This window comes from Coenobita brevimanus, chromosome 50, assembly GCF_032717465.1.
Source record: "Coenobita brevimanus isolate Jiangsu-jjx chromosome 50, ASM3271746v2, whole genome shotgun sequence".
NCBI lineage: Eukaryota > Metazoa > Arthropoda > Malacostraca > Decapoda > Coenobitidae > Coenobita > Coenobita brevimanus.
In genome coordinates, this window is record NC_137003.1 from 18,509,913 (window position 1) to 18,582,001 (window position 72,089).

Sequence of the window (72,089 nt, forward strand, 5' to 3'; positions counted from 1 at the left end):
CCATCATTCACCCCTTTGCTCAGTAGGGGCATGCTGGCTGCACGGCTCTAGGGATTCACCATTGTTCCACCAGGCTGGATTTTCTCCACCTGTTCTTGGGTGAGGGTTTTGTGGAGCAGATAGTGGAACAAATCAACCGTTTTGCAAGCAGCCAGTGCCGTGAGAGTGAATGACTGGGCACAAAGAGCAGGCATTCGATCATTTATGATTACCCTGTCTCCCCCGCAGAAATGTTATTATTTTTTGCCCTGGTACTTTTGATGGGTATTGTACGTAAAAACAGAATTCTGGCATACTGGACAAGGGACCCTATCATGCAGACACCAATATTTGGCAAGATCATGAGCCATAATCAGTTTCAGCAAATTCTAAGCTGCCTCCACTTTTATGATGCTGATGATCCTGCCAATACAAATGACACTGATAAGATGAGGCAAATTAGGTTGGTTTTTGATCATCTATGGCAAACATTCCATTCCCCATTTTATCCCTATAGAGACCGTGTCATAGACGAGAGTCTCGTGTTGTGGAGAGGCAATATTTCCTTTCAGCAGTACATACCCAGCAAAAGGCACCGTTTTGGGTTCAAGATCTTTGTTATGTGTGACTGTAGGACTGGTTATGTGCAAGATATAATCTTGTACACCAGTGCACATACAGACATAGTAGAAGAACGGAGTATTGGACTGTCTGGAGCAGTGGTAAAGACAATGATTGAAGACTACCTTCATCGTGGTCATGTCCTTTACCTGGATAACTGGTACACTAGCCCTCTTCTCGCTCGTTATCTACACCTGCATGACAAGGAACTCTGTGAACCAGCATCACACGGTGAAGGTGGGCCGGAAACTAGAAAAAAATGAGGTGGTCTTCTTCCAGGCTAACAACATCCTCGCTGCAGTGTGGAACCACAACAGAGAAGTCAGCCTCTTGTCCACGGTTCACCGGCCATTGATGCACCGTACGGAGGCCGTGGATTACCGCAATGAGAGGAGGCGCCACATCTGGAAACCTGAGTGTGTGCTTGATAATAACATCAACATGTGCCTGGTGGACCAGTCAGACTCCATGATATCCACTGTCGAGTGTACCAGGACCACGATGAAGTGGTACAAGAAGCTCTACTTTCACCTGCTAGATATAATTGCCCTCAATTGCCACCACCTGCACACCATGACAACAGGAGTGCAGGAAACCTTTGAAGGGTTTGTGAGGGAGCTTACACGTGAGATTTTTCCCAGGTATGCAGTCGAGAAGCCCCAACAACGCACGTGCGCTGCCCCTACCGCTAAACTCCCTGAGAATATCCGCCCGCCATTTTCCCACCCCTATACCTCCCCAGCCTAATAGACCTAGGTCCCAACGTAGGTGTCATGTGTGTGGTAATTCCCGTGTGAGACCCACCACTCAGAGAAAAGACACCCGCTATGAGTGCATTGAGTGTGACATGGGTCTCTGCATTCACCCTTGTTTCAGTGAATATCACACCGTGATGCAGTTCTGATATGGTGTGAATGCGATATGACGCTCATACTCAGGAAGAAATGAGACATTCAGACGCTCAGTGTAATTATAAGGCCTGTAAATATGAAAATAGTAGTATAAAAGTGGAAACGGGTGTAATGTAAGTGGAAAATTATAATGTAAGTGCATATATATATTCTAAGTCGAAACATTCCTAGCAAGTGTATATAGATGCGATATTCTGACGCTCAGTGGAATAAATAAGGCTGTATATATGTCAATAGTTATATAAAGTGGAAACGGGTGTAATGTAAGTGGAAAATTATTATGTATGTGAATAAATACAATCTAAGTCGAAACATTTCTAGCAATTGTATATAGATGTGATATTCTGACAGTGGAATAAATAAGGCCCGTAAATATGTAAATAGTTGTATAAAGTGGAAACAGGTGTAATGTACATGGAAAATTATTATGTAAGTGAATAAATATAATCTAAGTCGAAATATTCCTAGTGAGGGTATGTTGATGCGATATTCAGATGCTCAGTGGAATAAATATGGCCTGTAAATATGTAAATAGTAGTATAAGGTGGAAACGGGTGTAAGTGGGGAATTATATTGGATGTGAAGAAATAAAGTATAAGTTGAAACAGGAGTGGTAGCGAGTGTGCTTGCTACGTGAAGATGCGATAGCATTTCGCTAAATACCCTCGTAAGGAATATAAATAAGTGAAAACATTTACATTGGTTGAAAAATGGTACAACATCATAAAAACAATAATATGAAAGTAAGAAAAATATAAGGTATGTTGAGATAAGAGTCATTGAGTAAGCAAATGTGTGCAATAGTTATGCTAAATATCATCGTAATGATTGTAAACAGCTGAAAACATTTACATAAAGTCAAAAATGGTAAAATGTCATTGAAACAGTATTATGCAAGTAGAAAAAATGATATGTTTACTGAAACAAGAAACCTAGCAACTAGCGTGTAACCAATATGACCAAACTCGCTATGCTCACGCGGTGGAACAACGCTTATTTTTCATATTTATATCATTGAAAACCAATATATTGTTGTTGTGATTGTTTATTTGTTCAAAATCAATAAATGTAGATGTGTTCTTTGTTGTTTCTCCCAAAATTACCTACCACAGAAAACGTGAGAGCCTGACACGTCAGTGACAGAATACAATATCTGATGAGGGGTGCCTCACCTGTTCTGACCACTTATGGACCCCGGTAAGCCCTTTCTTGGTGATTTTCCTTTATTTCTCAACAAAAGTGGAGGTTTTAGCAAAAAAAAAAAAAAATCCAAAATAGCTCGGGATTGGGGGGTATCGGAGGTGGGAAATCGGTCGGGACGTGACGGGTTAAACTGTTTCCTGCCCCAACCGGGATTTGAAGCTGGGTCCAGAAGGACTGCAGGCCACCACTCTACCGATTGAGCCACCGCCTCAATTCAACTGGACCCTGGGACAAGAACTGGCCAAGTACTGCATAGAGGGACAAGCAGAATAGGACCAGAAGTTACCTGCAGTGCTGATGGCAAATCGGTCTGTATCCCACCAGTCTACTGGCTACACACCTGCAAAACTGATGTTGGACCACAAGTTACGCTGCCCTATTGACTTGTTAGTGGGAAGACCACGTGATGAAGAGCTGCCTACAGATACCTCCAGCTATGCGAAGCATCTTCAGGAAAAGCTGGCTGTACCTCATCAAGTGCGAGGAATGGTCAAGTTTTCAGGAGAAGTGATGACGTGCAAGTATGATGCCAAGGCAAGTGAGATGAACTTCAAGGATGGTGACCAAGTTTGGTTATACAATCCTCAGTGAGAGAAGAGACAGTCACAAAGCTGCAAAGCCCATGGGACGGGCCTTACACTGTGCTGGACTGCCTATCAGACGTAACATACCGGATCCAGGGAGGCAGGAAGTCTCTCCCAAAGGTGATACACGTGAATCATCTGTGGCAGTACCATGGGCCAGGACAGTACAGCTGTGACATCTTCGAGGATTCGTGCTTTCCCATAACCGAGCATGTCAAGGAAGACCAAGGAGCTGAACTGTAAGAGGATGGTGGCAGTTTCCCGAAGGAAGTGCATCAGTAAGAGGACCAAGACATTCCAGGAGGAGTGGACTGTGTGGAGGAGCAGGGACATCGTCAGAAGCAGCATAGGAGAAGTCCTGATAAGCAGAAGGATTACTTTGTGTATAATTACTTTGGATTAAGGATTATGTTTGTATATACTGTGTAGTTTTGTTGGGATGAGAAAGATGTAGGGAGAGGGTAGTGTTGAGAAGCAGGATTTGCTAGTTAGGTAGTCTAGAAGTTTCTCGATTTTCCTGGTATTTTACCATTGCGTGTCAGAGTTGCCAGTTAGCCTGCTGTTTATGAGCATAGTTATTTTGTAAGCTGTACATTAATTTCTGTGCTCTTTTCATCTTTAATGTTTTATTTCTGTGATTGTTTGTTAAATTATATAGTTTAATTTAAGTCTGTATGCTAAATAATTCAGAGTGTTATGCAGTGTAGGTGAACTCTGGATGTTTTGATGTCTCCTAGTTGGTAACTGTTTTAACTGTTGCCCTATCGAGTGTGTGCTAGAAGTTTCTAGAGTAATGTAAGGCTCTTTAAGGATGGGGAAGGGCCTAGTGTCAGTGTCAGTTGATTTTCAGTTTAGTTTGAGTATAGTGCAGTGTCAGTGTAGTTTCGGTGTAGTCTGTATATTTTCGGCACTTGTGAAAACAGTGTAGTGTTGTTGGCAAACAGTGAAGTGTTATTGAAGTTTGTACAGTATATCATCGGTACTTGTGAAAACAGTGATGTGTTCTGAAGCATTAAGTGTAACTGCAGTTAGCAAAGTTTGTATAGCTCCAGTGCTTGTGACAATAGTGAAGCTGGAGAACATTAAGTGTGAAAATTTGAAAAATAAAGACAGTGAACTCAAGAAGTCAGTGTTTATTTACGACGCCTGAGCTGATCTTGTGAACTGTACACCAAGAGGATGCCTCTAGGAAGAACAACTCACTGGGCAACACCCTTTCTATACTGTGCTACTGCTGTTGGAGCCTGTGGTATTGTGGGGTGGGGACATAACAATACCAGCCTCAGAGATTCCGATGACGCTTTTAATCGTCAATTTAAGAAATTTTTGGAAAATATTCACCATAAATCGCGTTTATGTGTCATAACAAAGAGAGTCGAGGGTGACATCATGAAATGGTTGCTCTATGTGTGGCGGGTACTGCACAGTTGGTCTGACTCATGGCTTTGTTTCTTTATCACTTTATTGTCGGCAAATAGCATTCTACAGCAAGGTATAAGATTTTTGTTTTTTTGCCAAACTTCAACTCATCTTTATGACTTTCTATTTTCTTTGTTTGCCTTTTCTGAACATACTACGGGCAATTACAACTATTCAGCTTCCAAATAGCATCATAACCAGCATCGTATCTTAAAAATTGTATTTACACTGACTGATCAAAGAAAAAAGATTGCAAAATAAGTATGCGGCCGCGACTGAAATAAAATTGTGAATAACTTTCCTTTTGTTTTACCGTGCAATAAAATGCAAAAATTACCATAATCTATATATCATTGTAAAGGTAAATAACTGTAGTTTTGCATGGTTTAAATCAGATTTACGTATGTTTATTAGTTTTTCTTTTGCTGAATATATTTCTACGGCAAGGTATAAAATTTTTGGTTTTCACCTAACTTCAACTTGTCATTTTCACATTATATTCTTTGTTCTTTTCTGAACATGCTACTGTACGATAAAATACAATCATCCAGCTTTAAAATGACACCACAACCAAGAATCTATCATGAAAAGTGTATTTAGACAGAGGGCTCAAAGACAAATATCGCACCGCTAAGAAGTGGGTCAGCAAGAGAGTGGCTGACTCAAGTACAGACATAATGTGCCCGGCCCAGAAATCTGATAGGGTTAACACATCAACAGATTTCCAGCTTACAACTCACCGAGACGATATCATTCTGTAATACACCCCCAACCCATCTCTGGGGGCACCACTACCAGAGATTATGAAACAGTGCATTAGTGCAGAACTCTCTTCTGTGAAAGACACGCAGATGATGCCCCACTGTAGGGGGTCACCTTGACGTGGTGGTGGGGCTTGAAGCGTGGTTGGCAGTGCCACCTACTTGGGAGGCATGCCTACCTTTGTAGGGTTCAGCATTTGTCGGCCTCGTGGACCAAGCACCCCCTACATCACAGGTAGAGGAGGCCTACTGGTGATGTTAGTCCCTGCCCATTTTCCATCTAGGGCGGGACTGTTGCCTCCCCACGTGTTTGCCGTGTGTGGCGTCCCGCAATGCGGGGAGACAGGAGTCCTGGAGGTTGAGTGATGCTGCATGGTGCGCCCTGCAGCTAGCAATACACCTCTTTGGTCCCTTATTCGGGCTAGTCGGGTGGCCTGGTTGGGCCCGACCAGGTCAGTCGGCTGGTCACTGGCTAGCCATCCAGGCTAGTCACCTAGTGGCTTTAGGGTCAAGTGGGCACTTGGGGACTCGGTGGCTCCTATCGTCCTGGAGTCACCCTTGTCAGGGTCCCTTGGTGGTGACCTGTGTATACTTTCCCACTACCTCTGGGGTCGCCACTGGTGTTTTCCCTGGCATATGGCCTCCCCTTGTTGGGCTCCATGGTGGGTGGAGGGGTGGGGAAATGAAGGTGGTTATTATTATAAATGGCTTCCTACACCATTGTTGCAGCTGACGACCCTGGTTCCGTCCCTGACCATCCTTCACAGTCTCCCTCCTGTGCGCCACCTGTGCCTCTGGCTGATGAGGCCCATATTGCCACCTTGGAACCATACCTGCCTGGTTCCAGTGGTTTGCGGTCAGTGGCCACTACAAAGAAGAAGAGCCGGCAACAGACAACAACATCTTGTGGACATACCTGTGAGGTCCTGCCGGGTGTCTTTGAGAGGGTTGATTTCCCAAGGTACTACACCATTCGTACTTTGGATGGTCAGCCTGTTGGGAATCTGGACATTTTTGCTGTTCATCGGCGCATTATGTCAATCTGTGGGAGAGAGCCGAAGATTTCACCTCAGGGGGATGGTAGCCTCCTAGTGGAGGTTACATCCCCTGAAGAGGGTTCCCGGCTGGCTGCCCAGTGTAAGGACCTGGATACGCTGTTCACTTGTGTTCCTCATGCCTTTTTCAATCATAGTCAAGGTGTTGTTTTTTCCAAAGACTTACTGCGTTACAGTGAAGAGAAGCTGCTTGAAGAACTCCAGGTCCACAAGGTTGTTAAAGTGGAGAGGTTTCAGAAGAAGGTTGATGGTGTTCTTACCCCAACTCCATCCTTGTTGCTGACGTTCGACTGTACTGTTCTCCCTTCATCCATCAAGGTGGCTTAGTTGTCCCTTAGGGTCAAACCCTTTGTACCAAATCCACGATGCTGCTACCGCTGTCAGATGTACGGGCATGTTGGGCGAGTCTGTCATTGTTTGCAACAGGGCCTCCCAGTGGTGTGAGTCAGCTGTGGAGTATCCACTCATGCAGGACAGGACTGTCCTGGACCTGTTTGCTGTTTGCACTGTGGCGAGGTACATCCTGCTTCATCTAAAGACTGTGCCTGGTTTTGCTTGGAGAAGGAGATCCTCCTCATCCGTAATCGTGATAAAATAAGCTTTCCTGAGGCCAGGAGTACAGCCATGTCATCTGTTTTCCATAACGGAGTGTCTTATGAGTCAGTTTTGTCCGGTCATAGCCGTCCTCATCGTCCTGTCCAGCAGCAGACCCGAGTTCCTCCTGTTGTGTCAGCTCCTATGCCTTCATCTGTTGATTCCATGCCAGTGCAACAATCTCTCGCACTTGAGACGGTTGCCGCTACAGTTTAAGACTCGACCTCTACATCTATGGTATCCCCTGGTAGTCGTGGTGCACATTCTTTATTCGCTAAACGTCATCGTGGTTCCTCAGAGACTTTGAGTCTTGAAGATCCTCCAAGCAAGGTGTCGGTCGTGGAGTCCACATCCTATGTAGTTAGTCCATCTGTGCAACAGCCCTCGGACCCTGCTTCTGGATCTTCAGGGGCTTCTGGGGTGTCAGGTCAGTCTGGCACCTCTTCCTCTGGGGTATTGGATGTTCCTCCTCCGGTTACCTCGGAGGATCCTGTCCTGCCCCCTCCACGTTTGGAGGCCAGGACCCCAATCCCTCCTGCTCGACCTCTTGGTTCACTGGGGGCCCCGGGCAGGGTTCGGAGTAGCACTTCCTCTCCTGCTGGGCAGCGACGGGTGTCTGTGAAATCTTCCAACACTTCGCAGACCCCAGGCCCTCGTTCTAGCCATGCTGGTGTCCGTGACAAGCCCCTTAGTGGGCGTATCCGCATTCTCAAGAAGATTGTCTCCCAGGGTCGCTCAGTGGTTTCCACTAAGTGACCCTTTCTTTTGTGTATATAGTTCCTCCATTTTAATATTTTTAGTATTTTTTTTTGGTTTTCTGTTTGTCCCTCTCCCCTCCCCCTTTTTATTTCAATTGTTTTAATGGCTAATATTATTCAATGGAACTGCCGTGGTTTATGAGCCAACTGGGAGGAACTCCGCTGGCTTCTGGCTGAGTATTCACCTGTGTGTGTTTCCCTACAAGAGACAATGGTTGGTGATGCTGCACCTCCCAGTCCACCTGGTTACCAGGTTTTTTATTCAGATCCTCTTCCTGGACAGGGTCATGGTGGGGGTGTGGCTATTCTAGTATGCAGTGACATACCATTCACTGCTGTGAGTCTTAACCCTCCACTGCAGGCTGTTGCTCTCCAGATTTTCCTTCCCCGTCATTATACTGTGTGCTCTTTGTACCTCCCTCCTAGTGCCACTATTGAGAGGGTTGACCTTGAAAATCTTATCCATGCACTTCCCTCACCCTATTTCTTGCTGGCCGACATGAACAGTCATCATTCCCTGTGGGGTGGCTCCACAGCTGATGCTAGAGGTACTATGTTAGCCTCCATTGTGGAGGATGTGGATCTGTACATTTTAAATTCTGGTGAAGTTACTTACTTCCATAGTCAAACGGGTATTTTTTCTGCTATTGATTTGTCTCTGTGCTCTGCAGGGGTAGCCCTGAATTTTACATGGGCTGTGTTACCGGACTTACATGGCAGTGACCACTTCCCTATTTTATTAAGATCGACAAAGAGTGAGCCTCAGCGTCGTCTTCCCTGCTGGCGCTTGGATAGGGCGGTCTGGCTGGTTTTTGAGGAGCTGTGTTCCCCGAACCGATGTGTGGAGGATTTTGTCAGCACTGATGCTGCTGTTGAGTATTTCACAGACTTACTACACTCGGTGGCACTGCAGAGTATTCCGAGAACAGCTGGTCACTTTCCTTGCCGTCCAATTCCCTGGTGGACCGATGAGTGTGCTTCTGCTGTTCGGGCTAAACATGCTGCTTTCTCGCGACTTCGTCGTCACCGAGGTGAACCTGGTTACTTAGCGGCATATAGGAGGGCCCGAGCTCATGCCCAGTGGGTTATGAAGGAGGCTAGGAGGAAGTCTTGGGCATCATTTGTTTCTTCAATTTCTTCACAGACTCCTCTCACAAAAGTGTGGAAACGCGTGAGGAAGATTTCAGGGAAATTTCCCGTTCCTTCTCCTGTTTTATCTCATGCAGGTGTGGTGGTGGCTCATTCTTTGTCTGTTGCCGAGATATTTGCAGCTCATTTTGCTAATGTCTCTAGGAAGGACACTTCATCCGTCGGCACGCCGCCGACGGCACCTGGGATCTTTGGGCATTAGTTTTCCATCTACTGCGGAGGAGTCATATAATGTTGCTTTTTCTGCTTGTGAACTTCAGACAGCATTGTCGCAGTGTCACGACTCGTCTCCAGGCTTGGATGATGTCCCATATGCCTTCTTACACCACTTGTCTGATGCAGCCCTTCATTTTCTGTTGTCACTGTATAACAGAATTTGGTGCACTGGTGGGTTTCCGACCTCATGGGGTGTTGCTGTGGTTCTCCCCATCCCTAAGCCGGGTAAGGATCACTTGCAGGCCACTAATTATCACCCTATCTCGCTGACATCTTGCCTTCGTAAGGTCCTCGAAAAGATGGTGAATAGTCGGCTCATGTGGTATTTAGAGAAGGGTGGTTACTTGTCTCCAGTCCAGTGTGGGTTTTGGAAGATGCAGTCGACCACAGATACTCTCCTTTCTTTAGAATCTTCCATCTGCCAGGCTTTTGCAACTAACCAGCATCATATCACAGTGTTCTTTGATTTGGAGAAGGCGTACAACACTTCCTGGCATCATGGTATATTACAATCTCTTTATGAGTTTGGTCTCCGTGGGCGACTCCCCGCTTTTATCCGGGAGTGTTTATCTAATCGTTTTATTCGGGTGCGAGTCGGGAGTGAGCTGTCTACGGCACGTCCCCTTGAGGATGGTGTGCCACAAGGAAGCATACTAAGTGTTACCCTTTTCGCAGTGGCAATTAACAGTGTTATTTCTGTGCTCCCTGATGGTGTTCGTGGCTCTCTCTATGTTGACGATTTATCAATCTCTGTCACTGCCTCACGGATGTCAATGGCAGAAAGGAGGATGCAGATGGCTCTCAACTGTGTCTCTAGATGGGCTGATGGACGAGGTTTTCGATTTTCTTTCAAGAAGACCGTTGCCATGCATTTTTGCCGCGTTTGTGGAGTCCACCCTGACCCAAACCTTTTTTTAGATGGGCGTCGTATTTCGTGTTTAAAGGAAACCCGGTTTTTAGGGCTGATTTTTGACAGCCGGTTGACTTGGGTCCCTCACTTGAGGTACGTAAAAGCTGTGTGTCTCAGAGCATTGGGTCTCTTGAAAGTTTTAGCGCACACATACTGGGGAGCTGATCGCAAGACCCTCCTCGTCTTGCATCAGTCTCTGATTTTATCCAAACTTCATTATGGATGTGAAGTTTATTCCTCTGCCTCAGAAGCCCGGCTTCGTATTTTAGATTCCATACATCATGCTGGTGTTTGTCTCGCCACTGGGGCATTCCGATCTTCCCCGATTTCGAGTTTGTTGGTTGATCCTGGTGTCCTTCCTCTAGACTTGCTCCGCTCTTCCCTTTTGATGAGATGTTGGTATCGCTTATCTCGTCTCCCAGACTCTGTGCCCTTTGTCAAGGTCTCTCAAGATTCTCGGTCACCTATTTTTGCCACTCGGCCATCCTTTCCAAAGCCCTTTGGTTTCAGGGTGCAGTCAGTTATGTCTAGCTTCTCTGTTCCTTCTGCGCCGATCACTCCCCACCGTGTCCCGAGGGTGGGCTACTGGCTTCTCTCCAGGGTGACATTTTGTCGTTTCTTCTCATCCAGTAAGGCCTCCCTTCCTTCTCAGGTTTTATTTTCTCTGTTTTTAGAGCATGCCTCTTCTCATGGGGACTCCATATCAGTTTATACTGATGGATCTAAGTCTGATGCAGGTGTGGGCTTTGGTGTGGTGTTTCCCACCTTCTGTCAAGGTGGGAGCCTCCCTGTGACTGCTTCTGTTTTTACGGCTGAGCTGACTGCTATTTTATTTGCCCTTCAGATTCTCTTCACTCTCCCCCACACTGTTTTTACTGTTTTTAGTGACTCACTAAGTGCTCTTTCTGCAATGGAGTCTTTTAATCCCTCTCATCCTTTGGTTTTATCCATTTTGGAGTGGCTTTTCCTTTTAGGGCGTCGTGGACGTCGTGTAGATTTCTGTTGGGTCCCAGCTCATGTAGGAGTGGCAGGGAATGAACGAGCTGATCAGCTGGCCAAGGCGGCAGTGGCTCGTCCCCCTCTTGCACAGTCCCCTCTGTATCGTCTGCCTGCCGCAGATATGCTCTCCTTTATTGCCTTCAGGATTTGGTGCTGTTGGCAGGAGCATTGGGATGCTGTGGGTGCCAATAAGTTGCGCTCGATTTGCCAGAAGGTGGGCTCATTCAGTTACCAGGGCTTCCCTCATCAATGGGAGACTGCTTTGTGCCGCCTCCGCATTGGCCACACCCGTTTCTCTCATGGTTTTTTAATGGAGAGGGTTCCTCCTCCATTCTGTGATGACTGTCTCGTTCCCTTGACTGTTCGGCACCTGTTGGTGGAGTGTCCTAGTCTTGAGGATTTGTGGCGTCGGTTCCTCTCTGACCACTAAACGGATGGTGGTGTGTATCATCTTTCCTTTGTGCTTGGGGAGGATGCCTGTGTCTTGGGAGGGGCAACCCTCTCCTTTGTGAAGGAGGCAGGGCTTCTTAAGGATATTTAGAATTTCTCCTTTTTGATTGTGTGGCTTATCCTTTGTTTTTTGTTTTTACTTTTTACTTCATTGTTATACGGCGGCATATGACCGTGGCAGTTGCGCCGCCATGATTATTATGAAAAAAAAAAAAAAACGCAGATGATGGAGCAATCTGTCCAGCACAGGGCCCACAGTACTCGGGACAACATTCGGCTCAAATGCCATGAGAGACCTAGTATGTGTGTGGGATAGTGTGTCATCTTAAGTAGAGGGTGTAGGACAGGGTTTCCATTTGTACGATAATTATGGCACATGTACGATTAAACTGCCTCTGGTACGTGTACGATACCTTTTCTTATTATGTATGTTCTGTACAATAATTCTGTTTTATGGCATAAGAGTTTTAATTTAAAAAATGATATTAAAAAAAGCCTTTTCATCTAGAGTAAATCTTTTCCATAGATAGTCAGTTATCTGTAGAATGAGAGGTTGTAATATTCCTTACAGCATGTAGGGTAATTGTGTTTATGAGATAGCTAGGCTTGTTGTACTGAACGAAATGTACAGGCACATTTCGAGTCACACTGACGGTTGACTGTTACAGTTTGATATTCGTCATTCGTCACCGTGAAGTACTATACAGCATAAAAGAAATATTTATTTTGATAAAGAATTACCTAAAAGTATCTTGTGTAATCATTGATCTGTAAATATTGTAGAGAAATTGCTTATTTTATTTAATAAATTTTGATGAATATAATTAAGTTTTCTAAATTGAATATTGTTATAAAAACCTCCCTTAAATGATACCTGCTCTATACAGTATTTACATTAGCCATTACATATATCGAAACTTTTATGAATTTTCAGTTCTTCTTTTTTATTACATGAGACCAATGCTCTTTATTTAAATTTAAAACACCACTGAAGACACGTTGTGTTGGTAAGAACTCCATCATTTATTTTAGCATATTACTGTCGAGCGTAGTGTAGTAGTAGCAGAAAAAATATACAATAATTTTCACAGGCATCAGATTTATTTCTACAATAATTTGGGTGGAAAAAACGATAATTTTGAAACATCAGTACGATAACTCGACCAAAAAAATCTGGCAACCCTGGGGTAGGAGCATCAGTAGTACAAAGGTCGCAATACACAGGCTAAGACACAATGCAAGGAGATGGAGAATGTTGCTGGAAAAAACTTTCAGCCATAACTTACGGTGAGCCCTCCACTTTGTCGGGTTTATATTTGGCAAAATTGCAGTTGGCAGGAAAATTTAAAATAATTTACCCTTTTGTTTTGGCGACTAAAGTCTCACAAATGGCGAATAATTCCCGAGTATGAACCATGAACCACTGCTGCCAAACAAAAATTTGAGGCCAAACGGTTTTCAAGCAGCCAAATTTATGATCTTTGGCTTGAAAAATGCCTACTTAGCAACCCTATTATTTATCCCAGTCAGCTGGGATCATAAGTAAGATCTCATCACTCACTGTTTCAACCGCAAACGAGAAGAAAACTAGCAAGTGCTCAGGCATTGAACGAGTAAATGTGGAAGATGACATGGAAAAAGATGAGCATAGCCTGCCAATGGATACTGACTTGAAGGGTCTGATGAAATGTTGGCAAAGGCGGAAGCAGCGGCGGAGGCTGTGGTGGAGGAGGGTGGAGGAGAGGCCTGCAAAGGAGTCCACTGAGTTGGACGTTAGCCAAACTCTGTCAGCACTGGATAATAGCTTAGTCCATCAGCGCATCACAATTTCTTTTTACGAGTTAGGGTTCAAGAGTTATGTTTATACACTAATTACATATTACCTCTCAACAATAAAATAAAAGTGGAACAGGAGAAAAATCAAAATTTTTATTGACCGCTCAGAACCAATTAAAAGTTTCCCCATTTAATTAAGCCCTTGGATTTGGCGAAATGAGTTTGGCAATTTTGGGGGCACCAATTAGTCTCCAAAATGGAGGGCTTACCTAGCAACCTCTCACAATGAAAAAGAATAAGGCATATGAACCAGCAACCTATCTGACACAAAGACCGTTGCACCCAATATGAGGCTGAAGAAGAGAAGTAAGAAATGTGTGTGGTATTCAGTGTGTAGAATTGAATACCGAGCCCTAGATCCAGCACTAGATTCAAGAGAGGATAGAATATGAAACCTTTTACATAATGTCTGTACTCTCCTGCTATGAAACAGAACGAAGTGAAGGACTTGGTAACCATTCCCTCAAAAAGAGTGCAGAACCTACGTTAAGACTCAACACGACAAATATTATAGGACAGTATAATATTATGTGTGAGAGTTACAGTGCGTACAAATACACTCCAGTACAAATACACTAACACCTATGATGGTGTCTGAGTGGAAGAGGTTAGTGTATATGTGTATGATAGTGCTTAATGAAGGAGTACACCAAACAAAAAGACATCGCAGAACATTGTTTGGGTTCAATCAGAAAAGGAGAAGAAATATCCTTTTAGGCAAACGTTAGTAGGTAGTATCATGCCTTGAAAGAGAAACAGGTGAATGACTTAGCAACTTCTCCAGAACAAAGGCTACCAACCCTAGGGCAAGACCCAACGCTAAAAGCAACAGCGGACCCTGTATGTGTGTGATAGTCAGACTCCTCATTGTGGTGTTGGGGGTGGGGTTATCTGAGATGCCGTCCTGTTTCTGCTGTCTCCTGTGCTCCTCCCGCTGTTCTATCCGGTGCCCACGAGCAGCAGCTTCTAGTGATTCTTTTGTCCACTGTTCGTACAAACCTGCCTGTTGGTTGAAATGGTTGTCTTCGTATTAATCATCCTCGTCATCGTCAAGGTCATCGTCGCCATCACATTCACATTATTATTAATTTATTATTATTATTATTATTATTATTATTATTATTATTATTATTAGTGGTAGTAGTAGTAGTAGTAGTAGTAGTAGTAGTAGTGGTAGCAGTTGCAGTAGGAGTAGTAGTTATTGTTGTTGTTGTTGTGGTGGTGGTGGTAGTGGTGGTGGTAGTAGATGAAGTAGTAATAGATATGTAATTTTTTGTAATTGTTCTTATTATTGTTATAAAAGTTGTTAATGTTTTTGTTAATACAGTTATTGTATTTATTGTTTTTATTTTGTGCATTTGAAATTGTTATTGTTACTTGTAATTATTGTTGTTTTGTATTATTGTTACTGTTCTTACTATTATTATTATTATTATTATTATTTATTATTGTTATCATTGTTATTATTGATATTGTTATTGTTGTCTCTGGTGATGAATATAATTCCTTCGAAATGTATTCTTGTGGCCAGAAACCCTATCAGTCTCTTCATTTGTTTCTGCCATGCTTCCTATTTATCTGCAAATTAATAAATCTGTTTATCTAGACAAGGATTGCGGGAGGTATTAAGAATATATGGGGTAGATGAGAAGTTGTTGAAGGCCATGAAGAGTATGTATGAGGGTGCTAAGGCTGCAGTGCATGTGGATAGTGAAATGAGTGAATTTTTCTTTGAAGGTTGGATTGAAACAAGGATGTGTCATGTCTCCATGGTTGTTCAGTCTGTATATGGATGGGATGATAAAAGAGATACAAGGTAGGGCAGTGGATGTTAAAGCGGCCCTAGTGAGAGAGGGCAGTGTTTGGAAACTCCCTGTACTGTTGTTTGCAGATGATACTGATGTTAAGTGATGACGAAAGGGAGCTGCAAGGCTTGTGGATGAGTTTGTGAAAGTGTGTAAGAAACAATCCAAAGGTGAATGTAGGGAAGAGTAAAGTGATGGTCTTTGAGAGAGGTGAAGTCAGTGAATGTACAGTGAGGCTGGGTGAGGAGTAAATGGAAAAGGTGAGTGCATTTAAATACTTGGGTAGTGTGATGAGTAAGGATGGAAGTTTCGAGGGTGAAGTGCTCGAAAGGATACAACAGGGAAGAAATGATGCTGGTTCTTTGAAAGCAATGATAAGAAACAAGGAAGTGAGCATGGAAGTGAAAAGCTACTACATGACAGTATTGTGATACCAACTCTGACGTTTGGAAGTGAAGATGGGACCTTGTTGGAGGAACAGAAGTCAAGAGTGAGAATAGTGGAATTGAGTTATTTTAGAGGAGCATCTGGAGTCACATGGAGTGACAGAGTGACAAATGAGGAAGTGAAGGAGCATCGTGGTGTGGATGTGGATGTGATAGGATGCGTTAGGAGAAACACACTGAAGTGGTTTGGGCCATGTAGAGAGGATGAAAAGTGAGAGACTGACGAGGAGAGTATATGTGAGTGAGGTGGAGGAGGGGAGAGGGAGGGGGAGGCCAAGGATGAGATGGAGTGATGGAATGGAGAGGTATATGAGAGAGGGGTGTGTGAGCTTGGAGCAGGGCAATGAAACGGCGGGATAGGGCGACATGGAGGCGATTTGTTTGTAGCCACTCCTTACGGGATTAAGGCATCTGGCAATAGATAGATAGATGGTTTATCTATCAATCCATCCATCCAGGTATATATCTGTCTGTCTATCTAACTGTTATATATTTATCTACATAAGTGCAGATAATAAACTAATTTCCTTTAAAACTGAAAAAACAGATCTTTTTCTCTGAAAATGAGGACATACAGTAATCCCTCAATTATCTGACATAAAAGAGCCAAAGGCATATCTAGATAGGGGTAAAGTTCGGATGTGGAGCAATATCCTCAACTGTTCCCAAACCCTACCTGAACCCAACCCTGTACCCTAACCCAACCCCATCTACGTGCACAGTACCCCTCCTAATTTTGGCAGTGTTCTGCGGCCTTTCGACTATTTTTATTCATCAAAACACACATTGAAATATGTAATATAATCCTAAGCACAATGAAAACAATGCAAACAATGAAAATTATATAAGGATCCACAATATTAACCACCCAGTGAACTGCAGACAGGCTTCATAACCTGCAAGGCTCCAGCAGGTGTACAGGTATCTCATGTGGTCTCGTGGCTAAAATGATAACTTAGGAATGATCAAAGAACTCCTCCTCCTCCTCCATCTGCTGAAGCTGGCTAATGAAAGGGAACGTCCAGTGAGGTGATGGAGCCCAACCCACCTCAGAAAATTCTGAAGGCAGCTTCAAGCTCATGTCAAATGGCGAGTCAGAGGCTGTCGATGTGCTTGGTTGTGGGTCCAAGAGTGAAGACTGGGGTCTAGAGGGTGGTGGTGGTGGTGGGAAGAGACTGGCACTTGTGGGGGTTGCGGGCTTGAAGAAGCAGTCACTCTTCGTCTGACGATAGATACAGTGATTCTGTTGGAGGATGACAGCGCCCCTGACTGCTCACAGATCCATTTCCAACTTGAGTGGCACCAACTTCCTGTTGCATTGAGAGTGCTTAGAATATCCCATAGTGCACCAAGATGAGAGAGTGATGAAGTGGTGGGGTGGCCAGAGTCAGGGTCATTATACTCATCACTTTCCTCTGTCAACCCCACAGAGATGGCAGTGGAGATCTCCTCATCAGACTATGTCTGATAACCTGGCGCTGATGGCAGTTTTCGAGTTCATCAGGCACTCAGGGGGTTCTACCCTTCGCCTGGGAGCTGGACAGGTGTTGGCGCTCAGCTTGTGGATTATTGTCTGCAATACTTGCACGCTGCTGATATGTAAACAGTGATTGGGAGAGTCGGGGAACTTTGACTATTCGATAGGGAGCTGGACAGCCTTGTTTGCACTGCTTGTGGTTAACGGTCTATTACCCACGCGTGGACAGAGAGGCCAGTGAGTCATCCAATTGCCTTTTATAACTTTGTAGGCTTGTTGGTCACCAATCCCAAAACTTTTATGTTTGGGTACAAACAAGTAAATGTGGATAACGACCAAACTGAGCCATGACCTGACATCAGCATACGGAGCATGACCGTATACGAAGCATCTGGATAATTGAGTGATTACTGTAGTTGGACTTATCAGAAGACTCATCTTAGTGGTAATCTTCAGCTGTTATAATGCTCATCTAAGATATAACCCCCACCTTTGTTATACTGCTCACCTGTGTTATACACTTCACCTGTTTTATAATAATCTCCAAAGTTATAATCATCAGCTGTGTTATACACCTCATTGGTGTTAAAATTCATTTCTATTTTATTATCCTCTCTAGTGTTATAATCATGTGTTATAATCCTCACCTGTGCTATAATTCTCACCAGTGTTATTATCCTCACTAGTGTTAATCGTCACGTGTGTTATAATCTTCACCTGTATTACAGTCCTCACCAGTGTTATAATCCTCAGTAGTGTTTAATCCGCAGTTATTTTCATTAAGTATTTTCTGAAGTATTTTCTGAAATACCTACCTGTTTTTAAACTCGCCTATGTATTTTTTTTTTTAATAACAGAACAGAAGCAAGAAAAAGAAATGAATAAAAAAACAATCCATACACCAGATTGCATGTGTTCTCCATTCGTAACAAATCTGTAACGGTTGGAATTGACAGCCGTAGGTTGAAATCTTGGGGGTGTAAACCACTGTAGGGAATCGATTTCCAAAGAGATGCAGTTTGGGAAATAAAAAAATTCTGATAGGCAGAAGATCTGCAGTATGGCAGCATGACAGTCCAGTCATGACTGCTACCAAATGCCTGTGTAGGATGGAGGAAGGCATGGAGACATAGCACAATGGATGGAACTTCCTCTGAGGATTTGCCATAAAAGTATCTGTAAAGTAATGCAACGGAGGCAACACTTCTTATTTGTAGGAGGGGTAGTTCATTTGTAACAGTAGGGTTATTAGTAATTTTAACAGCTTTATTCTGAAATATGACTTATAATGCTCAATGTGTAATAATAGTCACTATACTCGGTTCCACGGAGTCTGACGCACTGATTTTGCCAGCCGAGGACAGGTGGATCTGGTAACACTGCGCGACGTACTCGGGCGGTGATTGGTGGATTTCCGTTGTGTTTGAACGTGCTCCAAAGTGACTTTGTATTTCAACCAAGGCCCTTATTGATTTGTAAGATACCGGATTATACAGATACAAATTAAAGCAATGATATCTTTAATGATAAATATGTGCCTTTTAAATTACTAGAGATAAACCGGAACGACAATGATAACAAAAACTAAGTAAAGTCGCGACTGGACGCATACGGACAAGTCAGCGACTGATTTAAATTCATTTCATTATGTTTGATTTCGTTTATACTGCACGCGGTTTTATTATAGCAGCATATTTCAACTATTATTTTCTCTTGGAGTTTGCTTTTATCTTCCTTTCCTGTCTTCCACCATTAACAAAAATTCGGTTTATTTTATAATGATGTAATCCATTACTTTCCCGGCTCTTTGTCGAGGGGGCAGAGATACATGCTTGAGGATGCATTGTGACCAGGGATAGGGTGTCCGTCTGTCTGTATGTCTCTTATGATACAAAAATGTTAGGGAAAATCAAACACCAAACTTATTCATGTAAGAAATAATTTTACTGAATCTGACTATGAATACAAACAAATGCAGATTTTTAAAGCTACTGTTACCTATGAAGGTAATGAAAATATGTATGTACACTATATGTATTGAGAATAGAATAGCATGTATTGGCCCCAGTGAGGTGTGTGTGTATGTGTGTGTGTGTGTGTGTGTGTGTGCTTACACAAATCATAATTATTAGAAGCTAAGCTAAGCATATCTAGAGTAAGATTGTACATTAGTAGATGAGGTAATGAAGGGCATGGTGAAGACTGTATTGTGACACTGTGTAATAGTGGTGGGAAAAACATTCCAGCCTTCACAGGACCTCGGGCCCACCTCGCTATGAACGTCTGAATTCCCGCTGCAGTTGCTGATTGTTGTTCGTATGCATACAGTCGCGACTTTATTTAGTTTATGTTATCAATGTCGTTCCGGTTTATCTCTAGTAATTTAAAAGGCACATATTTATCATTAAAGATATCATTGCTTTAATTTGTATCTGTATAATCCGGTATCTTACAAATCAATAAGGGCCTTGGTTGAAATACAAAGTCACTTTGGAGCACGTTCAAACACAACGGAAATCCACCAATCACCGCCCGAGTACGTCGCGCAGTGTTACCAGATCCACCTGTCCTCGGCTGGCAAAATCAGTGCGTCAGACTCCGTGGAACCGAGTATAGTGTAATAATGTTTAATACTGTGATAATCACAAATACTATTGGAATCCTTACATACGTTATAATCCTTTTGCTTGTTAAACCCTGACCTGTTATAATCCTCAACATTTTATTTTTAATCATCAACTGTTAAAATTCTCACCTGTGTTACAAATCTCAGAACGTCATCCAGTGCTGGCTTGAATGGGGCATCAGCGGGTAGTTTCCATGCAAAAAGCGTTTCCAGTAAACACTGCTTACCCAGGTACAAGGACGTGGTCCCATCCAAGTTTGCGAAGTGCTTGGCCACGATCAGTTGGGCGTTTAACAAAAATTCCATGTGCGCACGCCTCCTGTTAGGGTATGTAATTTTTTTTTTTACATAAGTTTAACATTTTTGTCTTTTTGCACCTTATTTCGCGTAGCTCAGTCGTAGAAAAAGAAACACTACAGCTACGGAAATTTGAGCCTGAAGTTTGCTTGGTTCATATTCAGATGAGTCTGGGATTCCAGATATTACTACTACTACTGCAAGGGAAAGTGACGGCTCGTTGGTGAGCACATCCAAATCATAAAGGGAAAAATAAATAGTGTTTGCTTGATTTTTGGACCGGTCAGACTGTTCAGTGCAGTTTGCTTCCCCTCGTTCATGTTCCCCCTAGTCGTACAACTAGAGATAGGAAGTTACGTTACGAAACGTATACTATACTTTTTTCACTTGGGCCAAAATTGTCGTCTCTGTCTTGAAAGCAGCATTGTTGCAATAGCTTAGCACAAAAATATCTTGCTAGTCATTAAATGTCATGGGAAGCATTTAGGATCGTAGCACTACACAGCACATCACAAGATTGGGTATGCAATAAAGATGAGCACAGCAGGACACGTCTTACTTAATTAGAATTGCTTACAAATCTACTCAAACAAGATCAGTCACACACTTAAACAGAGAACTAAATGAAAACAGTTACATTACTTTGCTGCTGTGTACATGTTGAAGACAAACTCTTGAACCACAACTCAGTTTCCTAGAGTATTTCTAACACTACATCACTAAACAAAGAAAGGGAGTTAGAAGACACTAAAGTCGAAAGAGAAGTGCTCTTTCACCTCTAGCCCCTATTCATATATCCCAATAGCCACTCTTCTTTATTCTCCACTCATCAGCCTGAACAGTAGCATTATATCTGTTTCCAATACTCTTTTCAAGAAGGTGGTCCCACCAGGTTATTTTGCTGGAGTTGGTTCTTGCATTCTGTGGAGGCGGTCCTCAACACTTGGGTTCAGCTCTACCTGCGTTTTCTCTCTGTAAATCAAAATGTGTTGTTCCTTATCACTGCTGATATGCTATGCTCCAAACTGGGTCGTAGTTGAGTCAGTACTGATTGTAAACTGAACCAGGGCCAGTCGAGATAGGACGATATCATATGGTCACTTCATATGGTCAAACTTGAGACAGTGGCCTGGCAGCGGCCAGTAACACCTCCCTTCCTGAAGATAGAAATTTACAAGGATACATTTTTTTTTTTCCATCTCACAAGATTACATTCCAAACAAACAGTCTACCAAAAGATTCCTTTCCCCCTTGACATACTGGACATTCAGGGCTTACTCTTGGAGGAACACAGCGCAGCAGGTTAAGTGATGATTTTTATCTGTAAATTTTGCCAAAAATATAAGTATGTGATAATCTGCATTCACAGCAATAGAGGTTGGACTAGACCAAAATACACTGAGAAATGTTGCTAGGCATGGAGTTCATTTTCATTAGTGGAGTAATACTTCTGAGTAACACTTAACTTTTTGCTAAAGTCATCAGCAGATAGTTCAACACCATGATAATTATCTCATAACCTAACTGCACTGACACCAGCACCATTAGAATCAACAGCTAAATTAAAAGACTTCCCAAAATTCGGGGTTTGGAGCACAGGCTGAATCACCGTAACTTTAGAGAATGTCCCTTTGTATTCTTCCTTCCACCCATATTTACCTGTCCCCGCCCCGGAGGGGCTCGGGGACGGGTATTGTTTCCACCCGGTTTTTCTGTCTGTTTGTTTCCCTGTTAAGAACTTTATGCGAAAGTTACTGGTGCGATTTTGACTAAAGCAACAGGGATGATGAGCTATGACCCTCTGATCACCTGATTAATTTTTGGGCCAAATTGGCCCAAGGTTCAGGCCGGGGCCCAAAAAATGTAAAAATAAAAAATTGTAAAACAAAAGCTTTTTTCGCCATACCTCATTCCAAATTCGTCTTATCGACATGAAACCAAAACCTGAAGGTTCATCTTTCTGATCTGCATCATATGTAACATGCTTCATTACACCAGGGGAGTTACCCCCCAACTAGCAGTAGGGGGGGTCAATGTCAGGTGGGTCGGGCCTAAAATTTCAAATGGGCATAAAATCGTCACTTTACATCCGATTTACTCCAAATTCGATATGTGACATCTTTGACTAGATATCCCGTTGTGTTTATACGTCAGCACTAAAATGACTGCTGAGGACGAGTTTGCTGTGCCTTGCCACCATTTCTTGTTAACTAAAAAAAAAAAAAAGTGCAAAAGGGGACTGCATCAGGAGGAGTTTAAGACACATCTCCGATATTCACACATCACACCCAGGATTCTCTGCAATTCCTTTTGTTTTGGATTGTTGGAACTTAACAGTGCCCTCAACTTTGTCATTAAACAGACTTAATTTACCCAGTCATACCATATAACCTAAGTATTGAACCTGGGCCATTACACAGTCACACTTTGCTACGCTGACTACTAAGTTAGTACATGGCAGTCTCTGCAGCAAAGCATTTAGCTGGATCAGGTGTCCCTGCCAGGGGTTGCTGAACATATACAAATCATCAATGTATGCGGCACATTGCTTGATATCACCAGCAAGTTTGTTCATTAGCCTCTGGAACGTGGCTGGAGCATTTTTCATTCCGCATGGCATGACTGTCTTTGTTGTGACCATCATCTACACAACAGGAAGTTTCTTGGACCATTTCTGTAAGTGAGACTTGCCAATATTCTTCAAGCAAATAAGCTTTGGTAATGAACTTTGTACTGCCCATATTGTCAATTCAGTTATTTACTCTAGAAAGTGGATAGGTATAAGACTTAGTGAGGGAGTTAACCGTAGAGTAATCTATGCTAAAACGATAGGACTCTCCGGATTTTGGAACTAAGGTGACTAGGGAGCAACATTCGCTTTGGTAAGACTCGATAAATTTCTGCTGCAACATGAAGGTCAGCTCCTGCTGGATAATGGACGGCGTTTGTGAACGCACACAGTTGAAAGGTTGCTTTACATGACAGACGTCTTCAGCATCTACATCGTGCTGTGTTCCATCCATTAGCCCAGGGGTGTTCTGCAAAACATGAGGATACTTCCCTAGAATGAGAGTTAGGTTATCACGTTGTTCAGCCGTTAAGTGAGAACGTGTTTCCATTACTCCATCCACGCCTCCTTGTTCTCTTTCTAAGTGGCAGTCTGATCCAACATCATGGGGCAGCCTGGCTCATCTACTGTCTCTACAGCTGACACCACACATGCAGCATTAGGGGGGTCTCGCATTCTGTCGCTCACAGTACTCTTTCTATACTCTGACATGGCACAACCTTCGTCTCTTCTTCTTCTTTATTCTGTTTAACATGGTTAACGTCACCTACCTTCTTCTCTACTACATAAGAACCTGAGAAATTTGCCTGTTTTGGCTGTTCATGAACAGGGAGCAGTACTAGCACTTTGTCTCCCTGTTGAAACACTGTTCCTAGCCCACTTGCTTTTAACATATTAACTCTTTGACTTCTTCTGAGCGGACTTCAGATTTGCCTTCGGTACTTCTATACTTCTTGGCTAGTCATTATCTGATATATGAGACATAGTTTAGCAGACTGACATGACCATCATCACTGACTCATTGTTCCTTAAGCAACGTTAATGGACTTCTCATGTTGTGACTGAGTATCACCTCAAATCGGGAGTAGCATATGGACTCATTTAGCGTTTCTCTGGTTGCAAAGAACAGGAATGGAAGACTTTTGCCCCAGTCCTTTTCATGGACGATACAAAATTTTTAAACATTTGTTTGAGGGTGAGTTGATATTTCTCCAATGCTCCTTGAATCTGAGGACGGTAGGCTGAGGTGATCTGGGAAACCACAAACTCTTTGAGAGTTTGAATAATTTTTACATGAAATTGTTTCCATGATCTGACTGCACCTCTTTCGGAAGACCAACTCTAGTGAAAAACTAATCATCACTCTTATCACTGCTTTAGCTGCAGTGTTTCTCAAAGGGATGGCTTCAGGATTCCTAGAGGCCATGTCCAACATAGAATATACATGTGGCCCGATGAGGTCCTTAAAGCCGACAATACCTGCAAGAACTCTAGTCAGTGGGACATCAAAGACAGGAAGTGGAACCAGTGGTGCTACAGGAACAGGCTGTTACTCTTACCAATTACTTGGCAGGTGTGGCATGAGATACAATACTGGGAAGTCTCGGCGAATTCCAGGCCAGTAGAAATTTTACATGCTGTGAAACAGTCTTTTTTATTCCCAAGTGTCTTGCCAAAGTTGAATAATGAGCAATTGCTAGAATCTCTTGCCTTCATACCTTTGCAACAACAATATGACATACGTTATCCCACACATCACAATGATCAGCAAGGGGAGGTATCCAACGATGCATCAACATACCATTCGCTCATCGGGAGAAGCACTCTGACATCTCAGCCTCACATTCTTCCTCACTCACTGCAGAGTCAGACAAAGCTGCAGTCTCTGAATGAGATCTCTGCACCTCAGCCAATACTAGTTAGATCTCCAGTACTCTGTGAAAGGTCATCAACCTCAGAGTCAGTCAGCATGGCAAAGAAAGTATCAGCCTTAGAAATAACATGTGGCACCTCATTAGTATGAATATCACCACTATCAAGATGGAATTTTGCCATCACGGCTTTAGTTACAGCACAGGCAGAGAACAGTGAAAGTCATTCATCTTCCAGAGCTTTGGCCTCTCCTCACTTATGGGACTTTTTGATACATAGGGGACTGCACTCACTTGTCCTCCTGCTAAGTCATTATCCAGAAGGAAATGGACCCCTTTCAAGGGAAACTGGTTAACGATGCCCACACATAATGGACCTGTAACTAGTTCTGACTGAAGCTCCACTTTAGCCAGAGGAACAGGGACATAATCAGCTACTCACTGAAATAAGACACATTCATCAGGATCAGCAACATCTATTATCTTCATTCAGGATAAGAGACTGATAAGCATCTGTCTTGGAGCAGTCGACTTAAGCTAAAATTTATTAAGATTTTCCACTTTAGATATGTCGAGGCACGGTTTACAAAAAATTATCATACATCAAGATTTGTCAGTACCAGGGTATATAACTATGTAATTAGATTCAGACCAAAATTATTATGCTATCCTGGTAGAGGCCACCATATTATTTCTGCTGCGGAATATGCAGGGAGAATTCTGGTTCTGAGGGTTAAATCAAGGGCAATGACACTTAAATAAATATACCTTACTTACAAAATATCTACGCAGCACATCACTGAATTAGGTTCTTTTATTTAACCCGTCGTGTGTCGGCTATTTTTAGCCCTCTGGGTCACCCTAGTGCTGGCCATTTTTTGACCTTTCCTTTTTTTGGCTAAAATGATAGATTTTGATGTGGAAACAACGAATTTCGCCATTAAAATGGTCACCGAGGCTCGGAAATCAGTTTTATTGAGTCCTGTGTACTCGTGTACAGGAATAGCCAATCTCTCACACTCACCACTTACATGAGAGAAAGCCGTTTTCTATGTAAGGTATACTTAGGTGTTGATGCTGGGAAGGTATAGCAATGTTCAGTACACTTTTCTGATCACTTATTACTACAGCATTTCTCACTGTGAATGCATTATCTTACTCTTACTTGAAGATAGGTACAACCTGACTTCATTACGTACAGTCCTGGCACTTGCAAGAAGGTATTTACAACTTGACTTCATTATATAGTCCTTACACTTACACAAAAACATTTACAACTTATACTTACATGAAAATATTTACAAAATGCCTTCACTATGTACAGCACTGGGTGAGGCACACAAGGAGAGTGAGGCAGAGCGAGCGTGAGGGGGGTAGTGAGTGAGTGTATGGCCTTGACAGCCTGAGGGATGGTAGAGGAACAGTTACCTTACATGCCTGCCAATTTTTACCCGTGAATCTTGAAAAATGCGATCACAATGAAGTTTTTTATTTTAGATCATTTCAAAACGGCACTGGCACTGGCTGCGACATTATGTCAGATCATTTTAAAACGGCACTGGCATGCAGCGGGTTAAAAAAACAGATGCACTGTGGGACACTTCTGACTGAAACAGAATCACTGACAAGCCTTCCCAAAGAAGATCTCAGACACCTCAATAGTTTACTGAATAGGAAGTTACATTACTAGGCTGCTATGTACAAGTAAATTACAAATTCTTATAAAAGCTGACGACTTGATGTCTTGGAGTACTACTTAATCATTAACTAAGGGAAGGATTTAAAGGAGGGTGGAATTGAGAGAGAGAGGTGCTCTGTTCATGTATCCCAGCAGCCATGGTTCTTTTCTTTCACTGACCTATCTGAGCAGCGGCAATATATGTTTTGTACAATGCTTCGAGAGGATGGTAACACTAGATTATTCAGGTGGAATTGGTTTCTGCATTTTGTGTGAGCAGTGCTCATCACTTGGGATCGGCTTTACCTACTTTCCCTCTTTGTAATTCGACATACGTTGATCCTATTCATTGCTTATATGCCGTGCTCCAAAATGGGTTGTAGTTGAGTCAGAAGCGAAGGTAACATGACTCAGGGTCTTGACATGATCACAATAGATGGTCAAACCCCAGATTAATGACATGGCAGCGGCCACGAACGGAGTACTATGGGTTCTCCCAGTATGCAAGAATTTGGTCACAAAAAGTGCCACATATTGGAAATTTCACATACTCGAAACCATTGAATCAATAGAAATATATATGGTCGACATCCCACCCTATCTCTGTTATTTATAGTCCCTCCCCATTACTGGCAATCATTTCAAGAAAGTCTTTTGCTCAAAGAAAGAATAATAGGACTGGGAATCTAGTGTACTAGGTAGCATTCCATTTGTATAATTGCAAGATTAGTAACCTTGCTGCAGCAGACCACTTGGTGGCCTCCGTAAGTCTTGATAGTTCGAAAAAAAACCACGTTGTTCTTGAATTCCTCACTGTCGATTCACCCAAGCCAGGTTCACATCCAATGTTTGACTTCCTTTTACCTTGCTAATTCAGTTCTATAGCCTTCATTATCAGCTCCAAAGTGATCTTACTCTTGGCTTGAAGCAATGAGGCCATGATGTAACAGGTAAGCAAGAGCGGGTTTCTACAGTGCTAAAAACACCAAAATATGGAAGCGCAGTGGGGGCAAACACAGTCTGAGAGTCTTGAGACTTGCAAGACACCCTGAGGGAGGGAAAGGGTGGGAAATCGATCAGCCATCTGAAGATGGCTTCAGATACTACCATTTTGAGCAGGATCACCGTTTCTTCTTGCTTTCAGACGACTGATTCGCATCTTACAATCACATTTGGTATCTATCTACCTATCTCTCTCTCTCTCTCTATCTGTATATATATATATATATATATATATATATATATATATATATATATATCTAAATATATATATATATATATTTTAGGAGATTTCAATGCTCACCACCACCTTTGGCTCTCCTCTCCTTTCACTGATCCACCTGGTGAACAAGCCTATATCTTGTCTATCCTTAATGACCTAAAGCAGCTTGAACAGCACCCTACCTGTATCCCAGACCACCTTGGAGAGAGCTCCAGCATACTTGACCTCTTCCTTACAACTAATCCTTCTGCTTACACTGTTAATCTTTTCTCTCTGTTGGGCTCCTCCGATCACAACTTTATCACCTTAACCTATCCTATCACTTTGCTATGGCCTGTGGACCTTCCAAAGAAACTTCGTCTGTGGCACCTTGGAGATGCAGACTGGGAGGCCCTTAGGCAGTGTTTCTTTAATTTTCCCTGGAATGATTATTGCTTCCATGGCCGGGAGCCATCTGAGTGTGCCTTGCACATTACGGAGATTATTCTCTCAGGCATGGAAGCATACATTCCTTTCTCATATCCTTTGTCTAATGCAAGAAAGCCTTGGTATAACCACGCTTGTTCTAATGCTGTCCGCAACAAGGAGAGAGCCTATAAAAGGTACCGGACCCAACCCACCCCTGAATCACATCATCGTTACATTACTGCCCGGAATCGTGCTAAGTCTGTTCTTCACTCTGCTAAAAATAATTTCATTCGTACTAAATCCTCTCAACTCTCCAACTTGAATTCTCCCTGCTCCTTCTGGCACCTTGCCAAAAACCTTTCTAACAACTTAATCTCATCATCTTTCCCTCTTCTTTTCTACTCTGATGGTTCTGTAACTATTTCTTCTACTGATAAAGCTGATTTCTTCACTTAGAATTTCTCCTCTAATTACACCTTAGACAGTTCCGGTGCTGTTCCTCCATCACTTCCCCCCTCTGACTTCCTCATGGCTGACATTAAAAATTCTTCAATTGATGTATCCTCTGCCATCACAGGCCTCAATACTAACAAGGCATATGGGCCTGATGGGGTCCCTCCTGTTGTTCTCAAGAAATGTGCTTCTATTCTTACACCCTGCCTAGGCAAACTCTTTCTCCTTTATCTATCAACTTGTACCATTCCTTTTTGCAGGAAGTTTGCTCTCATTCAGCCAGCCCAAAAGAAGGTTGACCATTCCCAACCCTCTAACTATCTCCCAATTGCTTTAACATCCTGTATCTCAAAAGTTTTCGAGTCAATTCTTAATAGAAAAATTTTAAAGCATCATTCCTTTCACAACCTTCTTTATGATCGTCAGTATGGATTCTGTCAGGGACGCTCCACTGGCGATCTTGTCACCTACCTTTCAGACTCCTGGTCATCCTCCTTTTGAGACATTGGCGAAAGCTTTGCCATTGCACTATCTTGACATCTCAAAGGCCTTCGATCGAGTCTGGCATAAATCTTTAATTTCCAAACTGCCATCTTATGGTTTCTATCCTTCTTTCTGCGCCTTCATCTCTAGCTTCCTTTCTGGTCATTCTATAGCCGCTGTTGTAGACGGCCGTCGTTCTTCTCCTAGATATATCAACAGTGGTGTTCCTCAGGGCTCTGTCCTATCACCAACTCTCTTCCTTTTATTCATCAATGCCCTTCTAAGCTGTACATGTAACCCTACCCACTCGTACACTGATGACTCCACCTTCAGCTTTCCATTTGGTTCCCCCATCGTCCATCTCAGCAGTTACTTCAACAAACAAGGGATGAGGCTATGGGAGACCTAATATTTGAATTGACTTGTATCTCTAACAGGGGTAAAAATAATCTTGTTGCTTGTAATGCATCAAAGACTCAGTTCTTACACCTATGAACCCGACAAAATCTTCCACAGGTGTACCACTAATGTTTAATAATATTCAGCTTAATCCTGCTTCATCCTTGAACATGCTTGGGGTTTCATTTACTCGGGACTTATCTTGGAGAGATCATATTACATCTCTTGTAAAATCTGCTTCCAAGAGATTAGGTGTGCTTAGCAGACTCTGTTCCTTCTTCACCCCTGCAATATTTTTGATTCTGTACACGGGTTTTATCCACCCCTGTGTGGAGCACAACTCGCATGTGTGGGGAGGTTTCCCACGTACAGCCCTTCTCAACAGGGTGGAGTCAAAGGCTTTTCGTCTCATTAACTCTCCTCCTCTTATTGACTACCTTCAACATCTGTCTCTTTGCCACACTGTTGCATCTTTATCTCTTTTCTATCGCTACTTCCATGGTCACTGCTCCTCTGAACTGTCTGCTTGTATTCCTCCACCTCTACGACAGGTGCGTAGCACCTGTCTAAAAGCAAACTGTCATCCCTTTTCTGTCCAACTCTCTAATGCATGAGTTAACCGTTACTCCCAGTCCTTCATTTATGCAACATGTCAGCTCTGGAACTGTCTCCCTCTGTCTGTATTTCCTGCTTCCTATGATCTCCAGTTTTTCAAACAAAGTGTGTCTAGGCACCTCGAAATGATCAGATCTTGAATTTGGCTCTCTCCTGTATTTTGTTTTTCTCTTGGAGGGAACGGTTATTGCGGGCTCATGGCCTTTGGTTCCTACTTCCTATCGGATGTCACTGATTGCGTTGCGCAGTTGACCCTTGTGCGATGTGGTGTGGTGAGGATCTGTCCGTTCTCCCCTTTGGGGTTAAGATGCGAATGAATGTGTTTGAGTGGATGAGTAAATGGGGAGTGTGTCGTCTTGTCTTGGCTACCTCCCTTTCCTAGGGGGAAGCAGCCTAGGTATATATATATATATATATATATATATATATATATATATATATATATATATATATATATATATATATATATATATATATATATATATATATATATATATATATATATATATATATATATATATATATATATATATATATATATATATATATATATATATATATATATATATATATATATATATATATATATATATATATATATATATATATATATATATATATATATATATATATATATATATATATATATATATATATATATATATATATATATATATATATATATATATATATATATATATATATATATATATATATATATATATATATATATGTATATATATGCCTGAATCGAGTTCGCATAATTATTAGGTGTTTTGCATATGGAGATCCCACATATAGGAAGACCCCACTGTATAGCGTAAGGTTTAAAGTAAGTAAAACATTAACTGTCTCCCTTAATGGCCCTTGTGGGGTCGACAGGCCCAAATAATAAGTCTGCTTGCTATTCTTTCTGGCTCCAGTTACTTACCTTGAATGGCACCAAGTTCTTCTGCAATGTGAACCCCGTGGACTGCAGTCTTAAGATTATCTTTTCCCGCAGCTCACTTGTTTCCTTTCAGGGGATAGGGAGCGAGCTGAGAGACGTTTACATAACCGGACAGTGGAGCAGCTCAGTTATATCGGTACCCCCACATGAAGGCGTCCCTCTCCAGCACCTTCATTTACCTTAAATAGATCTTTCAACTCGAGAAGTTAGACATAGCCCTCAGTAACTTGTCTACTAGGAAGTTTTTTCTAAACTGACCTTAATCGTGTGGCAGGTGTAAGGCTAACAAAATCTGTACAGGGTATTCTGGAAGGTGGGAATAACTTCGGGAAATGAGAGATGAAGTATATTTAAATAACAAATGTTGATCTACATGGCTTCAGTTCTTAACCGCTACCAAGCTACATTTACTGAAGACCTTTACCAAGCTACCTTTACTGAAACACTTATCGGTAAGACTTTATGGGAGACCAATTTCCCCCATAAGGTCATCAGTAACTCTAACTCCATAAGTGTAAAATATGGCATCCGTATTGATATAAAATTGTTATTAATAATTCCTTCATCTATCATTTCATTGAGTTATGTCATCGGGTTGAAAAGTTTCATTCTTTAAGAATGGTGACGCCTTGTTTATTCTCACTACTTCCTGTCAATCATGGTCAGTTTATGATAGACCTTCAGTAATGAAGGGGTTTTAAAGAAGGGTAAATCCAATTCCCTTGAGTTTCAAATATCTCCCTCAGCCAAATACAAATATCTGGAGATAATATGAATATGATGAAAACTCCTAGGACTAATGGTGATAAAAAATTTTCTGTATACAGTTTCGTCTTGTATCCATTGCCTACTACCCACAACTTAGGGTGGCCATGAAATGAAAGGGTATTTGATGTGTATTTCCAACCGCTCCTATTCAATGACCTTCTCCATAGCCCCATATTACAGTCGAGAGAGATAACAGTGAAACGAAGGACAATGTCCAACATAATTCATATTGAAAGATTAAAAAAAAAATAAAATTAGCTCACATCAAAATTCTTACAAGAGAACACATTAACTTCCTCAGTGCCATATAGCGAAGGAAAGTGTATGGTGCCTTCATGGACTTGGAGAAAGCTTATGACAGAATAGATAGGCAAGGTATGTGGAAGGTATTAAGAATATATGGAGTGGAGGGGAAATTGTTGAGTGCTGTGAAGAGTATGTACGAGGGAGCTAGGGCTACGGTGCGAGTGGATGGTGAGCTGAGCGAGTTCTTTGATCTCAATGTGGGACTGAAACAGGGTTGTGTGATGTCTCCATGGCTGTTTAATATATACATGGATGGGGTTGTAATGGAGGTGCAGGGTAGGGCAGTGGATGTGGGGGTGGCTCTAATGAATGAGGGTGAGATTTGGAAGCTTCCGGTGTTGCTGTTTGCTGATGATACAGTACTGTTGAGTGAAGATGAATGGGAGTTGCAAGGTTTGGTGAATGAATTTGGGACAGTGTGTAGGAGGAGGAATCTGAAAGTTAATGTAAACAAAAGTAAAGATATGGTGTTTGAGAGGAATGAAGTCACAGAGTGTGCAGTGAGGTTGGATGGTGAGGATATGGAGAATGTGAGTGCATTCAAGTACTTGGGTAGTGTGATGAGTCAGGCTGGAACTTTGGAGGATGAAGTGCGTGAAAGGGTACAACAGGGAAGGAAGGTTGTTGGTACACTGAAGGCAGTGATGAGAAATAGGGAGGTGAGTATGGAAGTTAAGAAGTCACTGCATGATGGTATTGTGATCCCTACCCTGACGTATGGAAGCGAGGCATGGACCTTGCAAGAGGGGAACAAGTCAAGAGTGAGAGCAGTGGAAATGAGTTACTTGAGAGGAGCATGTGGAGTGACGTGGAGGGACAGGTTGACGAATGAAGAAGTGAAGGAACGCTGTGGGGTGGATATGGATGTGGTTGAGAAGATTAGGAGAAATACACTGAGGTGGTTTGGACATGTGAAGAGAATGGAGAATGAAAGACTGACTAAGAGGGTGTATGTAGGTGAGGTGGAGGGAGGGAGAGGGAGAGGTAGACCGAGGATGAGGTGGAGGGATGTAGTTGAGAGTATATGAGGGAGGGGGGTGAGTTGGGGGGAGGGTAGTCAAATGGTGGGTGACAGAGCGACTTGGAGGCGTTTTGTCTGCGGCCACCCTTTGCGGGATTAGGGCGTCGGGCTATAGATAGATAGATAGATATAGATTTTGAGGGGGGAAAATTCTCAGTGTGCCCGCCAATTTGTCTGGCCTTTTCCGAGAATACATTTCATTCTTTCCTCCATCCCCTTTACACGGTTCTACCAATCCTCCAACGCACAAACAATGATTGTGCTGCACTGCCTGGACCAAGGAAAGAGTGAGTATGAAATAAAATGATGTTTATGATGTGGTAGATTTCGTAAGAGTTTCGAGTGTATGAACATCCCCAACAGGCAAAATGAGTTATGAACAAAAATGTGTATGAGAAAACTAATAAGGGTTAGTGTTCAAACAAAGCATGGTACAGTTGATAAAAAAAAGCTGTCTGTGCACTGTAAGCATTAAATAGACTGACACCATGGATGATGTCTACTGATAAATGTCTGATTATTTAACCTCATTGGTACATCTGCTTTGATGAGAATGTCATATATCGCTGGCTATTAACATTTCCTCTGATTACTTTTAGTATAGACATATCGAGATGACAGGAGATTAATCTTCTTTTATTTTTACATCCTCTTTATATAATTTTGGACACCATTGACTCTTCCTTGAGCAGTACATTTTTGATTGCCTGTATATAATTATGGCCAATCCTGCACAGTTCCTAGGGCTACAGAACTCACCTGTTCCTAAGAGTATTATTGAGTCCCTCCATCAAACTTCCTCCCATGTGCATTAAAGTCCCTAATGTCTTGTATGCCTCAGAGTCGGAGTTGGAGAAAAGCTTTTTGTAATCAGGACCGTAGGACATCGTCACCCTAGCGAAGAGGATGAGGCAATATCAACTTCAATGATACAGTAGTCATTTATAGTCTGAGTAGCACAGTAACATTTTTAGGGAAGTTGTGAACAGTTATGTCATTTATTAACATTTGACATACTAGAAGTAGCAGACAAACCATCGTCAAGAATTTTAATGTTATTCATAGAGGTCGCACGGCTTCTATGGACAGTAATGAATCAAAACGATATATATATATATATTTTTTACACAACATTTACCGCAAAAATGAGGCAATACATGAAAATAAATAAAGTGTGTCTGTATGGCTTGGAGTATAGATTTGAAATCACCGGAAGGGTAGTATCCCATGTTTTCAAACGACCCAGAAACAAAACAAACATACAGTACACATACACACACACAAAAAAAAATGTTAAGAGTTAGGGATTTCTGCCATTTGTGTTTTAATATTCAAGCGTTGTATTTAAATTACATTGCAAATTATAATTTATGTAGATATGCACGAGAATCAAGGTTGAATGTGCATATATATATATATATTTTTTTTTATGCGAGGAAGAAGGAACCAAAGGCCATAAGCCCGCAGTAACAGTTCCCTCAAATAGAAAAACAAAATACAATAGAGAGCCAAATTCAAGATCCAATCATTTTGAGATGACTGGACACACTGCATTTGAAAGACTGGAAATCATAGGCAGCAGGAAATACAGACAGAGGGAGACAGTTCCAGAGCTGACCTGTTGCATAAATGAAAGACTGGGAGTAACGGTTAACTCTTGCATTAGAGAGTTGGACAGAAAAGGGATGAGAGTTTGCTGCCAGACGGGTGCTACGCGCCCGTCTTAGAGGTGGAGGAATGCAAGCAGACAGTTCAGGGGAGCAGTGACCATTAAAGTAGCGATAGAAAAGAGATAAAGATGCAACAGTGTGGCGAAGAGACAGAGGTTGAAGGGAGTCAGTAAGAGGAGGAGAGTTAATGAGACAAAAAGCCTTTGACTCCACCCTATTGAGAAGGGCTGTATGTGGGGAGCCTTCCCCACACATGAGAGTTGTACTACACACAGGGGCGGATAAAACCCCTGTATAGAGTCAACAATTGTGCAGGGGTAAAGAAAGAGCGGAGTCGGCTTAGCACACCCAATCTCTTGGAAGCAGATTTTACAAGAGATGTAATATGATCTTTCCAAGATAAGTCCCGAGTAAATGAAACCCCAAGCATGTTCAAGGATGATGCAGGATTAAGCTGAATATTAGTAAACATTAATGGGTTTACCTGTGGAAGATTTTGTTGGGTTGATATGTGTAAGAACTGAGTCTTAGATGCATTAAAAACAACCATATTATTTTTACCCCAGTCAGAGATACGAGCCAAGTCAGACATTAGGTGTGCCATAGCCTCATCCTTTGTTTGTTGAAGCAACTGTTGAGATGGGCGTTGCAGGAACCGAATGGAAAGGTGAAGGGTGGAGTCATCAGTGTATGAGTGGATAGGGTTAGATGTACAGCTTAGAAGATCATTGATGAATAAAAGGAAGAGAGTTGGTGATAGGACAGAGCCCTGAGGAACACCTCTGTTGATAGATCTAGGAGAAGAACGATGACCGTCTACAACAACGGCTATAGAACGACCAGAAAGGAAGCTAGCGATGAAGGCACAGATAGAAGGATAGAAACCGTAGGAGGGCAGTTTGGAAATTAAAGATTTATGCCAGACTCGATCGAAAGCCTTTGAGATGTCAAGTGCAATGACAAAGCTTTCGCCAAAGTCCCGAAAAGAGGATGACCAGGAGTCTGAAAGGTAGGTGAGAAGATCGCCAGTGGTGCGTCCCTGACGGAACCCATACTGACGATCGGAAAGAAGGTTGTGATGGGAAAGATGCCTTAAAATTTTTCTACTGAGAATTGACTCGAAAACTTTTGAAATACAGGACGTTAAAGCAATTGGACGATAGTTGGAGGGTTGGGAGTGGTCACCCTTCTTTGGGACTGGCTGAATGAGAGCAAACTTCCAGCAAGAAGGAAAGGTACAAGTTGACAGAAAAAGGCGAAAGAATTTGCCTAGGCAGGGTGTAAGCACAGAAGCACAGTTCTTGGGAACAACAGGAGGGACCCCATCAGGCCCATATGCCTTGTTAGTACTGAGGCCAGTGATGGCAGAAAATACATCAACTGAAAAAATTTTAATGTCAGCCATGAGGAAGTCAGAGGGGGGAAGTGATGGAGGAACAGCACCGGAATCTTCTAAGGTAGAATTGGAGGAGAAAGTCTATGCGATGATATCTGCTTTATCAGTAGAAGAAATAGCTACAGAACCATCAGAGTAGAAAAGAGGAGGGAAGGATGATGAGGTAAAGTTGTTAGAAAGTTTTTTGGCAAGGTGCCAGAAGGAGCGGGAAGAATTCGAGTTGGAGAGTTGAGAGCATTTAGTATGGATGAAATTATTTTTAGTAGAGAGAAGAACAGACTTAGCACGATTCCGGGCAGAAACGTAAGGGTGATGTGATTCAGGGGTGGGTTGGCTCTGGTACCTTTTGTAGGCCCTCTCCTTGTTGGCATTAGAACAAGCGTGATGAAACCAAGGCTTTCTTGCGTTAGTCAAAGGATATGAGAAAGGAATGTATGCTTCCATGCCTGAGAGAATAACCTCCGTAATGCGCAAGGCACACTCAGATGGCTCACGGCCACGGAAGCAATAATCATTCCAGGGAAAATCAAAGAAGTACTGCCTGAGGGCCTCCCAGTCCACGACTCCAAAATGCCACAGATGACGTTTCCCTGGAGGGTCCACAGGCCATACTGGAGTGATAGGACAGGTTAAGGTAATAAGGTTGTGATCGGAGGAGCCCAACGGAGAGAAAAGATCAACCGAGTAAGCAGAAGGATTAGTTGTGAGGAAGAGGTCAAGTATTTTGGAGCTCTCTCCAAGGCGGTCAGGGATACGGGTAGGGTGCTGTACAAGCTGCTCTAGGTCATTAAGGATAGAAAAGATGTAGGCTTGTTCACCAGGTGGATCCGTGAAAGGAGAGGAGAGCCAAAGGTAGTGGTGAACATTGAAATCTAGAATGGAGATTTCAGAGAAAGGAGAAATGGATAGAATGTGTTCCATCGTAGAAGTAAGATAGTCGAAGAATTTTTGATAATCAGTAGAATTAAGGGGTAAACAGCACAGATATATTTAGTCAGAGAATGACAGGAAAGCCGAAGCCAGAGTGTAGAGAATTCAGAAGAATCGAGTTCAGGAACACGAGAGCAAGATAAGTCGTTGTGTATATATAAAGTAATAAAACCTCTGTTTCATGGAGTTACAAAGGATTTTGCTTATTAAGGTTTTTGGGTGTGTCTGAGCTATCTCTACATAAAGTCTACTGGTACCCTAATGGAACTGCCGCTCTATAAGTCTGAGTCCCCGGGCTTTGTAGGTATGTAGGAGATTTGTCAGTCTGAAGTGAGCCTTTCGGTAGAGGGTTCTATTTCTGTGCTGAGCAATAAAGGGCTGGAAACCATATTATGCATCACTTCATTTCCATGCATTCTTTTTGCAACCTAATTTTCTGTACCGCTTGGATCATCCTTGTCGTGAGAGAAGGTTGAACTGTGATCCTAGGGGTGATAGGAGTTAAAACCAGGAGCTACTTTGGACATAGAGTGACGAGTGACCGCGTATGTACTCCTTAATTCATTCATTCTCCTTGTGAAGCATCAGTGAAAATGGACTCAGTTCGACTGTGTAGTGGGAAGACTTAGAAAGGACACCTGCACTATCTCAGAGATATGTTAAAAGTGCCATGAAATCCCCATTTCCCTCTTAATTTGTCCAAGCTCGTATTTTCATAGCAAACCAATAAAGCTTTACTGTACATACAGTATACTAACAACTCCTCACCTATCCACGGCTTTGACGAGTTCTTCTACCGTCTCCGGCCTGGGAGGCAGCTTAGGAAGGGTGAGGGAGGAGACGAGGCTGCCGCGATATACTGTGCCCACCACCACACCAAAGAACAGCCATGTGCCCACCAGGATGTGGTTGGATTGGCTGGTTGACAGACGGCCGTAGAGTCCCTGGCCCAGCAGACTGCCCAGTGCCTCCATCACCACAGACCCAGTACTCAGGACTCCATGACGCCTCTGCCACGTCTTGGTACTCGTAATCTGAGAAGTAAAGCCAGTTGTTAAACACTTGTAATTTCAATATATGTATGACATCAAATTCATTTTGACATAGATTCGATGGAAGGATGTCTCAGCATTTTCTTCCTAGTCCATTAGTGATACTACCATCCATTATATACTCCCTGAACCTGTTCCTCCATATCTTTGTTGCTTACTTCTTCCAGGCAGATCCACTCTCATACATTAACCTAGTCTTGTTTCATTCTTTCCGTTAGTTTTATTTGGAAGGCTCACCTGATAATGCTTCGATATATTTCCCAAGTAAACATCCACGCCGTATTGCCCAGTGTTATATTCATTCGTTCATACATCCTTCCAATACAGTGTGGAAACAGTAATGATCTACTATGAAGGATGATAATTTCTTTAATAATGACGAAAGAAGAAATTAAGTTGAAATGCTATAAAATTGTGAGCTGCCATGGTACAATCAGAAACTAACTTTTCAGGCCATATTATGTTCAAGAAAGTAATAGTATAATAGATTTACGTATATTTATATTTTATTGCACTTTCTTAGTACATATTGCATTCTTTACTGTATCTCTGTCCATGATCTGAAACATGACTGGCATACTGACTATTTGCATCTGCTACTATGCGTCTTATCCCATCCTCGCTCATCATCATCATCCCCAACACCATCCAGTTTTTCTCTTGCCTTGCAATAGAATGTGTCCCTCAAATATGTTAGATTTCCTTTTCCATAAACTTAAAATTATGTGTTTCTCAACTAATTACTTATATTAGTTTCCTAAATGGCGTTTCTCATGTTACTAACTCTTACTTGTACAAAACTTCTAACATTTCTAAAATTCCACATTCGTGTATACCTCATTTATGCAAATTCCCCATGTAGCAAACATACTTTTAAAATTCTCCATGCCTTCTGTCATTTCCATCACCCAAGAAAATTTTGCATTTATTTACACAAAAAATAACTAAATATATATTTTTGTGGTATTTATCCTCAAGTTATGCAGTTTTTATCCTGAAGTTTACCTTTGCTCTCATTCAGCTCTTCTGTTAAATTATATGACATTATCTCTTCCCATGTTTCTGACCTTAAGTCGAGCAACATTAACTTTTACAACTATACACAAGGGAATTATTTTGTTTCGAAATATAGGATATTTTGCATTCATTTCCGCCTTTCATTTCTCCGAGAGCGACACATTACCGTGTAGCATTGTTATAAATAATCGACTTCGTTGTTTAATTCTACAAACGTCTCTCACTTCCCTCCATGACACCTAAAGGAGGATTGTGGACTGCAGAAGGGCTTCAGCCTTCATTCCACTGGATTTACGTCCATATGATCATGATGTCATAAAATCAACTTTTTTTTTTTTTTTTTTTTTTTTTTTTAAGCCGTACCCACCTGGACAAGGGTGATGCAGACAGCCAGTGTCAAGACCAGGATGGCGATCCAGACATACCCGTCAAGTGGGTAACAGAAGCTCAGCCAGTTGGGGGTTATGACTGGGGTGGCCATTACAAAGTACATGCCAGAATGTTCGAAGACATAGGTAAAGTCCCACCTGAAAATGTTCGTTGAGAAGTCTGTAAATACATGGGATGAGACGGTACAGTGTCATGTGCACAGTCGCGTTCACAGGTAAGGATACACATGTAATCGTGTTGTCTCGTGTAGAACCCACCGCTGGTTGGATGCAAAAATGTTTGTCCTACACCCCGGTCCACTTATCATATTAATTTAAGTGGAAAAGCTCCATATTCCACTAACTATGAACACTACAGTAGACAACACACCATATGTGTATTCTTATTTATAAACGCGACTGTATCATTAACTGTTCACTAAAAATGAGCATAGAGTATGCAGTGCAGGTTGTTACTCTTGTATAGATCAAAGTTCAGCCTAGAAAGCAATCATGATATCTTGGTCTACTAAATTCAGTTCTGTAAATATAACTCGCCTTTGATGTCGCTCTTGGAGTACACCATAAATGACGGCTGTCATAAATGATTTCCGAATCTCCACCAGATGTTTCACCTGCAAAGTTGAAGAAAAGAACGTATGGGGTGAGTAATTATATATACAGTTTTCTGGGAATGGTGTTTAAGTCGGATAATTTACAAGTAATAGACGTTCAAAAAATTGCACCATGACGACTATTTCCCCAAGTACGGTGTAGGAGGCCAAAGCTACTGTGTCCATTGTAAGTTGTTGGTCGATACAGCTAATAATATTACACACCCGAAACACTTCAGTTATTAACACATCAAGATCACAGTACATTCTACCAATGGTAATGTTATTTATTTGGCATGACTAGTAGTTCGGTGTTTAAATGCACTAATAAGGTTAATGAGGTAAATATAGGTCGCCGCCTAGCTTCAGATGCTCAAGAGGCAGGTTAAAGTTATTCCGTCATGTGTTGTCATCAAGGATGTAATTCCGTAGCCAACAGTTACATTATGTGGACTGAGGTAATCGAGACTCGGGCCTCTATACCTCCATGATCATAATATTGGATGTCACTGTTACAAAGACTCATCAACAAAATTTCACATTATATATATATATATATATATATATATATATATATATATATATATATATATATATATATATATATATATATATATATATATATATATATATGCAATGCATGGAAGAAAGAACCAAAGGCCAGGAGCCCACAAATTGTTCCCTCCAAGAAAAAACTAAAACAAGATAACAGAGCCTAATTCAAGATCCGTTCATTTCGAAATGCCAAGACACACTGTGTCTGAAAATCTGGAGATCATATGCAGTAGAAAATACAGGCAGAGGGAGGCAGTTCTAAAGTTGACTTGTTGCGTACATGAAGGACAGGAGGTAACGATTAACTCTTGCATTAGAGAGTTGGACAGAAAAGAGATGAGAGTTTATTGCTAGACGGGTGCAACACCCCTGCTATAATGGTCGAAGGATGCAAGCAGACCTTTCAGATGAGAGGGATAGAAAAGAGATAGGGATGCAACAGTGCGGCAAAGAACAGTGGTTGAAGGGAGCCTGTAAAAAGAAGAGAGTTAATGAGACAATAAGCTTTTGACACCACCTTATTCAGAAGAACTGTATGTGGGTAGCCTCCCTACGCGTGAGAGTTGTACGCTGCACAGGGGCGAATAAACCTCGTGAATAAAGTCAACAACTGTGCAAGGGTAGAGAAGGCACGGAGACGTCTTAGCACACTTAATCTCTCGGAAGCAGATTTTAGAAAAGAAGTTTTATTATTATTATTATTATTTTTTTAAATAACAGAACAGAGGAAGGAAAACCAAATGAATAAAAAAAAATCCATGCACCAGATTACTGGTGTCCTCTGTTCATAAAGTATCTGTAACAGTTTGACTTGAACAGCAGTAGGTTGAAGTTTGGAGGGAAACAACTCAGGGGAAGCGACTTCTAGAGAGATGCAGTTCGGGGAATGAAAGAATTCTGATAGGCAGAAATTCTGCAGTATGGCCTTGTGACATTCCAGTCATGAGCGCTGCCAGCTGCCCGTGTAGCACGATGGAAGGCATGGAGAGGTGGCACAATGGACGCAACTTCGTCTGAGCATTTGCTATAGAAATATCTGTAAAATAACGCAAGGGACACAACACTCCTTCTTACTTGTAGGGGAGGTAGTTTATTAGTAATAGCAGGGTTATTAATAATATTAATAATTGGATTTTCCAAGATAAATCTCGAGAGAATGAAACCCCAAGTATGTTTAAAGATGCTGCAGGACTGAGTTGGATATTGTTAAAAAGTAGAGGATATTACTGCGGAATGTCTTGTGGTGTTGACAGATATAAGAAATAAAACTAGATTAGTTTTAACCCAATCATAAATATAAGCCAAGTAAGACATTGGGTGTGCCATAGCCTCTTCCTTTGTTGAAGTAACTGCTGAGATGGATGCTGTGGAAAGCGAATGGAAAGGTGATGAGTGGAGTCATCAGCGTACGACTGGATAGGGTTAAATGTGAAGCTTAGGTCACTGATGTATAGAAGTAAGAGAGCTGGCGATAGGACAGAGCCCTGAGAAACACCACAATTGATAACACTAAGAGAACAATGGTGGCCGTCTACAAGAGCAGCTATAGAGCGACCAGAAAGAAAGCTAAAAATGAAGGTGCAGATTGAAGGAATGCAACCATAAGAAGGTAATTTGGAAATTAAAGATTTATGCCAGACTCGATCGAAAACCTTTGAGATGTTAAGTGCAATGGCAGAGCTTTCGCTAAAGTCCCGAGAGGAGGATAACCTGGAGTCTGAAAGGTAGGTAAGAAGATCGCCAGTGGAGCATCCCTGGCAGAACCCATACTGATGATCTGAAAGGTTATGATTGGAAAGATGTTTTAAAATTTTGTTGCTAAGAAAAGACTCAAAAACTTTTAAAAAACAGGATGTTAAAGCAATTGGGAGATGTTTAGAGAGATGGGAATGGTCACCCCTGTTTGGAACAGGCTGACTGAGAGCAAACTTTCAGCAAGAAGGAAATGTACAAATTGATAGACATAAGCGAAAGAGTTTACCGAGGCAAGGTGTTGACATAGAAGCAAAGTTCTTGAGAACAACAGGAGGGACCTCATCAGGCCCATATGCTTTGTTAATGTTGAGGCTAGTGATGGCAAAAAATACGTCAACTGAAGAAATTTTAACGTCAGCCATGAGGAAATCAGAGGGGGGAAAATGATGGAGGAACAATAGCAGAATCGTCTAAGGCAGAACTGGCGGAGAATGACTGAGCAAAGAGTTCTGATTTATCAGTAGAAGAAATAGCTACAAGAGGAGGGAAAGATGTTGAGATAAAGTTGTTAGAAAGCTTTTTGCCAAGGTGCCAGATGGAGCAGGAAGAATCTGAGTTGGAGAGTTCAGAGGATTTGGTACAAATAAAATTATTTTTACCAGCTCAAAGAACAGACTTAGCACGATTCCGGCCAGACATCAAACTGATGAGATTCAGGGATGTGTTGGCTGCAGTATCTTTTGTAGGCCTTCTCCTTGTTGTGGACAGCATTAGAGCAAGTGTGGCTAAACCAATTCATTTTTCCTTTTTTGCATCAGTCACAGGAAATAAGAAAGAAATGTATGCTTCTATGCCCAAGCGAATAACCTCTGTAAGGTGCAAAACACACTCAGATGGCTCTTGGCCATGGAATTACTAATCATTCCAGAGAGTAAAAGAAGCACTGCGTGAGGGCCTCTCAATCAGTAATTATAAAGTGACACAGCCGCCACCTCTTGGACCGTCCGTAGGTCTTACTGGAGTGATAGGACAGGTTAAGGTGATAAGGTTGTGATCTGAGAGGGCCAACAAAGAATAACAGCATAAGCTGAAGGTTTAGTTGTACGGAAGAGTTCCAGTATGTTGAAAATGTCTCCAAGGCAGTTATGGATACAGATAGGGTGCTGTACAAGCTGCACTAGGTCATTAAGGATGGAAAAGATGTAGGTTTGTTCACCACGTGGATCAGTGAAAGGAGGGGAGAGCCAAATGTGATTGTGAAAATTGAAATTTCCTAGAATGGAAATTTCTGAGAAAGGAGAAATTAATGGGATATGTTCCATCTTACAAGTAAGGTACACGAAGAATTTTTGATGGTCAGTTGAATTAGTGGATAAATAAACAGCACAGATATAGTTATTTAGTCAGAGAATGAAAAGAAAGCCGAAGCCAGGGAGAAGAGAATCTAGAAGATTCATATTCAGCAACATGAGAGCAAGATATGTTGTTGCTTACACATAAACAACAGCCACTTTTGGCTTCGACAGGAGTATATGGAAATGAGGAGAATACAGAGATAGGTTTGCAATCAGTCGGCTTCGACAGTTGAGTCTAAGTGTGGAAGAGAAGTGGAGTTTTAGAGAAGGAAAGGTGGTGTTCAACAGAATTCAACTTGTTGGCCAACTCATGCTGCCCACATTGTTAGTCGCGTTTTCTTACTTGGTTTCATGTTTAATTGTGGCAGGCACTTCTACCTTTCAAAATTAATCTACTGTATTCCAACCAAAATTAGAAACAATGGCCAGCCTATGACCCAGTTGCTTCCGCAAGGTTTTGTTTGCTAAGCAACTACTCGTTGCCCAGCAGTGGCCGAAAAACCGCTTTTTTCGTAATTTTCACGTTTTGAGTTGTGTAAACATTAGTAACAGGCACAGAGAGCTCTGATGACATTAGGCGTAATCTTGAGTTAATTCCCTATTGGAGGTGTACCATCTATTTCCTCTCTCTCTCCTTTGGTTTTCGAGTGGCAACCTTGCTAATTTTGGCCTCGACATCCCTAGCAACCATTACTGGTTTTCAAAAATCCCCCCCCCCACCTAGTTCTCCAGCGGCTTGATGGAATTGAAGTTTTGCATGCTAATAGACATTATCTAGTAGTAGAACTTTCCGCTGTACATCTGTGTGCTATATTGGCCTTGGCCAGGTCAGGAGTCAGTCGTTATCAAATGAAAGAATGGTGAAAGTAGCTAAAATAATGACTAGGCTCGTGCGAAATGCTAAGGCTCCGAAGACTGTTGAACCAGGGCAGTGATTCATGAGTTGAATGTGGCACTGGAATGCCTCCACATAAAGATGATACTCAGTGTCGAAACTTCCAGTCGCTGGCAGCTTCGCCTAGAAGTTGTACCTCAGGTGGGCCATTCCGCGAATTTCAAGTTCCCTAGCTCCACAGTGGGAGGTTGGAATCAAATGAAACTTTGCATGCTTATAGACGTTAATGAGTACTACAAGTCTGCTTCGTACATGCGTGATATATATCCACCAGGTCAGAGGACAAAGGTCATCGAGTTCAGAAAATATGAAAAGAGCTAAAATAATGATTTGTTTACGAAATCCTAAGGCACCAAAGATTATTAAGCCAGGGCCATGATTCTTGGGTGAAATGTTGCCCTTCAGTACTGCCGTACAGGAGTGACTTGTCATACCGAAATTCACTTCCAGTCCCTGACAAAGCTTGATTCGCTTAGAGCTGGCCATCCTCTCCTACTGGCCTGTTTATATTATATATGTGTGGAGGCGGGGCACCTAGACAAAACCACTGATCCTAACTTAACTGAGAAAACGTAATTGATACTTAACTACATGCAAACTCATATTTACCATAAGGTCACGTCTTATTTTCCCATATATTCATTTTCATCACGAAATTGGTGGTGGCGATATACATCCATACTAGAGACTCACCTCATCCCAGCTGCGTGAAGGGATGATATGGAAAGTGAAGTTGAGGACCTGACATAGTGTAGCCAGCAGGTGGTAGTTGATGCCGGAGTACCTGGAACGGTTGTAAAGAATCAAAATCAATGCACAAACAGTCTGAGTGAAGATGAAAGTATGAAAATTAATCTTACAGAACATAAACATATAAACAAGTAGGCTTATACTTGCTTATATCCTTGACTAAGTTACCTGGTGGTGTTGCCCTCCATAGTCTCGTCCCAGTAAGGCTCGTAGGGTAGGACCGTCACGTTTACCGTTGCTCCAAAGAAACTGTTAAAGGCTTAATCATTTTAGCTGTGGGCTTATATGTAAGAGGGAGAAATTATGTGCACGTCACTAGCGCATGGAAATATTAACCGTACGCTGCTAGTGGTAGGGGCAAGGCCACTAACATATTAGTCTCTAAATCACTCACAATAAACAGTCACGTGCTATCGCCAAATAAGACTGGAGTCTCTAGTGCGGCTCAAGCACCCATCCTTGTGTCTAATAGGATTCTATGAAAGGTTTTCCTGGGATTTGAGACATAATGAAAAAGATTCCCATTATTTCTGTTTTAATAAATTTTCCTTTTTAAAAGATACATAACATAGGGTTCTTCATGAATATAATTACCCCTTCAAGATTGTCTTAGCTCTCAAAGATCCGTCAATACAGTTTGACTGTTCTAGTAGATATGTTTCTCCTGCATTACACATTAAAGATTGCAATGACCAGTTATGTGGAGAATCAGACAAACTGTATCTTCATCGTAAATTTCACACGTGACTAATGGAAGGTATTCCTGAACTTACATTATTTGTTTGGTTACTGGGGTCGCACAAAGTTGGACAGCACTAGGTTCATGTCCTTCTAGTCATGATGTCAATGTCTGCTCTAAAACCAACATTTTCCACTGAATTATGATTACAATGTACAGAACATGTCAGGCATTTCATGGTAACCATCCTCCACATATCTTTGCTACAATTTTGATTTCACTAACGACAGGAATACTCTCTCACACGAACAACAAACTTTTTTATCTATTCCGAAACGTTACAAATTAATTTTTTTTAAGTTCCCACAGTAGATGAATTGCAGCCATACAAAGTTATAATCATAGCAGCTAGGCAGTTGTTAATAATCTTCCTCATCATAACTGTGGCCAAGGAGTTGTGATGACACAATTCACTGTATTATCATTAATGTTTACTTTCTTTGATTTGCTAATGAGTGACCACATGGACCATGAATAGTGTTGAAACACCTTTGCATCACTGAGCCATTAACATACGAGAAGGAGTTAGTAGACCATGCAAAATGATGATAAAGCAAGAATATATCTGTTTACGTAGGTGACAGTTTCTCCAATCAGCTGAGATGTAGTTCTTTAATTCACGGTATTTATAAACCAGTTTTACCCAATAATATAATCCAATTTTAGTCGATTTTATTATTATTATTTTTTTTTTAATACAGGGCACCATTTTCTGTGCATGATGGTAACCATATAACCATATAGATGGCAAGAGGCTTATTACGATAAATGGCTCCGATAGGATGTATCCCAAAACAGTTTTAATACAAAGTCTGGTTGGGAATTATTACTGACACAGTGCCATTTGGTGAAGGGGGGTGGTTCCCCATGTCTTAATGTCAGGACTAGGCAGTTAAGGCCTGGGGCTCTATGTTTCCCATGGATCAATAATTAATTGATTGACCGAGAGAGAGCCTTGAACAAGTACTCTTCTAAGGTCATTATGATACAGACCATACTGGCTAAATATAAAACTGCTTCTCCTCGATTATGTGTAACCTAGCAGCTGTACCCGGTGTTGCCTGGGTTAAGATAAAAAAAAAAAATACCGTGCATACTGGCACTGCCTGGGAGACGACGGGGGGAGCGATACCTTTCTGTGGGAGACGACTCCCAGGGTCTCATTTTCCCCATTAGTCCTATGTTCCTCCTTAGCCATTTCCCCAGGGATATAGTCCACATGGACCTCTTCATATCATGAACGTATCTTTCTCGCCAAACCCACCTTTTCTCCCTACCATTTCCCCCTAGCCACATACTCACCGAAACATCCTGCCCACCCACTCACTCACAGACTCATCCTTCATTACACAACCACCCATTCACTCACCTCTCCATACCCACTCTGTCCATCCGATCCATTGGCCCACCCACCTTGCCCGTTATATTATATTTATGGTTGTAGGAGGACGTTAAAATCTGTACAGAATATTGACCACCATGTTTATGCCATATTGGCTTGATTAGTCCTAATCCTTTCTATTTCTTGCCATCAGGGAAGCTATCTTATCGACGTTCAACCAATTCACCATGAAAAAATATCTCCGCTAGACCCCTTTTCCCGTCCTCAAGATATTTCCATACCGGACAAACACGCGAGCAGACAGAAGCATTTTCAACAATATAGGTTAAATTTACTTGCGATATTTCTCTGGAAAAAGTGTGAGAGGAGTGAGGTATTGGAGACCTGTGTCAGGAGACCACAAAGCCAATTTTACTGCAGTGGCACCGTTGGGGCTATAAGGCAGGTGCACCAACAGACTGTACCTGTGGATGGATGGATGCTTGGAGTAAAGATAAAAGCAACTATTGTTTATGGAGCTGGAGGAAATTCTAAACAGAATACTTAGATCATATTACGAATAATAGTGGGGACAGCACTGACAATCAGGTTGTGATCTGAGTGCAAGTAATAGAAATAAATAAACACTGAGTCAGAATAATTCATCCATTATATTAACAGGTGGGCCATGTACATCACTCTCCATGAACTCAACTGGTGAATTCTCTGGAGTACCAGAAACTTCTAAATCAGTACCCTACTACTTGTGTATGCCCTGCTTCATTTTGCTTGTTTTATCGTTTTCATGAATTAAAGCTCAGTCAGCGTTCCCAATGCCTACCTTTCGTCATTTTCTAATTCTTGTAATATTTTTAATCTGTTACAATTTAATTAAGGTTGTCATTGACTACACTGCATTATTTTCTACATCCTTAACCTGTGTTCATGCACAATAGGGCCTCTCTTATACAGTAACTGATTGTATGATTTATGACTATATTCGCGGCGCACGACTCTGAGGTCGTCATTATTGTACCCTGGCAACCTACCATTCAAAAGTGCTTCCCATTTCGTGTAGAACATGAGACGCAAGTGATTCGTGTATAATATGTTCGTGTATAATAATATTCGTGTACAATATATTCGTGCATAATAATATGATTCGTGTATGATACGAAATCGGACGCACTTTTGAATGGTAGGTTGCCAGGGTACGATAATGACAACCTCAGAGTCGTGCGCCGCGACTATAGTTTCTTGAGGCAGCATCTCCCACACCCGCAGAATGAGCCGTCCCACCATCCAAGGGGTTACCGTCTTGTGAGTTTGGATCACGTTATGTATGAATGGACGACATCTGCCGATGTCCATACAGATATGAAACACGACTGAGTCACGATATCATGAGAAGTTCGTGTTTTGTACGACTTGTGTAAAGTTAATAACGATTAGCGATCCTTAGTAATATATATATATATATATATATATATATATATATATATATATATATATATATATATATATATATATATATCGTGTTTTGTACGACTTGTGTAAAGTTAATAACGATTAGCGATCCTTAATAATATATATATATATATATATATATATATATATATATATATATATATATATATATATATATATATATCGTGTTTTGTACGACTTGTGTAAAGTTAATAACGATTAGCGATCCTTAATAATATATATATATATATATATATATATATATATATATATATATATATATATATATATATATATATATATATATATCAGCAGCAGCAGCTGTTTGAGTATCCACTGCACGACCGGCCTATCCCAGCCGAAGTCGGGACGATACAGCATATGTATCTTTACCAAGTAGCTTAGGTTGTCTAGTAGAGATTGTATGTAAGGTGAGAAGTGCTTGCAAGTGTAATTATAGTGGCTTTGGATGTGGGTGTAGTTTGTGAACCAAGTGTAATCAGCCCACGCAAGCCGAGTGGGTGCAAGCATACTTTATAGTAAGTGACACTGGTTCAACCACAGCACCCCTTGTGTCCGCCAATGCAGTACGTGGCCGGGTGAACACTCCCAAAATTTATTACCCTGGCGGGGCGTGAACCCTGGGTCACCCGTGTATGAAACGCACACTCTGCCAGTGTACCACAGAGGCTTCATATATATATATATATATATATATATATATATATATATATATATATATATATATATATATATATATATATATATATGTATTATGCACATTTTTTTTTTTTTAATTTCAGCAGAATCTAGGCTGACCAAAAGTTTTTTTTTTTTTCCTCTCCCTTTACCCGAAAATAATAAGAACAAAACTAGCTTTTTAACCCGCCCTGTCCAGGAGACGTGAATTCACGTCCTCACATGATGTGCACTCATATCCTGGAGATGTAAATTAATGCGGCAACATTGCAAGGTCCCTAATTTGCACAATTTTCAATTTTCGCGAGTGATTTTGGGCACGTATACACGGGACACCTTCCTCTATAAGATGCCAGGCAGGGACAATGCCTTATTCAGCATGACCTCCTCCCCCCCCCTGTATGACCTTTTCTCAGCAAATCACCTGTTATCAGTGACCTGGCCAGTAAAGCCATGTCATGCCACGGTATGAAATTCAGGGCCAGAGTGATTCCCCAATCGATGACAATGTGGAGGACAAACATTAGAGGAAGAAACAGTCAGAAATGATGATCAGGTAATGTGGCAAAAACAGGTCAGGAATGGTGATGAGTTAGTGAGTGAAACAATGCTTATAATGCCTATATTACCGTTTGAAAACCAATATACTCTCATACTACATATAAATTCGTACCAAATAAATAAATAAATACCGTTTATGAGTGGTGTGGAATAGGTATCCTCCCATAGAACTCGTTTTCTTTGCAGCCAGCCTGATAGAAAACCCTGTAAGGTAAGGAGGTACTCCTACCTGGATCGAGTATTTTAAACCTCAGCTGAGCGATTTCTCTATGAATTTTCGATGTTTGTCCCCAAAAGCGGATGTTTGAGCAAAAAAAAAAAAAAAAAAAAAAGGTCCAAAAATGTCGAGACTGGGGCGTACCACTGTCCAGATAACGTCGGGATGGGGGGGGGGTTAAGTTCATCGGAATGTCACTTCTTAATTCTGGTCTTATTCTGAGCTTCAAGTACTCTTTAATATTGGAAAAAGGAACTTCAAATGGCAGTTAATTACACTCATCACATAGCTAACTCCCACGAAAGAGACGGGATGTGGTAGCATATGAAAACATAAATATAGAATTATCATGTAGGATACTCGGGGAAACTGTCTCTACCACACTGGCAAAATTATCTCCACACATTTCTGTGTATATTATAGTCATAATCATATTTCAGACACTCCCTTGGGATAGATATTTGGTTACCCACTAAACTGAAACATAGTATAATTTGAGGACAGATACTCCTGTCCACCCTGCCATCTCTGAACTGAAATTGTGGCAAAGTTGTAAACGTCCCATATATGTATCACATACTGGCTTTATTTATTTTTTTTTTTTACGTGTCCGACACTGGGCAAAGGCTTCAGGACCTATTTCTCAGGAGCAGTGACCTATCCCAAGGCCCAGTAGTCCTCCTACACCTCCACATGTCACCACTTCGGCGTTAACACCCACCATCCATATTGAATACATGCTAGGGCTGACTTATACAGGATTGGCGTATTGGTATTAGCGGGGGTATTTTTACGACATGTCGGCAGGTCATCTGGTTGATCAGGAAAGTCTGCTTTTTAGGAAATTCAAATCCTTAAACTGTTCCCTGCCCTAGCCAGGATTCGATCCTGGGTCCATTAGGACTGCAGGCCTCCTCTCTACCGATTTAGCCACCACCCCTACTAGCACTTTTGGTATACAGCCATATTTTGTTTGTATTATATTTCAAGATCGTGTGTGATGGTGCCATAATTGCAGTTGGTACAAAGGAATTCCTAACTTCACCAATACAACCGCTGTCATGTATTTTTGAGTGCAGAATTAATCCATGAAACTCAATCCCAACAGTTTTTGTTTGTTTGTTTGTTTTTTCAGTTACCTAATTTCTGATAATACACATTCATTTGTCAGATCTATCCATCTGTGTCTTCTAGCATTCCACTTTCCACCTACAGACATGTTCATATACCTTTCTCTTTACCTTGAAAGGGATGATGTCACGTGGTGGAGGCTAAGTTGCCAGGTTATACAAATAGAAGTGTCATCTCCCTGTTCCTCGAAATGGGGACGGTAGACTGCATAAGGTGGGCACCTTCACCCTGTAGTCCACTGGGTACATCTTCAAATAAGAGTGGATTTGACATACCAGCACGGTTCTACTGTAACCAATCATGTTATCCACATCCATATGCTCTCTACTGTATTGCCCTACCACTGAGGTACCGTACATTTCCTTCTACTTTTTCACCATTGGTATTTGACATCTTTCTCGAATCTGTGTTAATTTTCAACACGGCACATACACGTTTTCTAGCAATTCCAGTCCCATTATTCTCAGTTTAGAATTTTTACACTCACGCCATGCCAGAATCACACTCCCATTTATTAATGTCGGGACTAAAGTACTTTTGTGGAATGATTTTACAGCCTTTACTTTTAAGCATCTATTACATACAGAAGCCTGCATACCACCTTTCTTTCTTGAGCTACACCACTCTCTGAATCCATGGCACATACATAATTCTTTTCTATTAATGTACATTGGTATTTAAATTCCTTTCCTACATCAAGTTTCCCTTCATTCACAACCAGATACCAGACTTACTTCCTCGTAAACCATCTGTTTTCTTTTAAATGCACTTTTGTATAACATGTTACTCTTCATCCACCAGCCACAATCCTTCTATTATCTTAATCTAATAAAATTACTTTTACCTTTTGTCTCTCAGTGTCTGATCAATGTTCAGTGCCATGGCGTTGTTCATGGAGAAGGTCCAGTGAGAGGCAAGTAAAGCCCTAAGGGTCTCCCTGGCCAGGTGAGTGACCACCAGGAGCCTCGTCGACCACACCAGGAGACGACCCTTGAGGGACCACTCGGCAAAGGCAGCGAGGAAGGTTGGGTCGTCACTCAACACCACCACTGTCACGCACCATGACACCTGCCGGAGCTGCTGACGTCACCAGGGTATAAGTTAGCTGAGTCTAAATGTCAGGGTATATGGTTCAGTTACATTAATGATTGCATACTAAGAAAGAAACAAGGAATACTAGTATGGAGAATGGTATGCATGTATGGCCGGATAGAGTATGAGAAAAGCTGCAGAGAATGCTAAAGAATGTTTGGACAAGTGTGATAAGTGCGAAAGATTGCTTTTGATTGGATGTAACAGAGGAAAAATGGGAAATGCAAATGTTATGCATAACAGAACCTGGCTTCTATGGATTCTTCTAAACAGGAAGGAACACAATACACACTTATGCTATACTTCAGTGGTACAAGGGGAGAACACAAATTCAGGATGGCGATACAACAGGTTTATTACTATCCTTATCCTCTAGATACAACACTGATAACATTAAGCCAAAGATATATAGGACCTACAAGGTAACTGGTCACTCCGGGAGATGGGGTCTTCATCTGAGGTCATCGAGGAACCTCTACGTCAGGTGTATTAGGGAGGTAGCCACAAAGTCTATATACAGAGAAAAGGGGGGAGATCCGGGAGGTGAGTTTACATCTGTACTGTAGGATATTAAAAGTATATCAGGAAGGTAAAGGCCAAAAGGGAGAAATTGCGATTCTAATTCTGAAAGGGGAAACCAGATATCTAGTTTTCACTAAGGACCTAGATGACAGACTTTAGTGTGGACTTTTACCAGAGTGGGCACACAGGGAAGTTATAAGGGACCCAAAAGAGATGGTAGAAGAAAGTCATACAGTTGTATCATTAGGATCTCTTTTCCAGGTGTAGGGAAGTGGACTGAGGGGCATGGAAGGGGAAGCACAGGGAGAGGGGTCATTCCTTGGGTCGTGGTGTCTTGCATTAGCCAGTCCAGGATATGGAGATGTTGTGGCTTCATCATGGCTGAACTGCATCAGGACAGTTCAGTTAGGGAATGGAGACATCATGGCTTCTTCTTAGCTGAGCCGCTTTGGGCCAGATCAGTTGGTGAATCCACGGAGTCGCATCATGCCAACTCTCTTGTGATGATGCATCGAGCCAAGCAGGAGTCAGGGAAGCATCGAGCCTTCTCCTTATTTTTGCATCAAGCCAGTACTGGAATGAAGAGCTCTGGCCGTTTGCAGTAATTGGGGCTCAGGTCGCGACACCAGGTGGGCTGCAGCTCAGGGCAAGAGGGGCGGGTAGTGGTAGTGTGTACACGGTTCCCGTGTCCCTCTGGCTTCTAAGCTCATATGGTGGTGATCCTGGTGGTGGGGTGAGACTGCTTCCCATCTCCTCAGCAATGGTTTTCTGTGGTAGCTGGAGTGGTGACTGTGGTAGAGTGCATCGTCTCGAGCATCTTGCTACCCTTGCCATATTTTAAGCCACGTCCTCGTGACTGGAGGTCGAACGTTTTCTCTTCATTGGTGACTGTGGTTGGCTTGAAGTCTCGCAAGGCATAGTACTATGCTTGGACCTCTCGTCTGGTCTGCTCTTCACGCCTCTGACGAGGATGAGAGACCTTGCTTGGTCGTGAGTTTTGAGTAAGTGTAGTAGGAGATGAGGCCCCTGGACTCTTTTTTTTGTGTCCGGCATTGGAGATCCAAAAGGCATAACAGATGTACATGGAAGTGTGGGTTGGGTATGGCTGAAGAGATGAGATGGTGGAAGAGGTTGTGGCTGCAATGGTGGATAAGAGGTAAATGAAGACCTTTGACCCAGGGTTAGGCTTGAAGTCATCCACTGTGGATGCAAACGTGGGAGTGGAATGAGTGTGGTGGGCTGGGATAAGGACTGGCTGGATGGAATATGTGCTAGTTCGTGGCGTTGTTTTTCGATTTTTCTGAGTTGCGGGTTGGATTTTGTTTGTAGTTGGCATTGGATGGGAGGTGGGTTGCAGGGTGGCAACTTTTGATGATAATGTAGGGCTATATTTATTACAGTGGTAGGGATTGGTGGCCTTATCTGATGATGATGGGAATGCAGCTTCTGTTTGACAGGTGTATGGATGAGGATGAGAAGCTGGTTGATGATCTAGGGCTTGATGAAGATGAGGTTGGGCGAGCTTGTAGTGATGGTTGCAGTATGGGTGACAGGGGCAAGGGGAAGTGCTTAGGGTGGTGGGTTGGCTGAGGGTTGGGATGGGATATTTGCGTGTGAGGTAGATGATGAGTATGGTTGATGGTTAGGAGATTGTGGGTGGTTGGGTTGGATGATGAAGATGAGGGTAAGGCTTGGTGGGCTGCGGATGGCTGACTGAGAGTGGGGTTGGGTAGTGATGAGAGGGAAGAGAAGTTGATGGGTGGGGTGGGCAAGAGAGGAAAATGAATTTGGTGATAGCTGAATGACTGGGGTTAGAGAACTGGAGTTGTAGGTGATAGGACTGTGGGTGATCAGGGGTGATGGAGAACAGATTTGAGATTCGTTGGTCTCAGTGTTGGTTTGGTCGGTTTTGATGGAGTTATATCAATGGAAATGTCAGGTGTGACGTGCCATGGTTTCACGATGAAAATCAATGATGACTTGGTATCATTTCAGCACAAGTGTGATTTTGAAGGGACATAGAAACTTTGTCTAGAGTTTGTGGTTTGGGGGCAGTCTAGCAACCATGACTTGCTGGCCCACTTGGTGTGGATTGTCGGGTGTAGATTCATCCTTCTGCAGGTCTTGGCAGTGCTGCATCTGACAAAGTCCGATCTTGAGGTGGGATAGTGGGTTTTGTGTGGCTGGTGCAGTTGGAAGTGGCTGGGCCAAATGTCATAATGGAAATAGCAGTAGGGACTCGCCAAAAACACGTTCATGGGGAGTGATGCCGTCTTGTCTAGGGCAAATATTCATGCCCCATTATACGATTATGACTTGGCATGGCCAGTATTCTGTTTTGAAGGTGCTTATCCTGGTTCTGAGTTGATTGGCGAGGCTCCAGTGGTTTCGTTCGTAAATGGAGTTTCCTCATGGATGGTTGGGAGACAAGTTTTTTTTTTTTTTTAATGCGAGTAAGAAGGAACCAAAGGCCAGGATCCCACAAACAATTCCTTCTAAGAAAATGAACAAAAACAATACAAAAGTCAGCCAAACTCAAGATCTGTTCATTTCGAGATGCCTGGACATACTGCATTTGAAAGACTAAGGATCATAGGAACTAGGAAATACAGGCAGAGGGAAAGTTCAGAGCTAACCTGTTGCATAAATGAAGGACTGGGAGTAACGGTTAACTCTTGCATTAAAGAGTTGGACAAAAAAAGGTTGAGAGTTTCTGGCTCGATGGGTGCTATGTGACCATCGGAGACGTGGAGGAATGAAAGCAGACAGTTTAGAGGAGCAGTGACCATGGAAGAAGCGATAGAAAAGAGATAAAGAGGCAACAGTGCAGCAAAGAGACAGAGATTGATGGGAGTCAGTAAGAGGAGGAGAGTTAATGAGATGGAAAGCCTTTGACTTCACCCTATTGAAAAGAGCTGTATGTAGGGAGGCTCCCCACACATGAGAGTTGTACTCTACACAGGAGCAAATAAAACCCATGTAAAAGTCAACAACTGTGCAGGGGTAAAGAAGGTACGGAGTCGGCTTAGCACACCTAATCTCTTCGAAGCTGATATTACAAGAGATGCAATATTATCTTTCCTAGTAAATCCCGAGTGAATGAAACCCCAAGCATGTTCAAGGATGATGCAGGCTTGAGCTGGATATTATTAAAAATTTGTGGGTACTCCTGTAGAAGTTTTTGTCGGGTTGATAGGTGTAAAAACTGAGTCTTTGATGCATTAAAAACAAGATTACCTTTACCCCAGTCAGAGATATGAACTAGGTCAGACATTAGGTGTGCCACAGCCTCATCACTTGTTTTTTGAAGTATCTGCTGGGATGGACATTGCGGGAACCGAATAGAAAGGTGAAGGATGGAATCATCAGCGTACAAATGGATGGGGTTGTCTGTACAGCACAGAAGATCATTGATCAATAAAAGGAAGAGAGTTGGTGATAGGACAGAGCCCTGAGGAACACCACTGTTGATAAATCTACGAGAAGAATGATGGCCGTCTACAGCAGCAGCTATAGAATGACCAGAAAGGAAGCTGTAGATGAAGGCACAGATAGAGGGATAGAAACCATACGAGGGCAGTTTGGAAATTTAAGATTTATGTCAGACTCGATCGAAAGCCTTTGAGATGTCAAGTGCGATGGGAAAGCTTTTGCCAAAGTCCCAAAAAGAGGATGACCAGGAGACTGAAAGGTACGCGAGAAGATTGCCAGTGGAGCCTCCCTGACGGAACCCATACTGACGATCAGAAAGAAGGTTGTGATTGGAAAGATGCTTTAAAATTTTTCTGTTAAGAATAGACTCAAAAACTTTTGAGGTACAGGATGTTAAAGCAATTGGACGATAGTTAGAGGGTTGGGAATGGTCACCCTTCTTTGGGACTGGCTGAATGAGAGCAAACTTCCAGGCAGCTTCCATGATTTACTGGCTATGAAATGTCTGATTTGTCCTGGTGTCCTGGAGATGTCTTTTCCTAACGTGCAAGCTTTGCAGGCTTCAGTGACTCGCATGGTTGATGTTTGGGATGTCCAGTAGACATCCTTAAAAACCTGAGGTAGTTTTTGTTGATCTTGGTGGATCTCTTTGCTGGAGTGTGGCTTCACCATTACTCCTTCGACCTCAGTTGAGTCGATGACGACGAGGCCTGAAAGGGTGTGTAGGCGGTCCCCTATGCCTTCAAAATCCTTGAAGGTGTTGGCTAACATCCAGTTGGGTTTTTCTTTTGTTTCCAAGCAATGATTTCTGTGAAATGCAGCAGTGTGTTTTCTGTGGTTTGGTGGGCAAATTCAAGTGGAAGCCTCGACAAAGTGTCGGTGTTGGTACAGTCGAATTCCTCGAGGGTTTCTCGTCATCTAACTAGGAAAGCATTGGTTGTTTGCAATCTCGGCAATGATCATTTTTTTAATGCAAGGAAGAAGGAACCAAAGGCCATGAGCCTGCAATAACAGTTCCCTTGAAGAGAAAAACAAAACACAAGAGAGAGTCAAATTCAAGATCCGATCATTTTCAGATGCCTGAACACTGTGTTTAAAAGATTGGAGATCATAGGCAGCAGGAAATACAGACAGAGGGAGACAGTTCCAGAGTTGACCTGTTGGATAAATGAGGGACTGGGAGTAACGGTTAACTCTTGCATTAGATACTTGGACAGAAAAGGGATGATAGTTTGCTGCTAGACGGGTGCTACACGCCCGTCGTAGAGGTGGAGGAATGCATGCAGACAGTTCAGAGGAGCAGTGACCATTAAAGTAGTGATAGAAAAGAGATAAAGATGCAACAGTGCTGCAAAGAGACAGAGGTTGAAGGGAGTCAGTAAGAGAAGGAGAGTTAATGACATGAAAAGCCTTTGACTTCACCCTATTGAGAAGAGCTGTGGGAAGCCTCCCCACACATGAGAGTTGTACTCCACACAGGGGTGGATAAAACCCCTGTATGGAGTCAACAATTGTGCAGACGTAAAGAAAGAACTGAGTCGGCATAGCACACCAAATCTCTTGGAAGCAGATTTTACAAGAGATGTAATATGATCATTCCAAGATAAGTCCAGAGTAAATGAAATCCCAAGCATGTTCAAGGATGATGCAGGATTAAGCTGAATATTATTAAACATTAGTGGATATACATGAGGAAGATTTTATCGGGTTGATAGGTGTAAAAACTGAGTCTTAGATGCATTAAAAACTACAAGATTATTTTTACCCCAGTCAGAGATATGAGCCAAGTCAGACATTAGGTGTGCCATAGCCTCATCCCTTGTTTGTTGAAGTAACTGCTGAGATGGGCGTTGCGGGAACCGAATGGAAAGGTGAAGGGTGGAGTCATCATCGTATGAGTTGATAGGGATAGATGTACAGCCCTTAGAAGGTCATTGATGAATAAAAGGAAGAGAGTTGGTGATAGGACAGAGCCCTGAGGAACACCACTGTTAACAGATCTAAGAGAAGAATGATGGCCATCTACAACAGCGGCTATAGAACGACCAGAAAGGAAGCTAGCAATGAAGGCACAGATACAAGGATAGAAACTGTAAGACGGCAGTTTGAAAATTAAAGATTTATGCCAGACTCGATCGAAAGCCTTTGAGATGTCAAGTGCAATGGCAAAGCTTTCGCCAAAGTCCCGAAAGGAAGATGACCAGGAGTCTGAAAGTTAGGTGAGAAGATCGCCAGTGGAGCGTCCCTGACGGAACCCGTACTGACGATCATTAAGAAGGTTATGATAGGAAAGATGCCTTATAATTTTTCTATTGAGAAATGACTCAAAAACTTTTTTGAAATACAGGACGTTAAATCATTTGGACGATAGTTAGAGGGTTGGAAATGGTCACCCTTCTTTGGGACTGGCTGAATGAGAGCAAGCTTCCAGCAAGAAGGAAAGGTACAAGATGACAGACAAAGGTGAAAGAGTTTGCCCAGGCAAGGTGTAAGCACAGAAGCATAGTTATTGAGAACAAGAGGAGGGACTCCATCAGGCCTATATGCCTTGTTAGCATTGAGGCCTGTGATGGCGGAAAATACATAAGGTGAAGAAATTTTAATGTCAGCCATGAGGAAGTCAGAGGCAGGAAGTGATGGAGGAACAGCACCGGAATCGTCTAAGGTGGAATTGGAGGAGAAAGTCTGTGCGAAGAGATCTGCTTTATCAGTAGAAGAAATAGCTACAGAACCATCAGAGTAGAGAAGAGGAGGGAAGGATGATGAGGTAAAGTCGTTAGAAAGATTTTTGGCAAGGTGCCAGAAGGAGCGGGAAGAATTCAAGTTGGAGAGTTGAGAGCATTTAGCACGGATGAAGTTATTTTTAGCAGAGCAAAGAACAAACTTAGCACGATTCCGGGCAAAACTTAAAGATGATGTGATTCAGGGGTGGGTTGGCTCTGGTACTTTTTGTAGGTCCTCTCCTTGTTGTGGACATCATTAGAAGAAGCGTGATTAAACCAAGGCTTTCTTGCGTTAGACAAAGGATAGGAGAAAGGAATGTATGCTTTCATGCCCAAGAGAATAAACTCCGTAATGTGCAAGGCACTCTCAGATGGCTCCCGGCCATGGAAGCAATAATCATTTCAGGGAAAATGAAAGAAGTACTGCCTGAGGGCCTCCCAATCCGCAGCTCCAAAGTGCCACAGACGACGTTTCTTTGGAGAGTCCATAGGCCGTACTGGAGTGATAGGACAGGTTAAAGTGAGAAGATTGTGATCGGAGGAGCCCAACAGAGAGAAAAGATTAACAGTGTAAGCAGAAGGATTAGTGTAAGGAAGAGGTCAAGTATGTTGGAGCTTTCCCCAAGGTGGTCAGGGATATGGGTAGGATGCTGTACAAGCTGCTCTAGGTCATTAAGGATAGAAAAGATGTAGGCTTGTTAACCAGGTGGATCAGTGAAAGAAGAGGAGAACCAAAGGTGGTGGTGAACACTGAAATTTCCTAAAATGGAGATTTAAGAGAAAGGAGAAATGGATAGAATGTGTTCCATCGTAGAAGTAAGATAGTCATAGAATTTTTTATTTATTTTTTTTTTTTTGTACAGTACATTCCAAGCAAACGCCATCGCTTTGGAATTAGGAGATAAGTAAACAGCACAGATATATTTAGTCAGAGAATGACAGGAAAGCCGAAGCCAGAGTGTAGAGAATTCAGAAGAATCGAGTTCAGGAACACGAGAGCAAGATTAGTCGTTGCATATATACATACACAACATCGATCTTTGGCTTTGAAATTAGTATAGAGAAAGTAGGAGGATACAGAAAAGGGTTTGCTGTCAGTTGCCTTAGACAGCTGAGTCTCAGTTAAAGAGAGAAGGTGAGGTTTAGAGGAGGAGAGGTGGTGCTCAACTGAGCGAAAGTTAGAGGAAAGGCCGCGAATGTTGGAGAAATGAAGAAGTGAGTCAGACAGTGGTTCCAGGCAGCTCAAGTCGTCACCGGGAGAGGGGCTGAAGGGGCCCTGAGGATGTATGGCCACATGATCATGAGTGGGGCCCTGAGGATGTATGACCAGAAGTGCTTGAGAGCCCAGACTACTCTGAGGCATTCACGTTTTGTAGTTGCATAGCTTGCTTCAGAATGGTTTAGGGTCCTGGTGGTACAAGCAAAGATATGTTCTTTTCCTTCCGAAATTTGGTGAGGACGGCACCTATTTCAAACAAGATGTTGGTATACAACTAAAAAGGTTGTGTGTAGTCAGAGAAGGCTACTATTGGCACTGTGGTGACTTTGATGGTTACATTGTTGAGTTGTTGGTAGTCAATACAAATCTCATGGATCTGTCACTGTTACTTACCTGCAGTACAGAAGAATACCTTGGGCATGTAAACCCCTTAACCACGGGGCATCACTTTTGTGACGCTCAGGCACAATGGATCATACTGCAGGGCGTCACTTTTGTGATTCTGTGTTATTTTGAACTCTTCCGGGCTTACAAGTGGTGGCTTGTATCATCTATCAGTACTGCCAATGTCCAACACTTGTCACCACTCCTAATCTCATCTGTACTCCCATCCATTGTTGACAATTTAGCCATTTTTCCCTGTTCTTGACTCCCTTCCCTACCTCCCCTCCATTACCCTTTCCTCTCGCCTGCCCAGCCGCGCTGCGCTAAGCAAATCTTCCCTGGAATTTTCCACTGATTTCATCCATTGAAATAAGCCCTATGCCCAAATCTTATACAAAATAATATATACCCCTCAAAAAAAAAAAATAAGGTAACTGATAGTGTCATACACATGGAATTGGCTAATGATCACCTGACAACACCTCACGTGCACTCGTTCGCTAATATCCCCCCGGTTATTTCCCCTTGAAATATGCCGTATAATGTATTCTCGTAATAAAAAAATATATATATGAACGGAAGGGAGAAGCCTAAGTGATATTTACATTCACCTGCAACTACCTATCTTTTTATGTATTGTCAAGCTTTCCTACTGATCATTTCATAGCATGTAAACTAGCAGCCGTCACCCTATTGAGCTTGTCAACCCTTACCTTCCCATATACACCACGGGAATCAGTTCCTTGTCATCCTCTGAGGTGAAACCATGTCGCACTCTCGCCCTGCCACTTCCGCCACTTCTGCGCCCATTGCAAAGGGCCCTGTGACCTCTCTACCCCTAGAAAAACTCACATGGGATGTAGTAAAGGACTTAGTGACTCAGCAGTGGAATGTGAACTGGCAGAATTGTCAATGATAATGATGGATAGTGACATTGATTTTTCGGGTGAATCATGTGATGAGCCTGGGGAGGAAATCGTGACAGAAACTCCTCGTACGAGTGCTTCGGTGTCCCAAGTTATGCCTAGCTCCAAGGGAAAGGAGCCCTTAGTGCAGCAAGGGAATGAATTGGGGAAAGGAGTGAAAAGGCGGCAGGTTAGCCCCGGAACAATGGCCCCGTGTGACCCAGCCCGCCATGAGTCCCAAGGTGAATCACCTCCCCGCTCCCCCAGACCCACTTCGCTAATTTCTTCCTCATCTTCAGCAGAATTTTCTCCTGAGTCTTCGTCGTCAGAGTCTCCACCAGCACCTACAGTGAAGGCATGCCGTAAGGGACGAGGTAAATCCCTGACTCGTAAAAGTAGAGTAGCAACTAGAGTAAGGGCTGCTAGTGCTACACGGCAACCTAGGGTCAGTGAAAGTGACCTTGAAACAGCCCATTCTGTCTCACAGCCACCCTCCACCGTCACCCACCCTACACCGCCATGACAGGGAATCCTGGACGCCTTCGTGTGGACGAAAGGTTCTGATTTCGTCCCTGAACATCTCCATTTCAATGAAAGTTCCTCAGGGATACAGCCTACCTTCACTCTTGACGAGGATGCTGAGTGTGTGGACTTCCTTTTGGCCTTCCTCAGTGACGAAGTCATGCAGCACATATGTGATGAGACTAACAGGTACGAATCACAATGTGCTGCAAGTGGTGCAGGTGCAGCAAAGATGCAACAGTGGACTGTGCTGGGAGTGCAGGAGCTGAATGTGTTCTTCACCCTCATGCTTCTCATGCCTCATTCAAAAGAAGCATGAGTTGGAAAAATACTGGTCAATGGACCCCTTACTACCCTCACCCACCTTCAGTAAGTACATGGCCAGAGATTGCTTCTGAAACGTCTTGGGAAACTTGCACTTCGACAACAACGATGTACCTTCCCAAACCGACCCACTCTGGAAGATCCAGGAGATTCTGAGCAAAATGAGTGATAAGTTTATGTCATTCTTCCACCCCTTTCAGAAGGTTGTCATAGACGAATCCTTGATTTTGTTCAGAGGACGTCTTAGGTTTGTACAGTACATTCCAAGCAAACGCCATTGCTTTGGAATCAAGTTCTTTGTACTGTGTGACTGTAAGACGGGGTACATCCTTGACTTCGTCATCTATTCAGCCAGCACTGTCGATCTGGACAAAACACACCTCCTTGGCTTCAAAGGCTGTGTAGTGAAAGTGCTGCTTGAAAGGCATTTTGATGGGAATCATGTGCTGTATACTGACAACTATTATACAGCACTGAAACTTGCTAAATATCTTTCAGAGCACGGCATCAACTCCCGTGGCACTGTGAAGAGCAATCGTGCCCACTTCCCCATATTCCCAGAGGCAGGAACCTCGCAGCGAGGAGACATGCACCTACGCAAGTCAAAGAAGATGCTGGCAATACGGTGGCATGACAAAAGGGTCATGCACATGCTCACCACCGTACACAAAGGGGAAATGAAAGACAGTGGGAAGGTCGACTGTAGGACAGGCGAACCTGTGAGGAAACCAGATGCTGTCATCGACTATAATATCAACATGCGGCTGGTGGACAAGTCCGACATGATGACTGGAGAGATCGACTGCCTCAGGAAGAATACTAGGTGGTACAGGAAAGTTTTTCTGCACCTCATTGACATGACGATGCTGAACGCCTTCATCCCGTACAAGATGAAGGAAAAGCCATCCAAGTCCTTCTCCCTGAGGTTGTTCGCCAGGACTTGTGTTCAGCAGCTACTTCAGAGATATGGTAGGGTGACAGCAGCAACTCCAAGGCGCCATGCAGTAAGACTTCCTGACAGACTTGAGCAGAGGGCATACATGGATCGGCACAGACTGGTGCAAATGCCTGCCACAACCAAGAGGAAGGCTGCGATCCACAGGTGCCAGGTGTGTGCACATACCACCCGACGCACACCTGAGCACAAACGCACATCTTGGCAGCACGCTGAGTGCCAGATTCCCCTCTGCATTACCTGCTTTTTTTATTACCACAGCCTGAAGCAGTTCTAAAAGTACAAGTGGAAAATGTAAAGAATGTGTAAATAATGTGTAAATAGCAAGTGAAAGCAATGGATGTAAATATGATGGAACAGTGTAATATAGTTTTATAAGTTACTGCAAGTGACAGTGCATAACATAGTGTAAGTAAAATAGAGGTGTAAATATTGAAAATACAATAGAAAATGTAAATAGAAATGTAAATTATTAGTAATATAAGAATATGAGTACAAATACTTGAAGTTATGATAGTGAAAATGAAACCTTGGCTCCCTACGTATTTTACTGAAAGAGAAATTGAATGCCTACAGTGACAATAAACTACTATTACTGAAGGAAACTTATGGATAAAGGCTGCATATATATATATATATATATATATATATATTAGAGTTGGTATCACAATACTGTCATGTAGTAACTTTTTCACTTCCATGCTCACTTCCCTGTGTCTTATCACTGCTTTAAAAAAAAACAGCAACCTTTCTTCCCTGCTGTACCCTTTCAAGCACTTCACCCTCCAAACCACCATCCTTACTCATCACACTACCCAAGTACTTAAATGTACTCACATTTTCCAATTCCTCACCATCCAACCTCGCTGTACATTCACTGACTTCACCTCTCTCAAAGACCATCACTTTACTCTTCCCTACATTCACCTTTAGATTCCGTTTCTTACACACTCTCCCAAACCATCCACCAAGCCTTGCAGCTCCCCTTCGTCTTCACTCAACAACACAGTATCATTTGCTAACAACAGTACAGAGAATTTCCATACACTATCCTCTCTCACCAGGGCCACTCCAACATCCACTACCCTACCTTGTACCTTTTTTATTACCCCATCCATGTACAGATTGAACAACCATGGAGACATGATACTTTCCTGTTTCAACCCAACTTTAAAAGAGAAAAATTCACTTAGTTCACCATCCACACGCACTGCAGCCTTCGCACCATCATACATACTCTTCACAGCATTCAACAACTTCCCATCTACTCCATATATTCTTAATACTTTCCACAATCCTTGTCTATCCACCATGTCATATGCTTTCTCCAAATCCATGAAAGCCGCATACAACTTCTTTCCCTTCTCTAGAAACTTTTCCACTAAAGATCTAAGAATGAATAGCTGATCTACACAACCTTTTCCCTTCCTAAAGCCTCCCTGTTCTTCTCCAACTCATTTCTCTGTTCTTTCTCTAACTCTGTCAATAAGTATCCTACCATACACTTTTCCTATTATACTAAGAAGACAAATGCCCCTATGATTACCACACACTTCTTTTTCCCCTTTTCCTTTGTACAAGGGAATAATTATACTTGACTTTCAATCCTCCGGGACTCTACCTTCCTCCCAGGCCAATCTGCACATCTTCCACATCCATTCTACTACTATCTGTCCCCCATGCTTCAGCATTTCACCACAAACTCCATCAATTCCTGGGGCTTTCCCCGATTTAACTTTCTTCATTGGTTCCACAACTTCTATCCTACTGATTTCTTCCTGTCTTCTCACCTCCCTCCTTCTCCCAGCCATTCCCCAGCCACTTATACTCGCATTACTTCCATCCTCTATGTTCAACAATTCCTTAAAGTGTTCTCTCCATCTGCTCACTTTTTCTCCCTTCTCCACTAGTAATCTACCATTTTTATCTTTCACTCCCCTGCTAACTTCACTTCCACCCTGTCTTACTCTTTTCACCTCATTCCAGAACATTTTCTTACAGTCCCTCCACTTTACACTCAAATTCCTTCCAAATTCTTCATCCACTCTCTTCTTACTCTCTTACTAATCTTTTTACCTCTTTCTTTCTACATATAACTCTCTCTTCCGCCTCTCAACTTCTTCCACGCCCCTATTTCTCATCCATTCATTGTATGCTTTCTTCTTTTGTGCCACAGCCTGTCTCACCTCTTCAGTCCACCACGCTGTTCCTTGCACCCCCCTCCATCTTCTCTTCCTTCTACACACCACATCACATGCTGCACATATTTCTTCTGTAAATATCCTACACACACCTTCCACGTCTCCCATCTGCTCCAATTCATATTTGCCCAATCGTTCCTCCACTTCTCTCTTATACTCTGCCTGTTTCTCATCCTCGTGTAACCTTTCCACTCTCCTTGCAACTACTCCTTCTTCTTGTCTTTCCCTTCTTCTATTCCTCCATCTTACTTGAATCCTAATTCTGGCCACCACCAAGTAGTGGTCAGAAAGTCCACTCCTCCAACCTCTATAAGCTCTTGCATCCATTACACATCTTCGCATCCTTTCATCCACACACACATAAACAATCATTGCCTTCCTTTCAATCAGTTCACCACCCACCCTTCTCATCACTCGCCATGTATACCTGTGGATCATTTTATGCCTGAAGAGGGTATTGGCTATCACCAACCCCCTCCCAGCACAAATGTCCACTAACGCACTCCCATTCTCATCTATCTCAGCAGGCACACCCCACTTACCAACTATTCCATCCACCTTCACATTCCCAACTTTACCATTCATATCACTGATCAAAAACACTCTCTCATTCCTTCCAAACTTTTCCATGCACACTTCCACATTTGTCCAGAACTCTTCTCTCACTCTTCTAGCACGATCTTGCATTGGCGCATACACACAGACAATCGCCCACATTTTATTCCAACTTTCAACTTTACCCACACAATCCTTGACCCAACTGATCCATACTGTCTTATGCTCTTCTTCCATCTTTTACTCACAACTATACATACTCCTCCCTTTGCCCTCGCATTCTCACCTACTCCTGCACATATACCCCATCCATACTCCCATTCTCTCACACTTTCTCCTCTCCATTTTGTTTCAGTTATTCCACATACATCCACTTTCGCACCCTCAAGTACCTGGACAATCTCTCTTTCACCTCATCATTCGCTCCTCTTACATTCCATGTACCCATTACCAAGTCCTTTGTCCGGTCCTGGGTCGTCATCGTTTGGTAAGTCCTTGTCCGAGGCTTCTTGTTTGTTTTTTTTAGTTAGTTGTTTTCCGGGGAGGGGCACTAGCATCATGATATATACAGGGCGAATCTAACAAATTAATCGTAATGTTAATTAAACTAAAGTTAAACCAAATATTCCTTTTAACTATGTGAATATCTTAAATCCACATCTGTTTTACATGAAGACCTTTTCATCCTCGCCACGTCATCTGACGCACAGATGCAGTTTAGGTCAGTGGAAATTTCCATATAATTACATGTATTTACAATATAGTTGTCCACGAGGGTTAAACGCATTAGCATTTAATTTATCAATAATAAGAAGAATGATTAAAGAGAACATAATTTCTGGGTTATAAAAACCTCTTGAACATATGACAACAGTCTTTAATTTTCCTCTGTTTCTAACCGGGGACAACTATTATAAAAAGTAGAGAGCGCAACTGCTCTGGCAGAAAATATTTCCCACAGTTTTGGGGCCGGGCGGAAAATGATACGCTGTATCATGTAATGTGACCCATAGCAAGGAGTTCCCTCCATAGATCTCGAGAACCCTGTGCTGCGGCCCTTCTAGGTTGCACATCCTGACCCATTTGATCTTCACCAACCCCTGTATCTGGAGTAGCCGCTAACTCAAGTTAATCAATAGTTTTTACACTGGTATGTCCCCTATTTTTTATTTTTACAAGTCTCAGCACCCCCTCTGAATCTGGATGCATGGTGATCACTTTAGCTAATGGCCACTGGGATCTTGGTTGTTTGGTTTTCACTAAGACCACATCCCCTATGTTAAGAACAGATTTGTTGCTGGCAGCCTGGGCCCCATAAAATCTTTCTCGTAGGCTCAAAAGATATTCCTCGCTCCAATGTCTATTCCAAGTATCCAACACCCTTTTCAGACATTGATATCCCTCCCGCAGATGTTGTCCAAAATGATTTTTTTCTATGATGGGATCATCTACTTCTTCCTGGATACACACACAAGGCACTGGCTATGAGCCAGTGTCAAGGCCTCTAGCAAGACACTAGTGTCACCTAGATAAGTCAGGGGTCTATTATTAATCCTGGTTTCAATTTCAGTTATTACAGTTCTTAATTCCTCTCCCGTGATCTTAGTTCTGTGTATTGTTTTCCTCAGGCAGTTCTTGACAATACCAATCATTCGTTCGGTAAATCCATTCTGGCATGGAGCTCTTGGAGCTGTGAACTGCCAGGTACAATTTCGGATTTCCAGCGCCAACTTAACTTTTGGGTCATTCATTACTTTCAACAGTAAAGGTGCTGCTCCAACGAAATTAGTTCCTTTGTCACTTATTAACTTGCCAGGACAAGACCTTCTAGCAGCAAATCTTCAAAAGACATTGAGGAATGTCTCTGAGCTCAGATCTTCCACAATTTCTAGATGGACTGCCCTTGTGTAGGCACAAGTAAATAGACAAATGTAAACTTTATGGAGAGTTCCCTCACCCGTAACAGTTATAGCCCCTGTATAGTCCACTCCTGTTACCTGGAAGGGCCAACTTACATTTTAACCTATCCCTTGGTGGGGCCAGTGGTCCTGGATAGTCATATGGTCGTTGTCCACACCTCCTACAAATGATGCAGTTTTTGAGATATTTTTTTATGACCTGTCTACCCTTAGGAATGCAATACCTTTCCCAAATTTGGACAAAGGTCTGTGGCACACCTTCATGGAGAGTGGAATCATGGGCTTCCTTTATAATTAATTGTACAAGATATGTGCTCTTGCGTAATAAAACGGGGTGTTTGGTTTGGAGGGGCAAATCAACCTTTACTAATCGACCCCGACATCTAATCAGACTTTTTCCGTCTAAGAACAAGCCTAAATCCTTTATTAGCTAATTCCTGTTCCCAGTGCCTTGACCTAAAAAGTTATATATTTCGCCGTAACAGTTCTTTTGTATTCTTTTCAGCAAATATTCTAGGGGATCTAACTTCTGAAACCCCACTTTCATATTAAAAAATTCAACAACCAATTTAGTAATGTTTATAAGTTGTCTTATTGATGAGAATCAGCTGATGTCAATTACTTCTGGCTCAGGTACTACAGGATCCAAGTTCACTACACTAACCTCAGCAATACTGTACTGTTTCTGCTCAGGCCAATCCTTAGTGAGTAACCATTTAGGACCTTTAAACCACAAGTTATCTTTGATCAGACTTCTTACGGTCGAACCTCTCGAGAGCAGATCAGCTGGGTTTTGCTTAGAGGATACATGCATGAATTTAAATTTGGAAGACAGCTCTTTAACCTCTGAACAGCTGGGCGTCACTCTCGTGACGCTTGGGAGCAAGGGATAATACCGCGGGGTGTCACTTTTGTGATTCTGTGTTATTTTGAATTCACCCAGGCTTTCAAGTGGTGGCTTGTATCATCTATCAGTACTGCCAATGTCCAACACTAGTCAGCACTCCTAATCTCATCTGTACTCCCATCCATTGTTGACAATTTAGCCATTTCTCCCTGTTCTTGACTCCCCTCCCTACCTCCCCTCCATTACCCTCTCCTCTCGCCTGCCCGGCCGTGCTATGCTAAGTAAATTTCCCTGGAATTTTCCACTGATTTCATCCATTGAAATAAGCCCTATGCCCTATTCTTATACCAAATAATATATACAAGAAAGAAATAAGGTAAGTGATAGTGCCATACACCTGACAACACCTCACGTGCACTCGTTCGCTAATTTTTGCTGTTCATTTCCCCTTGAAATATGCCGTATAATCTATTCTCGTAATAAAAATATATATAAAAAAGGAAAGGAGAAGCCTAAGTGATATTTACATTCACCTGGAACTACCTAATTTATTATGTATTGTCTAGATTTCCTGCCAATAATTTCGTAGCGTATACATTAGCAGCTTTCACCCCGCTGACATTGGCAGCATTGCACTTCCCCTAGGAAGGCAGGCCACCACAATGTATTCAGTTTACTGTCGTCTTTCAAGGTGAAAGCACGTCCGATTCACGCCTGCCCAATTACGCCGCTTTTTAGCCCCATGCAAAGGGCCCTGTGACCTTTACCCCCTACTAAACCTCATGTAGAAAGAGGTAAAGGGGTAAGTGACTGTGGAACGTGAACTGGCTAATTTGTCAATGAAAATGATAGACAGTGACTACGATCTATCTGGTGAGTAAAACAGTGCAAGTGGAAATGTAAATAATGTGTAAATAACGTGTAAACAGCAAGTGAAAGCAATGAATGTAAATATAAGTGAACAGTGGAAAATAGTTTTATAAGTTACTGCAAATGACTGCATAACACAGTGTAAATAAAATAGAAATGTAAATAATGTAAATAAAATAGAGAATGTAAATAGAAATATAAATGAGTAGTAATATAAGAATACGAGTATATATACTAGGAGTAATGAAAGTGAAAGTTTCACTCTAGCATGTATGAATACTATGAGTTATGAAAGTGAAAATGAAAGTGACAGATTCACTCTCAAAGCTACTATACAGGACGAGAAAGTGAATGCTACATATTTTACTGAAAGAGAAATTGAATGCCTACAGTGACAATAAACTACTATTACTGAAGGAAACTTATGGATAAAGACTGTAGATATATGTAAGTGTTATATAGTAATAGAAATATAAACTGTGAGTGTTTTTATGAATAATAAATGACAGAACACCACTGGCAAACGATGTCAAGTGGGAAGGTTATATGCACTCGTAATTTTCATTGTTTTCATAGTGTTTTTTTTTTTTTAGAGTATGGATTCCAAACTATTTGAGAATCATAGAATAGTGTTTCTAGTGATAATATCAGGCTGAGGTAATCATATTACGGGTTGTCAGGAAGTGTAAAGTGGAGACTTCGTTACCCAACTTCAGAGGTCTCCACAAGTCCTATGGTACTCGACAAAGGCTCAACAAACATCCCAGGAGAAAGCTGAAGGTATGTGCCATTTGCATATTTAATTATAATATTCTAGGACTAATAACTGATTTTTGGCAAATATTTTTAGAGTCTGTTGGAGCGCCAAAATGCCCGCGAGACAAGCAAGTCAGGCAAAAACAACCCCGCGGTTTAAGGGTTAATAGTCGTCACTCTATTACGGACGAAAGGAATTTTACTGTCTTCCTCTCCTATCCAGTAAACACAAATCTCACTGTCAGCCCATATGTAAATATACTCAAACTGAGTATCAAGAGTAGTTATATACCTGGCCAATTTAGTTCCTATTTCCATGGAAGCCAGTTCCATTTAAGGTAGGGTTCTTCCTTTAATTAGTGAAACTCTGGCATTGGACATAATAATCTTACTATCCTCTCATGTTGTGCAGTAAGCTACTGCTCCATGGACGCTTTAAGAAGCATCACAAAATATGTGTAAGTGCAACTTCTCATTACAGTTTATTTTCCTGGGGATAAATATGCTTGATGTGGTCTCAAACTCCTCTCTAATCTGTTCCCATTGTTCCACATATGTCTCACCCAATTCAGTGTCCCAGTCTAACCTTCTCGCCAAGTCTCCTGTACTAAACATTTGCCCCTAATAATCATAGGACTGACCAACCCTAATGGGTCAAATAACAAGCAGACCTGGCTTAACAAGGACCTTTTGGTGAGAGTAACATCAGAAAACTTAATTGGTTTTAAACTTATTACATCAGCTGTTGTATCCCAGTTAAGACCTGACACATTTTGAATTTAGAGAATGTCAGAAGCTGGATAGTCCTCTTGTATTTTATTCCTCAAAAGCGGTGAATTTGTATTCCAGCCCTGTGACGGCAAATTTGCCTTCCCACATTCGGAGTTGGCTATTTCATGAGCCTTCAATGCTTCCGAGTCTGTTTCAGCAACACCTTGCAAATTATCCATATAAAAAGTCTGCCCTATTTCTGGGCATTTGGCATTTTCAATATGATGTTTAAAGTGTTGCAATGTAGGAAAAGACTAGCACAAGATCCAAAGAGCACCGATCGGAAACAGCAAGTCTTCAATGGACTATCCTCATTTCGGGGATCATGAGGCCAGAGGAATGTTGTAAATTTCCTATCCTCCTCTCTCAGTCCTATTCTGAGAAAAGCCTTACTAAAGTCTGTTGTATAAGCATAAGGTTTCTCTCTAAATCCTAGTAACACATTCCCTAGCTTCTCTGTTTGTGTAGGTCCAGAGTAGAGGCAATCTTTCAAGCTAGCTGATTCCTTGGACGCTTTACTACTACAATTGAATACTGTCTGTATGGGAGGAGTTACTGAAACATATTGGTTTTCAAACAGTAATATAGGCATTATAAGCATTGTTTCACTCACTAACTCATCACCATTCATGACATTTTTTTCCCACATTACCTGATCATCATTTCTGATTGTTTCTTCCTCTAATGCTATGTAAACTTTGTCCTCCACATTGTCATCGATTGGGGAATCACTCTGGCCCTGAATCTCTTTATTGGCCAGGTCACTGGTAACAGGTGAATTGCCGAGACAATGGCGTGCAGGGGGGAGGAGAGGTTATGCGG

The 72,089-nt window shown here is 42.1% G+C and overlaps 1 protein-coding gene across 1 annotated transcript; it reads right to left on the reverse strand.

Annotated features, from left to right (window-relative positions):
* Positions 1 to 24,970: 24,970 nt before the first annotated feature.
* LOC145399688 (ionotropic receptor 21a-like) lies at positions 24,971 to 57,087 on the reverse strand. Its single transcript, XM_080272235.1, has 11 exons — positions 56,932 to 57,087; positions 54,967 to 55,086; positions 52,115 to 52,350; positions 47,552 to 47,680; positions 45,304 to 45,384; positions 45,079 to 45,169; positions 39,830 to 39,906; positions 39,271 to 39,430; positions 37,603 to 37,868; positions 33,598 to 33,732; positions 24,971 to 24,977 (listed from the first exon to the last, which is right to left on the reverse strand). Exons 1-11 carry the CDS (start codon positions 57,085 to 57,087, stop codon positions 24,971 to 24,973), a joined length of 1,458 nt encoding a protein of 485 aa, XP_080128361.1.
* Between the last annotated feature and the right edge of the window lie 15,002 nt (positions 57,088 to 72,089).

Coding starts and splice junctions, on each gene's coding strand:
- LOC145399688 (XM_080272235.1), bottom strand. CDS start 57,087: ATGTTAGCCAACACCTTCAAGGATTTTGAAGGCATAGGGGACCGCCTA. Junction 52,351..54,966: donor CACCCGACAATCCACACCAA/GTGGGCCAGCAA, acceptor TGGTGACGTCAG/CAGCTCCGGCAGGTGTCATG. Junction 45,170..45,303: donor ATGGAGGGCAACACCACCAG/GTAACTTAGTCA, acceptor CAACCGTTCCAG/GTACTCCGGCATCAACTACC.